This window comes from Physcomitrium patens, chromosome 13, assembly GCF_059467195.1.
Source record: "Physcomitrium patens ecotype Gransden chromosome 13, ASM5946719v1, whole genome shotgun sequence".
Lineage (NCBI taxonomy): Eukaryota > Viridiplantae > Streptophyta > Bryopsida > Funariales > Funariaceae > Physcomitrium > Physcomitrium patens.
This window is the reverse complement of record NC_143422.1, coordinates 4,896,672-4,967,793: the sequence shown is the minus strand read 5'-3', so window position 1 is coordinate 4,967,793 and position 71,122 is coordinate 4,896,672. Positions and strand designations below refer to the sequence as shown.

The 71,122-nt window shown below is 34.3% G+C and overlaps 6 protein-coding genes, 1 long non-coding RNA gene and 1 other non-coding gene across 19 annotated transcripts; 1 reads left to right on the top strand and 7 right to left on the bottom strand.

The window, feature by feature from the left end:
* Positions 1-30,464: 30,464 nt before the first annotated feature.
* Positions 30,465-30,864, bottom strand: LOC112290617 (uncharacterized). Its single transcript, XR_002972217.3, has 2 exons — positions 30,727-30,864; positions 30,465-30,553 (listed from the first exon to the last, which is right to left on the bottom strand). It is a non-coding gene; the product is annotated as an uncharacterized LOC112290617 (long non-coding RNA).
* Positions 30,865-31,428: 564 nt separating this feature from the next.
* Positions 31,429-36,370, top strand: LOC112290616 (anamorsin homolog 1). Of its 9 annotated transcripts, none has more exons than XM_073538029.2 (9): positions 31,429-31,511; positions 33,273-33,488; positions 33,778-33,944; positions 34,131-34,274; positions 34,557-34,629; positions 35,084-35,275; positions 35,443-35,573; positions 35,802-35,876; positions 36,081-36,370. In XM_073538029.2, exons 2-9 carry the CDS (start codon positions 33,347-33,349, stop codon positions 36,117-36,119), a joined length of 963 nt encoding a protein of 320 aa, XP_073394130.1. In that variant the 5' UTR covers positions 31,429-31,511; positions 33,273-33,346; the 3' UTR covers positions 36,120-36,370. The 9 variants fall into 9 exon arrangements, with proteins under 9 accessions (XP_073394130.1, XP_024392846.1, XP_090111361.1 ...); XM_024537078.3 differs by having other exon boundaries at positions 35,440-35,573; XM_090255235.1 differs by having other exon boundaries at positions 31,429-31,647.
* Positions 36,371-38,458: 2,088 nt separating this feature from the next.
* On the bottom strand, positions 38,459-44,445 carry LOC112290127 (beta-galactosidase 17). Of its 4 annotated transcripts, none has more exons than XM_024536115.3 (19): positions 44,146-44,445; positions 43,863-43,976; positions 43,586-43,781; positions 43,376-43,464; positions 43,073-43,153; positions 42,826-42,920; positions 42,645-42,715; positions 42,253-42,343; positions 41,851-41,968; positions 41,561-41,656; positions 41,179-41,227; positions 40,719-40,909; positions 40,522-40,596; positions 40,256-40,393; positions 39,930-39,980; positions 39,552-39,726; positions 39,235-39,371; positions 38,907-38,972; positions 38,459-38,803 (listed from the first exon to the last, which is right to left on the bottom strand). In XM_024536115.3, the coding sequence occupies exons 1-19, from the start codon at positions 44,203-44,205 to the stop codon at positions 38,720-38,722; spliced, it is 1,977 nt and encodes a 658-aa protein (XP_024391883.1). In that variant the 5' UTR covers positions 44,206-44,445; the 3' UTR covers positions 38,459-38,719. The 4 variants fall into 4 exon arrangements, 2 of the variants coding, with proteins under 2 accessions (XP_024391883.1, XP_024391884.1); XR_016505992.1 differs by having other exon boundaries at positions 38,575-38,803; positions 39,552-39,716; XM_024536116.3 differs by having other exon boundaries at positions 38,575-38,803; positions 39,235-39,338.
* A 5,200-nt stretch (positions 44,446-49,645) lies between these two features.
* LOC112290817 (chaperonin CPN60-2, mitochondrial) lies at positions 49,646-55,913 on the bottom strand. Its single transcript, XM_024537543.3, has 18 exons — positions 55,394-55,913; positions 54,663-54,681; positions 54,341-54,469; positions 54,000-54,159; positions 53,627-53,802; positions 53,380-53,475; positions 53,084-53,188; positions 52,767-52,853; positions 52,486-52,575; positions 52,097-52,177; positions 51,850-51,918; positions 51,607-51,684; positions 51,308-51,403; positions 51,098-51,197; positions 50,774-50,877; positions 50,513-50,618; positions 50,185-50,263; positions 49,646-49,989 (listed from the first exon to the last, which is right to left on the bottom strand). Exons 1-18 carry the CDS (start codon positions 55,432-55,434, stop codon positions 49,872-49,874), a joined length of 1,734 nt encoding a protein of 577 aa, XP_024393311.1. The 5' UTR covers positions 55,435-55,913; the 3' UTR covers positions 49,646-49,871.
* Positions 55,914-56,321: 408 nt separating this feature from the next.
* On the bottom strand, positions 56,322-57,566 carry LOC112290311 (uncharacterized). The gene is made up of 2 exons (XM_024536462.3): positions 57,270-57,566; positions 56,322-56,978 (listed from the first exon to the last, which is right to left on the bottom strand). The coding sequence occupies exons 1-2, from the start codon at positions 57,564-57,566 to the stop codon at positions 56,646-56,648; spliced, it is 630 nt and encodes a 209-aa protein (XP_024392230.1). The 3' UTR covers positions 56,322-56,645.
* A 293-nt stretch (positions 57,567-57,859) lies between these two features.
* Positions 57,860-57,941, bottom strand: TRNAS-GCU (transfer RNA serine (anticodon GCU)). Its single transcript has one exon. It is a non-coding gene; the product is annotated as a tRNA-Ser (tRNA).
* A 2,879-nt stretch (positions 57,942-60,820) lies between these two features.
* LOC112290846 (peroxiredoxin-2) lies at positions 60,821-62,409 on the bottom strand. Its single transcript, XM_024537625.3, has 2 exons — positions 61,472-62,409; positions 60,821-61,130 (listed from the first exon to the last, which is right to left on the bottom strand). The coding sequence occupies exon 1, from the start codon at positions 62,272-62,274 to the stop codon at positions 61,519-61,521; it is 756 nt and encodes a 251-aa protein (XP_024393393.1). The 5' UTR covers positions 62,275-62,409; the 3' UTR covers positions 60,821-61,130; positions 61,472-61,518.
* Positions 62,410-65,558: 3,149 nt separating this feature from the next.
* On the bottom strand, positions 65,559-68,005 carry LOC112290818 (aldehyde oxidase GLOX). Its single transcript, XM_024537544.2, has 3 exons — positions 67,647-68,005; positions 67,248-67,409; positions 65,559-67,009 (listed from the first exon to the last, which is right to left on the bottom strand). Exons 1-3 carry the CDS (start codon positions 67,884-67,886, stop codon positions 65,822-65,824), a joined length of 1,590 nt encoding a protein of 529 aa, XP_024393312.1. The 5' UTR covers positions 67,887-68,005; the 3' UTR covers positions 65,559-65,821.
* Between the last annotated feature and the right edge of the window lie 3,117 nt (positions 68,006-71,122).

The following is a 71,122-nucleotide window of genomic DNA, read 5'->3' as shown; positions in this document are numbered from 1 at the left end:
TTAATGGTATTTTCTTTTCTTTATAATTTTTTTCATCTTTGTTTCAAGAGGCACAAATAAAGGTTTACCAAAATTTAAAGTAATATTAGGGACCTACCTAATCTCAAATCTTATAAAAATATTTAGATCAAAAATAGTATGGATTCAATACTACCAACTCCATAATAAAGGAGGCATTAATTTCATCCTCTTGAATGATACCATCACAACATTAATAATCCAATACATTATCAAAGTATTAGAATCAAGGTAATCCAACTTCTAATTCATGTTAAGATTTAGATTAGGTTACTATCAACCATATGATAGAAAATAATGAATAATCAATTTAAACTACTTTATCTTTTCAAATCATTAATGTCATTGGAGATTTTTATATGAAATCGCATTACTATGCCATAGAAAAAACTTTTACTTGATTTCTAATTCATCTTTTTATTGAATATTGACAAACTATTAGGATGTAATCTTTGGTATTGTCCAAGACATACTTAAATAGGACTTGGATTCTCTAAGCTTTATACTTCATAATTGTATAAGATAGGCCTATATACATACAAGGATATATAAGACGGCTCAAATTTTATCACACTAGAAGAAATTGAGTCAAAATTTGGTCTTATATTAAGTGAAAGAACATAAAAAAGTTCTTATAATCTAATGCTTGAGTCTTGAAAGAATATACTAAAAATTAATCATGTGGATTTTACAATAGATGAATAAGTACAAATATATGAGACCAAAAAAAATGAGCTCCCACACATAGCTCTTCAAGTCATGCAAGTATGTAATCCTTTAAGAATAGACATTTATATGTGGCTATCAATGATATTATTATTCTAATTATAAATATTGTTCGATATCACACCATCCAAAGTAAATTAACTTTCTTTTGAGCGATGTTATATTGTATGTTGTCTTGTTTGGAAATACACCAGGTACTTGGCTATAAAAGATAAACTTATATTTTACAAGTATCTAAGGAACTCCAATTGGTTTCATCCATATAAAAAAGATGTAATTTGAATTTTAATTAAAAAGTGCTTAAAACTAATATAAAGTATTCAAAAACACTATTTTTAGTAATCTCAATCAAACACAAATTCCAATTGCCTTATTACTTTCATAATTAAGTAATTTTGATTTCTCTTTGCAAGTTCTAAATCTAATTATTAAGCTTCAATAAGGTGTAACTTCTAATTTGATCATCTACTTAGTGCAAAATTTTGCATACAAATGCCACTATAAGTCTTTTATATGTTCTAAAAATTTCAAATAAATCTAACTTACAAATTGTGAAAAAATGTCCAAAAACCACACTGATGTCACTTAGCCACCAACTCGAAAGTTAATAGAGATGTTCCAATAGCAATTTTTCCCTCTTCAATCATTAACTTCAGCTTAAAATTGGTGTATAGCTTTATATTTAAGTCTTCTAACACCATTCCAAATTCAATGTTGTTCCAAATAGTAGAACTTTAGATATCATAGAAATTCTATCCAACTTGAAACTACTAACTTTCAATATCCTCTTATATCTAAAACTAGATATCTCTCAACCATACTATTAGATTAATATAAAATTTTATGAATATTTATCACATTCAATCAATCAAGGACTATCAAATTTTGAACTATAGATGTGATATCAATTACAAGAACTAATTGAGAGTGTTAGTCCTAATTGTATTGCATAAATCTAAAGTCACGAATATAAATCTTAACTTTGATCAATAATTGCAAAGTCATTTCAAATCCTATGAAAACAAGCTTTATGCTTTTGAAACAAGCTTGAAGCTAGCTCTTCAATTCTAATTGCGAATTTCTAAAATTTTCCATACTTTGCTCTAAGCAACTGTTTTAATAGTTGGAGGTCTGATTTCAACCTTATCCTATATATAGTCAATCCTCAGGTACCAATCCAATCTATTCTAGAGATTTTTTAGTCCAATTCTACCTTCAATTTAATCTTAGTATTAATCATGCTAATTATTTATTTATTTTATTATATTTTTATTAGTTAATGGTCTTTTTAAGAGAATAAAAAAAAATTCTACAACCTAGAAGATAAAATTACTAGTAAATCTTTAATCTATTAGCTATTAAGATTAGAAAATAATCAAATGGGCTTTTATAAAAGCCATGTTTAAATTTCTTGAATTATCATTGAATCAAAATTATTAGATATTAATTAAAATTTTATTTTTAATTATATTTTTACCATACAGTTGTATTATAATATGAGAGAGGGTTATCTATCTCAAATATTGAACCATTACAACTTAAATGTATGTGGAAGGATGTTTCACCATTTTGAGGCTACTATATCTAATATAGTATATTTTTGTAGCAAGAATTGATGACCTAGCTATATATTATATTAAAGAATAGACTTACCATCTTGCCATATGTATCTTTTGGAATTTCACAAGAAGCAATCAATTCTATTGTAATATAAGAAAATTTCTTCTTTTTTTTGCACACATTTCATTAAAACTACACAAATCATATATAGAATTTTTTACACTTATATATCCACAATTCCATGTACTATAATATTAATATCTTATGTGATTTTTTTCTAAAGTTAGATAATAACTATTCTATATGATTCTTTATTAATTTTTTATATTTTTATTATTAATAGTCACACATAGATGTCATTATTAGATCTAGAATAGAGCTATAATAAAAAAAAAAATTATCATTCATAGTTTATTGGCAACACTTACATATAGAAGAGAAAAAAAGACTATAAGGTTCAACTTCACACAAATTACTCCAAGACTACATAGAGCCCTGGTGAACATTACTATAAGAAATTTTTTCAACCTATCCAGAATTAGCAAAAATAAAACTAGTAATACTTACTTAATTAACTTCTCATAAAAATAAAGCAACTTTATTTACAAGATATTCTTTTGTTTCACCAAAGTTAGTCAATTGTGGTTGTTGTTACATGAGACAATAGTATAGAACCTTCAAATTAAGTTTAATAAGGTTGCTTTTAACAAACAATATTGGCATAAGAAAAAAAAAAAACAATATAATATAAATTAATTCAATTAACTATAACAGGATTGCATGGATTTTGATAAAAGAAAAAAAGTAAAAAAGAAAAAAGTAACACATAAATACACTATCTAAATTTTATTTATATACATATGAAAAAACTCAAGAAATCCTCAAATTTGTATACATATTTTTATTTCTTAAAATCTAAACCAACTAAGAATATTACTAATTTTTAAAATCCTCCAAAAATTCAATATTGATTCAAATAAGATGAAATCTATGCTCAAAAATCTCTCTTCAAGTCTACTCTCAAATCTCACTCTCCAATCTACCAAAAAACCTTCGAGTTGCCATAGGTGTGAGATTTTGTATCTTAGGATTTGATTTCAATCTAGATTAACAATTGGTCCTCTCTAGGTATCATTTTGTGGCTCTTAGAATAAATTTTTCTAAAATCTATTCTTAATTCCCTTCTACACATGTCTATATTATTTAATTTTCCAATCTAATTTTTTTTGGATTATTTATGGCCCTATAAAGTAAGTAGAAGCCTATTTTATAAAATAGCAGTATTAGCACCACTTTGTCTACTATCTTTTTGACTATTATCTATATTTCAAAGATAATTTGCTATAATCTTCATATTGACTTAGAATGTCAATTTTAGTCTTTTAACTATCAAAAATGGATGTAGTATATATAACAAAAGTTAACCATCTTTTTACAACATGCATAAAAGCTCTTCCATCTACAAATAAGAATTTGGTTGTATCAGACTTATAGACTTTTACTTGGCTAATAGAATCTTAGATTAAATTATGAAAAAAAATCAAGGTTACAAGAAATTTAGTCTATTTGAAGGTTATACTTTTTTAGCCATAATAATCTTAAAATAATTGGAGTAGAAGGAGATCTAATTACATTAATTATTACTAAGCTTTTATAACCATTAGTTGTTATATCTAAAAGAATAGTTTTATGGATAATATTTCCAAAAAACAACAAATAACTATCAATTGTTTCTACATATATGGGTTTGACTTTCTTAATTAAAGATATTTTTTATTTTTTGACAAAATCTTCATCCATAAAATAAACTAAGACTCTTAAATCTAATGAGACAAAGACTTTGTGATTTTTTTATCTTAAATAAATTTCTACTATAAAGCAAGAAAAAAGATCTAAATAAAAAATAAGACCTTTATTACGTGTCGTATAAGATTCCACCTCCACAATCCTTATTGTAACTAGAGAAACTTGAATCCAACTTATTGTCTTCTTTATCAATCATGCTCTTTATTTTGAGGTTTTTTTAATTCTTTAGACAATATTGAGCTGTGTACTTAGATTTTCCATAATATAAGTATAAATCTTTTTAATAGTATTGAATCTTTTCTTATTTAATAAGAAGTTTAAAATATACCGTATCAATTTTCATAAGTTTTGACCTTGATGAATAAACTTCTAGGAACTTAAAAGTTATTTTTATGACTTGGTTTATTCTTTTTCAATCAAATTTTTATTTTTAGCATCTTTAAAAGAAGCAATTATTGCATATAATGGCATAAGTAATAAATTTCTTAAATGAATTTATTCTCATTAACAATAAATATTTTTCATTTCAATCCATAGATTATTAATGTAATAATTTACACTTTTTCTAAATGTAGCAATAAAGATTTGCAAGAATAAATTTAAATCATAGAATAGTTGTAAATTCTTTTCTATCAAAGGTGCAAACTAAAAAAAAAAAACATTCCTAAATAAAAGACCATCTATAAATCTTACTTGTTTAAATCCATCAAGGTATTAAAAATGATGCATTCTTAGATATAACTTTACTTATTGTAAAAATCTTCAAATTTTTTATCTTATTTCATGAAAAAAAATTAATATACTTATCTTTGTTTTTTTCATATTTATAATAGCTTGGCTCTTCAAATTTAATTGTAAATTTGATCTACTTGCTTCTCTCAATTGCATAATTTTTTGGCATAGACTTTAGACTTCATTATTGACTTTTTCAATAAGTGTAGAAATACTACATCTATGATTGATATTATACATATATATATATATATATATATATATATATATATATATATATATATATATATATATATATATATATATAGATTTTCACCCTAAGAGTATTAATAAGCTCATAAAGATCTACAATAGTTGGAAATCTATTCTCACTTCTATCCAAAGTAGCATCTATAATTTTTCCTTCCAAAGAAAATTCAAACAAATCCAAAATTTAAATTAGAAGAGAATAATTTGTAACTTCTAATATCAAATAAAAATTTCTATAAAGAAGAATAATTTATTTTCATTAAAAAAAAATATTATTATTAGCAAAAAATAAATAGTCTGTAACTTTTAAAATATAAAAAAAAGTAAAATAATCCACTTACTTCTATAAGAAAAAAATAATAATAATAAGTTAGTACTCTTGCCAAACTATTAAAGACATAAATCTTAAAGATCTAAAAGATTAACACACTCTTATGTTACTCAAAAAGACTAGAAATCATTCAATAGTAGTATAATATTACACTAGAAGGACTATTGCTAAAGACAAGAAGATTAAAAAGTCTTCAAATAAGACTAAGAACTAAAAAGATGTTGGCAAAATTGAAGAATGCTTCACTCTTTCTTTTACATATACTATCTAACTAAGAGCTATGTCATGATGTTATATATGTATGCCATACAATTAGCTTATTCCATAATCTACTAGCATAAACGACACATAGCTGACTTTTTGGCCAAGTTTCTAACCTACCAATGACTTATAAACACGTCTAAAATCAATTACCTATCTATGAAGCTTTTGAAAATTTTGCTATAAGATAATCTACATACTTGTTATTTAGATAAATATATATGTCTATGATACATGTATATAATGTATAATTTTGGTAACCAAATTTTTAATTATAATTGTAAGATTATATATTATACTCAAGGTAATTGCCACACAAAAAATTTGATCTATATTACTTCTATTCTAGCAGTCATTTCCTAACACTAAACCTATGCTAAAATAAGACTAGATTCTCTAAGTTCTAAATCTTACCAAATTTATAACAACAAAGATCTTGACACAATGTAAGACTAAGTACATCAGAATAAATCTGAAAGTAATTAAATGGAATAGAACATAAAAGACAAGAGTAAGTAAAAGAGAATAGAACCAAATAGAATGGAATAAAGAAAAGAAACCAAACTTTACTGAGAAGAAGAGTCTAAAACCATATTTGAAACAAGATTGGATTTTCTAAGGTCTAAAACCTTACCAAATCCATAATAACAAAGATTTTGATATAACATAAGATCAAGTACATCAGAATAAAATTAAACGTAACTAAACAAAATGAAATTTGAAAGACAAGACTAAGTAGAAGAGAATAGAACTAAACAAACTCAAACAAAATCAAATAGAACGAAACAAAAAAATCAAACTTTACTAAGAAAAAGAATCTATAGTCATACTTAACTAAATACCCAGATGGCCTCAGTTAGTCCTATTTATATTTTGTTCAACTATCTTAGAACTTTCTAGAATGTCTCTAATAGTGGACTCCATAAAATAACTACATTTTAAGAAGATTTTAGAAGTAGGTTCTACCATGATAACCACCTTAAGCCTTTTTAGAAGGTTCTATAGTGGATCTTATATAAAACAATTCTACCTACATATCTCTATGTGTAAATAATATAAATATCCTATCCATGCCCTATTACAACTAATTTCTTTTCATTAATGTAGAACGTCCTTGTTTTGTTCCTGATGGTATTTTCAAATAGTTTCCTAACAATGAGTGAGATTCTGTGTAGGCTCTTACATTACATTCTGGATAGAATAACCTTTTCAAAGAACTTTGTACTAAAGTTGCAAATATCCATTGTCATCACAAAAGTAGCGATACTCAAAAATACTATCCACTTCATATTTTTATTGGTCATTAATTACAACCAATGTTAGTGGTGGTGATTGGTGTTGGTCGAGAAAGCACTTTAATTCAATATAAAATTCCTTGAGCTACAAAACATAAAAGATCAAATGGCCTTGAATATATGGTAGAAGCTCAAGGTAATATGCAATATCAAAAATTACTACAGAAATGCAAAAAGATCTAAGCCATTGAAGTGCTAACTTACAAACTTGGGTTGATGTTGCAAGTGGAAGGTTGGCATTGAAAAATAATACTTAGTGACCCTTCCAAAAGGTCTTAAGTTGCAATGGTTATCTATATACTACTTCTTTCAATTTTGTGTAGTAAGAAAATAATATTATGCCTTTTGTAAGGCCGTTGTAAATCATTAGATAAACTCCTTTGTTATTAGATTATTGGTGTTGATGGCATAATAGAGAGTTGCTAGTATAATTGGATGTTGACCAATGTTATGAAAGAATGGTGAATGACTAGTACATGCTTGAATATTATCATTGTAGGCAAACTCCAAAGGCATCAAATATTCATCTTAATTATTATGGTGAACTACCACAAATGCTTGTAGCATATTTCTTAGGTTTTGATTTGTATGCTCTATTTGTCCATTTATTTAAGGATCAAAGACCATAGATATGGTAAGTTGTATGTCTAATAGCTTGAACAAGGTCTATCAAAAAATCCCCTTGAAGCATAAGTCTTAATCTGAAATAACGACAAAAAGTAATCCATAGTGATAAAAGACAATGTCAAAGAAGACTCATACAAGTATTGGAGCATCAATATTAGAGCATACTACAATCAAGTCAAAGCATACTACAACCAAGTCAAGTATACATAGAAGGTTGAGATCATATGATTGCAATATTAAAGCAATAATTAGTGCTTCTTTCAACTCCTTGAAGACCATTTTTTGTTCTAATTTCTATTCAAATAAGGCACATTTTTCCAATAAGCTTGTTAGTGAGGCAGTAGTATGTACAAATTGTCAAACAAAATGGTGATAATATTCAGCAAGGCCTAAAAATGAATAGACTTCAAAAGCATCGTTGGGGGTTGGCCAATCTTCCACTACTTTCACCTTATCATGCTCTATGTGCATGACTTTGGAGGATACTATATACCCCAAAAGACTGACTTTCGCCTTTCAAAGTTCCTTCTTTGATTGCTTACAATAGAAGCAACTATTTTTATAGTCGATGTAGCACTTTCAATAAATATTATTTATACTTCTCATGGATTTTATTATAGACTAAGATATCATCAATAAAGACAATCACATACTTATCCAAAAGGTTTCAAAATAATTTGTTCATATAATCCATAAAAGAAGTTAGAGCATTGGTAAGGCCAAAAGGTAATATATTGGAAGGACATTCTAATATTTACATATGAGTTGCTTTATCCCTTCTGCTCATTTGGCTAGCTTTCTTACCATTGAGATAAGATTCAAAACCACCACATATACTCATTGCTTATGCCATATTTGCTTCTTCATAAAGGTCATTCCTACAAATAAGCTTCTAGCCACAGATCATTTTACTATCTCACTCAATATAATGGCACAAAGAGTCATCGTGCGTCCTCTATCTTTGAAAGAAATTGTCCTTGCTAGCCAATCGACTTGTTTATTTTCTACCTCTAGCCATGGCATATCAAAGATAATATCATATTTAAGCTTTGTTACTTTGAACTTCTCCCTCAAGGCATAAATGTCACTCAGCCTCAAAGTATTTTCTTTCTTTATTTCACTCAATATGTTCTTTTGATCATTTATTAGAGATATATACTCCTTCTTTTGTTCACCTTTGTTTTAATATCAAATCAATTGGCAATTACTATTGAAATGTAATTTTTTATAGAGTCGTAATCTACAAGCATTCAATATGCTTATCTTCTTAATTGTCTTGTTAAACATAATTTATAATCTTTTTGATAATTGTCCAAGGTTATACCGTTCATCTCTAAGAAATAGCAACTACTTCTAGTAGTGGCCCTTAGTGCCTTTTTTGAAGAGCTTTGTTTTCCTACTCTACTTCTTTATCAACTTGTTGATTCTCAAGATTGTGAATTTTCTATGATTTATTAGTGCTTGAACTTTGGTATTTGGATAATCTTTAATTTGATGATTTGGCTCTCTACAATAAAAGTATAATCTCTTTTGCATCAATATTTGTCATCTTTGTGGTGTCAATGATTTTTACAGAGCATTAATATCTATCGGCATTGGTTTTTATGCCATAGTATTGACTAGTGGCATAAGACTCCATCTTATAGGTTATATTCCATGATTCCTAAAATTTATAGCATCGATCCTCTCCGCAAGTCTAACTCCCTCTTCAAATATTTGTAGATCCCTTAATTCAATTTCTTGTTGAACCACAAGTTTCAATTCTCATACAAATCAATCCATCATCTCTGCTTCTGAAATGTTATCAATTTGGAGATATAGGAACTTGAACCAAAAGACATAATCTTGCAATGATTAGGATTGTGTAAGGTTAGTTAATTGATCATGTGTTAATTTTTCTGCATTAATGGACCAAAATTGATTCCTAAGGTTGATTTCAAACTCCTCTCAGTCACAAAATCTATTTTGAGCTCTATAGCTTTGAGTTTGATATTGCCACCAAATGGCTACTGCATCTTTCAAATAATTGGAGGCATATATAATTCCTTTGCTAGTATTTGCTCTAGATAATTAGATGTATTGTTGTATGGTGAAGAACCAATGGCATACATCTTCTTGCCTAAAAGTCCTTAAGTATGTATCGGACTTGTTCAATATCAACATGATAGAAGTCAACTCTCTTATTGTAGAAGCTTCTATTTGCCTTTGTAGACTAGCTATTTGGCTTAAGAAGTATTGTATCTAAGTCTCTATTTGGGATTACTCTTTCATATCTTTCATACTACAATTTTATTACTGAACTTTGATATTATAACATCTTTTCCTCTTCCAATTGTCTTCTTAAAGTAACTTGTTGTAGCCCCAAAATAATACTTGGTGTGATCACAATAATTGACTTCTAATTAAATGATAGCTATCAATATACTATTAAAGAACAGACTAATACTTGTTTTGATACCAATGAAACAAGATTAGATTTTTTAAGGTCTAAACCTTATCAAGTCTATAATAATAAAGATTTTGACACAACATAAGACTAAGCACATTAGAATAAAATTAAAAGTAACTAAATAGAATTGAATATGAAAGACAAAAGTGAATAAAAGAAAAAAGAGCAAAACAAAACTAAATAAAATCAAACAAAATCAAACAAGAAAAAGTGACCAAATTTTACTAAAAAGAAGAATCATAATCTATATTTAATTAAATGTTCCAAATGGCTTCAACCAATCTTATTTATACTTTGATCAATTATCTTGAAACTTTCTAAAATGTTCCTAATAGTAGGTTCTATCAAGATAACTACCTTTTAGAAGATTTTAGAAGTAGACTCCACTATCATAACATCCTTAAGTTTTTTTAGAAGGTTCCAAAGTAGATCTCAAATGAACCACCATTCTAACTTCAATTCTAGAAACTTTCTAAAAACGACTCCAATTACATATCTTTATGTGCAAATAATATAAATATTCTATCCATGTCTTATTATATATGCACTTTATAATAACCTACATGATACTAGGAAATTTTTCATCCCAAATGTATTTTTATTATCTTTTTATTTACTGAAAAATTCGTATTTTTATAAAATAACTCAAATAAAAGTATTTTTACTTAGTGTAGCTAAAGTTAAATGAATTGTAGTATGTGAGCATAATTAATAGCTCTAATGATTAGTTATAATTATTTTTGTGATTTTTAATATATTTTTATTAATTTTAATGCTAATATATCAATAACATAAATAGAAAGAAGATATATAAACTCATGGAATCTGACATGCTATAAGACCTCTAATATGCATCTAACTTGAAGAACACATGTCTAATTTGTAAAGCAAGTTTCTTAGGTGTACGCCATATGTCCAACTTGTACTACAAGTGGTCAAAATGTTGACATGTGGCCTCCTTGTTGGCCAAGTTTTTAACCTATCAATCACCTATAGACATGTATAAAGGCAAAGTAGCATCTATGAAGCTTCTAGAAAGCTATTTATAAGATAATATCATATTTGTCTACTTTGACTTACTTCTATCTATTCTTATTATTTAGATAATTATCAGGATAAATATATATGTCTGTGACATAATAGGATTAATTTATGGATCTAAATTAGTTTTTTAATTAATTATGATTTTATTTGTAGTTTTAGGTTGTTAATTAGATAGATACTTCTAATTATTAGATTGAGTGATTGTTAAAAATTCTAAAATAGTAAGTTTAGAAGGTCTATAATTTTCTTTTTTTGATTTGATTTAAATCCTTTGTTAGTAAAAAAAAATTAGAATTTTAGTACAATTTTTCTTCTAAGTGTTAGAAATTATATCTTGAATCAATCCACAATCTTAGTTTTCAATCTCAAGGCTAATTCTTAATTTGACTATGGTTAGGAATTTCCCTAAAGTCTAATTTTTCTTTCTTCCTATTTAATTTAAAAAAAATTCAGCTTAATTTTTATGCTGCAATTTGAATGGATTAAAAATGTAAAGTCTAATTGTTAAATAAATGATGATTTCTAGAAGATGGAGGTGAGATAATTGTTGTGATGGAATTTCCTCTCTTAGTGATTTTAATTACTATTTGGAATTGAAAATTGGAGGAAAAAAAAAAAAAAAAAAAAAAAAAAAAAAAAAAAAAATCACAAGTATATTAATTCATGGCCAAATTACAATTAGATCTTAGATTTTCTAGGAGCTTGTGTTTGAAGGAGCTTCAATTGAAGAATGGTGAATATAATAGCTTTGATGGCAAGAATACTTGCTAATTTCCATATAAATTGATTAAAATTAGAATTATAGTTAAAAACTTACAACTAAATTAGCAAATTAATTAATTATGATGATTTAAAACTTGGATTTTGGCTTAAGAACAGTCAATCTTAGGATAAAAATATATTTTAGAAACATTGGTGGTATTAATTTTGCCAAAAAAATATTAGTCTTTGAGTTATAGTATCATAGACATACATATTTATATAGATAATTATCTAGATAATAAAAATAGATAGAAATAAGTCAAAGTAGACAAATATGATATTATCTTATAGATAGCTTCTTAGAAGCTTCATAGATGCTACTTTGCCTTTATACATGTCTATAGGTGATTGATAGGTTGAAAACTTAGCCAAGAAGGAAGCCATGTGTCGACATGTTGACCACTTGTAGTACAAGTTGGACATATGGCGTACACCTAAGAAACTTGCTTTACAAATTAGACATGTGTTTTTCAAGTTAGACATGTATTAGAGGTCCAATAGCATGTTGCTACATATTTCTTAGTTAAGTAGTATATATAAAGGCAAGAGTGAGGCCTTTTTCACTCCTATCAATTCTTTTCTTGCTTTTGGTCTAGTTTCAAGAGTCTTATGTTTTCTAATCTTTGACAATAGCCATTTTAGTTCTTCCTTGAATATACATACTTTCTTCTATTTTGTCACTTTCTTTTTGACATAGATTCCATGAATTTATATATCTTCTTTTAATTTGTATTTTTGATAGATTGACAAGAATGCATATACAATATCAGAGCTTTGTCTTTTCTTAATTAAGAGTAGATTATCCCTTTCTCTTGATAAGACATAAGCATATTAGAAGTTATAGATTACCTTCTTTTAAATTGATATTGTTTCTAAAAAAAAAAAAAAAAAAAAAAAAAAATCTTAAATAATGTATTTTGTGAGAATAGACACCTTTCTTTTTATTCTGCTGGCATGACAGAGCTTGCTGAAATGAAGAGTGAAATGGCTCAAATGCAAGAACAAATGAGAGAATTAATAATTGTAGTGCATCAACTCAGTCTACTACCACATGGAGCAACAAGATTATCAGGAAATGAAGATATAGAGATGATTGGAGTTGCTTCAATATCTACACCAAGGTATACTATTGCTCCTATAAGGGAACATTCTTCAAGTTTCAAAGAACCAAAAATTGGATTGCTTGAAAAGTTTGATGGCACAAGATCTAAGTTTTAAAGATTCATCAATCATGTACAAGTGGTAATTAAACTACAACCTTAGAATTATCCAACTCAAGGATCACAAGTCAGGTTTATTGGAACACTACTTTTAGGTTCTGTTTTATCACGGTTATTATCATTTTTCAAATGACGTGATCCAATATTGGATAATTTGAAAGCATTTTTAGTAAATTTTCAATCTATATAGAGAGAACATAATGCAATCCATATTGCAAGCAACAAGATTCATATCTTATGATAAGACAAATAATTTATGACATTATATGCTTCATAATTTTGATAATTAATAATAGATATCAAGTGGGATGATGCAACACTCATCAACCAATTTTTCTACAAATTACAATATGAAGTAAATAAATCGATGCTCAATTTACTTGATCCTCAAACATTGAGTCAAGTAATTGACTTTTTTCTAAAATGTGACAATCGGCTTTTTGAGTTTCGATTTGAGAATCAAATAAGGGAACCTCAATGTTATTATAATTCAATGACAACACCAATCACTTTTCAATCTAAATATTTGAAAATAAAAGACATGCAAATTGATGTAGTACATTTTGAACCTCTTACCAAACAAAAATAGACTTGTTGTCGTCAAGAAGGACTATATTTATATTATGGAGAACCTTAGCACACTATTCAATATTATCCAAAGAAACAATGCAACTATAAAATCAGAAGTACTACTATCTAAGATGAAAATATGTCAAAAAATGAAGTTGTCCAGTTACAATAGGGACCGTGCATCTAGAATCTTATACAATTCCTAATGAAGGTCTTATTTTCTCCTCAGAATCCTCTCCTTATTTTAGAATAGATAAACATTTAAGATCTAAAAATTACAAAGCCTTTGCTTTAATATATTCAGGAGCTTCACCTTATTTTTTAGATGAAGAATTTGTTAAAAGTCATAATATAGAGTTAGTACAAAAAATTAAACCCATATACGTAGAAGTTATAGACGATCATCCATTATCTTTTAGAGATATTACTCATGAAACACTTCTTATAGATGTAGTAATAAATGGTCATAATAGTTGTGTAATTTTTAATATAATTAGATCGCCTTCTAATCCAGTCATTTTAGATTTATCATGGCTAAAAAAATATAATTTTTTCATAGATTGGATTTCTTGTAAACTTAACTTTTCTTCAAATATCATTGAAAGTTTTTATAATTCAATAAAAAGCCATGAATCTAGTATATTCAAACTTGTGTTTGTAGGTGTAAAAGCTTTTTTGTATGCTGCAAAAAAAGGATCAACTTTTATTATTTATGCCACACCTATTTTAAATGATAGAAAGATTTCAAGTGAATTCGAAATCAATATCAAGATTTTCAAGATATTTTTGAGAAGAAGAATGCAGATATCCTCCCAAAGCATTATGCATATGATTGCTCAATCAATCTTAAAGAAGGAACTCAGTCGCCATTTGGTCCAATCTATAGTTTATTACAAAATGAGTTGGCTGAACTCAAGAAGTACATTGATGAGAACTTGGCTAAGAATTTCATATGCCATTCAAAATCTCTTGCAAGAGTTCCCATTTTATTTGTGAAGAAAAAAGATGGATCATTACGAATGTGTATGGATTAACGAGAACTTAACAAGATTACCATCAAGAATAGATATCCTCTGTCTTTAATATCTAGACTTCTTAATCAATTAAATCAATCTAAGATCTATACAAAAATAGATCTACGATGAGCATATAATCTAATCTACATTAAAGAAGGAAATCAATAGAAGATTACATTTCGAATAAGACACTTTGAATATAATGTCATGCCTTTTGGATTCATGAATGCACCAGTTGCTTTTCAATATCTTATTAATGATATTTTTTGTAAGTTACTAGATGATTTCATTGTTTGTTACTTGGACGATATTTTAATCTAATTTAAAAACGTAAAAGAACATGAAGTTCATATTTGTCATGTATTACAAAAACTTAGAGATGCAAAATTGTATGCGAAGTTAGAAAGTGTATATTCCACATTACTCAAGTTGACTGCTTAGGATACATCATTTCAAACAATGGTCTAATGATAGATTCTAAAAAATTTCACACAATCATAGACTGAAAGATTCCAAAAATAATAAAAGATGTACAATGTTTTTTGGAATTTGCTAATTACTATCGGATCTTCATCAAAAACTTTTCTAAAGTTGTAGTACCACTTATACACTTAACTTGTAAAGACACACTTCAGTGGACTAAAGAAGCAGAAGTATTATTTGAAGCTTTAAAGAAAGCTTTTATTTCTACACCAATCCTGCATCGCGTCAATTTCTCTAAAGTATTCTTTTATGGAGATAGATGCATCTGACTTTGCCTTGAATGTAGTATTATCTCAATTAGAAGTGGATGATAAACTTCATCTAATAGCTTTTTATTCAAGAAAAGTTTTAGCAGTCGAGATTAATTATGAGATCTACAACAAGGAACTAATTGCAATTGTGGATTCTTTTCAAGAATGGTGTCATTATTAGAAGGTGTTGTAAGTTTAATCATTGTGTATATGGATCACAAGAACTTTGAATATTTCATATGAGTACGTATTTTGAATCGTCGCCAAGCTTGATGGAGCATATTTTTGTCAAGATTCAAGTTCAATATCAATTATCGATGAGGAAAATAATAAGGTTTGTTTGATGACCTTTCTAAACATTCTTATCTTACACCAAAAGAAAGAGAAGCAGCTTTTGATCAACAAAGGATATTTTTATTGAAGCTTAAATAATTTTATCTTCAAGCAATGAAATCAACATTGACTATTGATTTGACTTTTTTAGAGCAGATCGAAGGAAGTATGTCCTCAAACTTTCTTGTTCATGATATTAAAAATAATTCTTCTAAGTCTCAAGATACTTTCAAGTTTATATTTAAGGAGAACCTACTCTATTTCAAAGGATGCTTATATGTTCCAAAAGAAGAAGCACAATTACGTTGTCATATTGCATGATTTTTTATCTAAGAATATACTAGGTACTTAGCTATAGAGAATTTAATTTTAACTTAATAATCAAACTTTAATAAATTATTTAATCCTAAAAATAGAAAATAAATAAATACTATAATATCAAAAAGATATTGCACTGATAAATCATTTTATATTTAAGAAAGTTTGTACATAAGGCTTTCTAAAATATCTAGAAATTTTCTAACATTCTCGGCTATACCAAATCATAGCTAATCATTTGCTGATAGATTAGGTTTTCAATAACTTCAAACGAAATCCACAATCTCTTCTCAAAAGATCAACTTTATACAAAAATTCAACCATAGTTCTATATATCTATCTTCAATATATATATATATATATATATAAAGTCTTGGCTTCCAAAATACTCCTTTATTTTGTATAAAATGCTCAAGTTATAATAAAATTCCTTCAAAATATAATATTCTTACAAAGGATTTCTTCTTCTTGAATTTTAGAAATTCATATCTCTTGATCCAACTATTCAAATTTTGCCAAATTCATGGATAGTATAGAATTCATCCTTAAACTTTATTTCACAAAAAATCAATTATAAATTTACTACGGATCGTTTAGCATCTTAAAAACCCTAGTAGGTACTCTAAAACCCTAATTCATAAGCACTTAAGTATTATTTTCTTCATATCTCACAAATCCAAAATCCAAATGCCACAAAACTTATATAAAAAGTTTGATTATATGGAATTACACTTTTTTAGAAATTTTTATCCAAAATCTTATCAAATTGCACAAGATATAGCTTAAAACACAACTACAAAAAATTTGGGTCACTTACCACTCTTAGATTTGTAAGTGCTGACTTTAACCTCCAATATCTATATCCAAACTTAAAATCCATCAAACAATATATCAAAAGTGTAGCCGAGAGAGTGCTCTCTTCAACTCTAGTTGCCAATCCTCTGTTGCTTTCTATATGCATACGTTATATCCAAAAGACTTACAATAAGTACAAAACTACTACCCTAACTTTGTGTTCCCATATCTCTTTCATATAAACTCCAAATGACTCAAAATTTATATCAAAACTATAGCCAAAAACCTAAACTTGCTGACCTTAGCTTCCAAAGTTCGAATGCCTCCAAAAAACTAACTCTAATCTCTAATATGGCCTCGGGCAGCCTCCTCAAAGCCCATTGGTCATGATTTTTGACCAATAGGAATAGAAATTTTCATCATCCATCTCCATTCATCTATATGGATGCCCTAAACTCTCTTTTTGCTACCAAAATCCCTCTCTAATTCTTTTCTTTACAAGATTTATTCAATATATGTCCTAAACACCAAACTAAAGAACCAAAATAAGACTTCAAAGATCACCAATATCTAATAAAGGTGACTCTAAATATTTAAAGTTACTACCAACAAAATAAATCTCAAAAGTCACTATCAAAAAAAAAAAAAATTATACAAATTTTAATATTAATCCTTTTAAACAAACTCCTTTTAAAGTAGTAATTTAACCACACTCTACAACCAACTAAAATCCAATAACATGGCTCTCACTATGTTGCTAAGTAAATTATACATTAAATACATAATGACATTATTTTTACATGGTAGTCAAACCACAACATAACAATGTGCTCTTGAAGTTCGTCAAAATTTTCCTATAACAGGACATTTTTGATATAATAAGACTTTGAAGCTTATATTCAGAGATTTTTGGTAGCCTCAAACGTGGAAGGCTATTAAAAAATTTGTGCAAATATGTGATGTTTGTTTAAGATCAAAAACTCCTCGTCATTGATTTTATGGACTCATCCAACCATTAGCTATACGAAAATAACCATGGTCTTCTGTCTCTATAGATTTTATCTCAGATCTTTCAATTTCAAGTTCATATGATTCTATATTTGTGATTGTAGATCATTTCATCAAGATGGTATATTTTGTACGATGTACAAAATCTATCATAGGTGAAAGAACAGTTAAACTCTTTGTTAACAATATCTTTCTCTATCATAGATTACTAAGGGATATTATATCAGATAGAAGAAAAGTATTTTAATCAATATTTAGGAGAACTCTTTTCAAGATATTGAAGGTAGATATAAAACTATCTTTGGCTTTCCACCCTCAAACTGATTGACAAAAAAAATGAATAAATCCATCATATATTCCGTGTAACTTTATTTGAGCCATACAAGACAATAGATATACAATGAAGAAGACAAATGCCATCACTTCTTATAGAAGTGGACAATAATGAAGAATTTGATGTGGAAGAAGTCTTAGATTTAAGGCCGTGCCAAAATAGGTTGGAATATTTGATACATTGACGTAGATATGACATTAATGAATAGATATGGGAGCCATCTAAGAATCTAATAAATGCATCAACCAAAATTAAAGCTTTTCATCAATGACATCCATCTAAACCAAGATGAAGAATCAAGAAATTCTTTGCTATAAAGCATAGTAAGTCCAATGGAGATTTCATTCTATCTTGTATCATTGTTTATTTGGATTTTTTAGTGCTTAAGAGATGGAGAACCAACAACGAGTAGATTCAACTTAAGAACTATCATTTGTTGAGCTACCAAACGAGACATTGCTACTATCACAACCTTTGAGATAGCAAAATTGAAATGAAGATCTTTACCAACAACATGTTCTTCCTCAAACAGATGGCAAGATACAACATGTTTGGTACCACAATCTTGGAAGGGACTCTTAATGTTTAGTAATAATTTTAGAGATATGAACCACTCTTGATGGTATTACTAATGTTTTGTTTAAAAAAAGTTATGAAAGCCTCAATAATAATCAAATATTAGGGTGATCTTCTCGCCCTGGTATGGAATATTATTGATGGTTGAAGGGACCTATCAACTACCTTCAAAGCAAACAAAGATCCAAATACATGGCAAATACAATTTGGCGCATCTTGGATTTTATCAATATGTAATCACCGATATCGGAGTAGAGAGACTTTACCTCAAGAAAGCATTGGCCTTCTAGCCGCCAGTAAATGCTCAATCAAGTCTAATATATAAAAGTACTAAGTTTATATATATAATATATTTTCTTTTAGGGCAATTATATCATTACATAGGTCCAAGTACCAAAAAAATATCCAAATGTATGATAAAGTTCTTAAAACCTTATATATCCTTATGAGAAATATTTTCCAAACTTTAACAGCTTATATCTCATGATCGGACCATTCAAACAACCTAAACTTTTACATGAAGTACTGATATACTTTCAAAAACTATTACAAAAAATTTCAATTGCAAATTTGTTACGGATCTTGAGATATAACAAAAATCCTAACAATAGCTTTAAATCCTAGCTTACATACATCTATATTCTATTTTCTTTATATCTCAAAAAATAAATACTTAAATACCATAGAACTTTGATCTATACCTTTTTAACTTAATAATTCATACTTATAGAACTTTTGAGCCAAAAATTCATCAAAAAACTCAAGATATGGCTCCAACCAATACTATCAACAAAATGACTCACTTACTATCTTTGAATTACATATGTTGTCTTCAATGCCCTATAACTCCTTCATCCAGACTTATAATTCATCAAATAGTATATGAAAAGTGTAGCCAAGAAAGTTTTCTCTCCAACTCTAATTGCCGATCTTTCATTGCTCTCTGTACGCATATGTTATGCTTCAAAGAGTGACAGTAGGTACAAATTTGACACCTTAATTTTGAACACCTATATCTCCTTCACAAAAACTCGAAATTACACAAACTCTTCACCCAAATTATATCCAAAATCTTGAACTTGTTGATCCTAGCCTCTAAAGCTCGAATGACTTTGAAAGAGAAACCCTAATTCCGAATGAGGCCTCGAGGCCTCAGATAGCCTCCTTAAAGCCCATTGGACATGGCCTTTGACCAATAGGAATAAAGATCCCCATTCCTTGCCTTCATCCAACCATACCTTGCTTTCATCCAACCATGCCTTGCTTTCATTCCTTCTAATAAGCCTCCTACTAATTAAATTTTTTTTCTTTAGGCTCTAATCTCCTCTCAAGGCTTTATACTAAACATTTAGGTCTTATAATTTTTTTAAATACTATAATCAAAAAAGATAAAATTCAAAATTAAGTTTCTTAAATCCACTCTCTTTAAATTAATCTATTAATCATTCTAACATATATCTAGATTTATTAACATATAATATATTTTAACTAAATTTTACATACTATAGGCTTTTATAGTATGACATCGTTCCTCATGGAACTCATCTCTAGAATGGGAATAATGTCATGGACATACATATTTATCTTGATAATTATCTAGATAATTATCTAGATAATAAAAATAGGTAGAAGTAAGTCAAAGTAGATAAATATGATAATATCTTATGGAAAGCTTCTAAAAAGCTTCACAAATGTTGATTTACCTTTATACATGTCTATAGGTGATTGGTAGGCAAGAATGAGGTCCTCTTCACTCTTGTCAATTCATTTTTTGCTTTTAGTTTAGTTTCAAGAGACTTATATTTTCTAATCTTTGGCAATAGTTATTTCAATTCTTCCTCAAATATACATACTTTCTTCTATTTTGCTACTTTCTTTTTGATACAGATTCTATGAATTTATGCATCTTCTTCTACTTTGTGTCCTTGATATATAGGCAGTTTTAGCCTTAAAATTGGATGTAAGTTTAGAATGATTATGGATCTATGATCTTGGTTAGGGATTATTTTTTTATTTGGATGGTGGAGATATGCCCGTCACCTTTGGGCCTCCTCCCACCTGGTTAAGAGGGCTTGGGTGGTTGAGCTCCCTCTCTCTCTTCCTCCTTTAGTAAGATGAGGCCCTACCAAATTGTTTCTAGGCTTTTAATTGAAGAAAATTTTCTCTCATCTTGTCATTGCCTTGGTATTTTTTCCTCTCAATTACTCAATTTTTATACTTTTGATCAATATTTGAAAATTTTCTTCTTATAATTACCAACTTTTTAAGAACATAAGCTACAAGTAATTTGAAGCTTGAACGGATTTTTGGCAAATTTCTAAGTAGCAAGGAATCTATTGTCTTAGTAGCATAAGAGTATCAAATTCAAAAGATTTAACTTGGTGATCTCTAACTAAAATTTAATTTATTTTACTATTATGAATGTAGTTTAAAGTCTATTTTATTAAATCACTAACTTCCAAGTTTTAACTAATTTTTGATGATTTTTAAAGTGAAGATGGATCTACTATCTTAATAGTTTAGAACAATTAACTTTGAAAAAATGTAGCTTAATATTTATTAATTTTTTTATTGAATCTTATCAAGAAAAGAAGCTTTCTAAGTTTAGTTCTAAAAAAAATTAGAGTTGTTAAATTTGAATAATAAACTAAATTTTATTGAATTTTTAAGTAGAAAAGATCTGCTGCCAAGGTAGCTCAAATGGCTCTATTTAGAAAAATCATATCTCAAGAATTTTAGATCTAATTGCCACAATATTTGAGAAGATAAAATCATGCTGGAATTAAACCTTAATCACACCAAATTTCATTAGACTCTCAAAGAATTTTTGGTGAATTTTTTAGTGGCAAGGGTGGCTACTTACAATTTGACATCTCAAGGTATATTACTATTTCCTCTCCAATCATTCTCTAATCACATTCTTTAGCATCTAATTTACTATATTAGTTCTTACTTACCTTATTATTCTTAATTAATATTATTTAATAATTTTTAAGAACTTTTTATTTATTCTAATATTTATGATAAAGTTTTATCTTTCTATCTATTTTTATCTTTAATATATAAAAGAAAAAAAAAAAAAAAAAAAAAAACCTTATCTTTTTATTTTCACCTTTTTAATTTTATTATTAATATATAACTTTTACTTTTTATCTTTAATTTTTTATTCTAGTTATTTTTTAAAAAATTACTTGATTTTTAGTTATTAATTCTAATTTATTTTATTTTATTTTATTTTATTTTTATCTTTATTCATATTTTTTAGAGTTTACACTTGATTAAATAAACCTTAGAAGGTAATTAACTTATTTGACTATAATGTTAAAGAAATCATAAAAAATTATATACTTAACTTGTTGTGTTTGATTGAATTAATTATAATTTTTATATCATTTTTTATTTTATTTTATTTTTTATATATTTATGGTTTAAATGCCTACTTAGATTAATATTGAAATTTAATCTAAATCACAATTGAATCAAATTAAATTTACTTGAGAGGAGAAGAAACTGCTCTTATAATATATTTATATAAATTAGTCACTAAAGCCATAAGTTCTAATTTAACTTAGTCTTTTCAAACTACTTGCATTGCCTACTAATTCTTTTTATAATTGCATTAGGGCAACAAATACATATGTCACATAAAACTTGAGTATGATGTCTTATTGTGGTTTGGCTACTATATATAAATAATGCACATATATATTTAATATATAATTTATTATATAATGTAATAAAAGACATATTATTAGATTTTAGTTAGTCACAAAATATTGTTAGATTACTACTTTGAAGTGGTTAGTTTAAAAGGGCAATATTGGTGTTGATTTTATGTTAATAATAGTTTTTGTATATTTAGAGCCACCTTTATTAGACATTGGTGATTCTTAAAATCTTATTTTGTTTCTTTTATTTGTTTTTTAGGGCATATATTATGTAAATCTTATTATAAAAAAAAAAAAAAAAAAAAAAAAAAAAAAAAAAAATGATTGAAGAAGGATTTTGGTAGCAAAAAAAATAGCTATGATATCTATATGATGAAAGGAAATAGGTGATGAAATTCTCCATTGCTATTGGCCAAAAGGTATTTCCAATTGGCTTCAAGGATGATGTCCGAGGCCTTATTAGGAATTAGGGTTACTCTTTTGGGCCATTTGAACTTAGAAATCTAAGATCAAAAATTTTAAGATTTTGGCTATAGTTTTGATACAAATTTTGTGTAAATCTTATAAGAAAAAGGATTGGAGAGGAATTTTGGTAGTAAAAAAAATAATTGATGTATCTATATGGATGAATAGAGATGGATGATAAATATCTCTATTATTATTGGCCAAAAGGCATGCCCTATAGGCTTCAAGGACGCTGCTTGAGGCCTTATTAGGAATTAGAATTATTCTTTTGGGCCATTTGAATTTGAGAGGCTAGGATCAAAAAGTTTAGGTTTTTGGCTATGGTTTTGATACAAATTTTGTATAAATCTTATAAGAAAAAGGATTGGATATGAATTTTGGTAGTAAAAAGAATAGTTAGAATATCTATATGGATGAATAGAATTGGATGATGAATATCTCCATTACTATTGGCCAAAAGACATGTCTTATAGACTTCAAAGAGGCTACTCAAGGCCTTATTAGAAATTAGGATTATTCTTTTGGGCCATTTAAACTTGAGAGGTTAAGATCAAAAAGTTTAGATTTTTGGCCATAATTTTGGTACAAATTTTGGGTGATTTGGAGTTTTTAGGAAAGAAATATAGGAGCTCAAAGTTAAGGTGTTAGTTTTGTATCTATTATTATTCTTTTTGATGTAACACATGCATACAAAAAATAATAAAGAATCAGCAACTAGGATTGAAGAGAGCACTTTTTTGGCTACATATTTTATATATATTACTTGATAAATTCTAAGCAAGGATAAAGGAATTATAGGAAGTTGAAGTTAAGACTTGCAATCTAAGGGCAATAAGTGATCCAATTTCCTAGTTGTTGTGTTTTGAGCCATATCTTGAGAAATTTGATAATATTTTAGTTAAAAATTTCTAAAAATTTATATTATTATATTAATAAATTTTATACACATATTTTTTAGCATTTACAGTTTGGATTTTTGAAATACAAAGAAAATAGTATTCATGTGCTTCTTAATTAGGATTTAAAGTAATTGCTAGGATTTCTAAGATGCCAAAAACATTTTAATAGATTTATGGTTTATTTTTTTATTGCAAAGCTTAAGAATAAATTCCATATTACTTAGAAATTTTTTTAAAAAAATAGTTTGATCAAGAGATATGAATTTCTAAAGTTTAGAGAAGAAAAATCCTTTGCAAGAAAAAAATATTTTGAGAGGATTTTGTTAAAGTTTGGGCATTTTATCCAAAGTAAAAGAATTTTGGAAGGCAAGACTTTATATATATGTTAAGGATGAAGATATGGAGCTATGAAAAAATTATGATATAAAGATGGATTTTTGTAAGATGATTATGGATTTTCTTTGAACTTATAGAAAATCAAATTTACTGGCAAATAGTTAATTATGATTTGGTATAACAAAGGATATTAGGACATTTCTAGATGCTTTAAAAAGTATTATATATAAAGCTTCTTAAATATAAAAGAATTTTTATTAATAGAATATCTTTTGATATTACTATCTTTTAAAGCTTCTATAATAAGAATACATTACTTATTGGAACTTTCTCAATAAGTTAAAACTAAACTCTCTACAACTAAATACTTGGTGTATTTCCAAATAGAAAATCATGCCATATGACAACACTCACATATGATGCCATCATTATGATTGGTATGATTGTTCTAGTTCCATATATTACATGTTTTTTTTATTGATTATAAGATCTCAAGCTATAAGTTTGCATTACATGCATTGTATACTTTCTATTCCACTTCCCTTGCTTCTATTAGTGAGTGATACCAAAGTTACCAACCTTAATTCTTGAACCCTATTTAATCTATCTCATCTCACCAAGTTTCCACTTATATGTTAGTGTGTAAATTGGGAATGTAGAATGACAAAGTACTTTCATGATGGTGATTGAATGTATAAAAGGTAACTTGTTGGACACTATGTGTGATTGTCACTAGCTTGTGGTTTTTGTTGCATGATGGTACGGAGCTGCACCTCAAAGCCGCATTGTGTCCCAGATCACATCACAGGTTCCACATTTGGAATGGCACACTTCACTCAAACTCTTCTATGTTTTTGCTTTTTCCATTAAAATTGTGTTGCAAGCAATTCATAACTTGGTGGTTGTGCTTCTCAGCTCCACATCAAATGAAGTCCCTTGATATGAGCTTCTTCAGAAAAAACAGTGGATGAAAGTAGCTCTGCAGAGGGAGAACATGGTTTGAATCTGGGAACAAGCAGGAAGGCATGGCATGACAAGGCTATCTGTATTTTGGATGACTCAGTTTGGCGATGGATGAAAGATAATTCCTGACATATCCAGAGGCTGCAAGTGTGGGCATGAGGCTGCTCACCACATTATTTTCTCTTGCCCCTCTGAGGCAGATGATGATCTGCACAAACCCATCTTGCATCTTGTAAAGCCCTTCAGGAGGTGGATAAAAAGTGTGAAGGACAAAGAAGAGAGAGAGGGAGGTGATGAGCATGGGTGTGATGTAGTTATGACTTCAGAGATTACTCTCCAGGTGATTCCAGAAGCTCCAGGAGTGTGTGTGGCTAATGGCCTTGGCCACATATTTTGTCTGTCTCCCCTGTGTCACTTGGCATGCACAGAGCTGGCCATTTGCCCTCAAAATCTGTGCTCATTTGATACCACTGCCCATGCATGCAGTGACAAATGGTGTCTGATCTGCTCAGCCATTTATTGCAAGGGGCTGAGGGAAGAGGAAGAGGAAAGAGGATATAAACTTCCCTGACCCAGGGAGACTCTAAAACAAAAAATGGGACAAGAAACAGACAATGTTTAAAAAGGAAACCAGATGCTTAGATTCCCATCTCCACAGTGGTCCTTTCAAAACCCAACTACCTTATTCACACCTGCCTCACCTCAAATCAGGCATGCTGCATGTGGAATCCAGGCTACAACTTGCTTAGTTGACCCCATCAACATAACACAATGGAATCCTTCACATGCATGTTTTAACAGTCCTTTGCTGAAGCTGGACACCACCTGCACATCCTTGTGACACACATGTACAATATAAGCTGCTTTCCATTAACATAAGATACATGTGAGCATAAGCAATGATTTTTTTTTAAACTGTAGGCACTGTATTATCCCCAGGCTAACCACCACTCACAAGTTACTTGCCAGCCAGGGTCATTCTTTGCCAGATCCTCCAGCAGCAGCTACCAGAGCTGAGCTCTTTTCAAGCAACTGCATTCTAGAAGAGTGTGGCAGCAACAAAAAGCGTGTGGTAGCAATGAGAAAGGCCTGCTGAGTGCATGTGCTGCACTGTGCCCAACTCATGGATGACTTCTGTCTAGACTTTATCTTCTACTCAGTAACTCATGTAACAAACAAATAAATAAAGAAATAAAAAGTTGTTCTGTGGTTGTAGCAGCATTGAGTGGCACTATAATGTGGACTAATAGGGTATTTGTACAGTAGTCCTACTTCTAGGGAGGCAAGAAGTGTCCTAATACTGTATAAACTTTACCTTTTAGTATTATAGAACCATGACTAACTTCCTGCCTTTAGACATTAACAGTTTCACCATGGAGAAGCCTGGAATTGGGGTGGGTTTTGAAGACAACATTGAGAGGAAGGGCACTCATGGGCAAGTCTAATTCCTGGAAGCATTAAAAGGGATCCATACCTTGTGGATCCTAGTAAAGAAGCAACGAATGTGGCAGAATGGACAGCAGTAATCAGATTCCATACAAGATAACAGCATGCTGCCTTACGTAGCTGCATAGGAATTTTTTAATAGACCTTCCCAATCGATGGGCTACCGACCAGGCTTTCCAACGACAGTCTCAGATCGTTGACCAATCGCTACCGCCCGTTCAGATTCAGCCCCAATGTGGAATCCTTCTGCCACGCTGTCACCCCCAGCCACCTCCGCCTTCTTCCCGCGATTGACGTGGACACCCCGCACCAAAATCCATTGAACGTCGCTGCCATTTTATTAAAAGAATTCCCATAAAAGCGATGACGTCATGATAGCTGCTCCTGATCCTTTTTTCCCGCGGCCATCGAAAAGGCTTCCCTCCATGACAGCTGACCCTCCGACGGCTGCTGCTGAGCTGGACAATGGGAACTCCGAAGTGGAGGTGATGTGGCAAAGAGGTAGGGTCAAGTCCTAGCTGGCAAAAAGGATCCAGTCCAGTTGTACCAGTAGAATGTCACCAGGAGATAAGATAGGGATGAAGAAGCCTGGAGCAATGCGCATGGGCCAATACAATTTTAATCCAAGCTCCTCTTCTATCTGTTTTTCATCCATATATATATATATATATATATCTGTAACTTCATCCATCCAGATGAGCTTGGCTTGGTGAAGGTGATGATGCTGATGGGCCATCTTCATTTGGTTGTAAAGCTGCCTGCCACTCCAAGCCTCATGACTCTTCATCATGTGAAACCTTGCATGCAATTCTGGCATTTTCTTCTTCCTTTATTACTTTTCAAAACTTTTGAAACTTTCTTTTTAACGAAAAATTGGAATCAAATAGAGGGTTACTTATTTATGATTGATGGGTTGTCTGTGCACTAATCCACAAAAATGACTTCCCAATGTAGCAGAATGAGATTCAAAGTATAATTTAGCTTTATAAAGTTTTTTATTTATTTATAGTTGTTATGATGAGATGAGTAACTGCCTTGAGGAGAAATGATAACGAATGTCTTCATTAGTTGAGATGTTTCACAATTGATTTTTATTGTTTTATTCCTTTTTTTCTGTATGTGATATGTGGTTCTATAGGATGTGGTCATCACTTGTTTGCATAATGCTGTATTTCTGTGTTACTTTTTTGATTTTTGAAAGATTTAAATTTTCATCTAGTTGTATCTTCTACATCTCTTGAAGCAATGATAAAACTTTTGTTCAAAGATTATTAACCGAATGATTGAAAAAATAAAAAAGTACATATTTACATATATGACATTGTAGTATTTTAATAGAAGAATGTATTGTTAAGTTACAAAAATTATATACATATATATATATATATATATATAATATTATAGTCCTAATAATAATTGACTGTATATTGTAAATATCATTATACTAAATAATTTGTAGATTTGTTTTTTTTATCAAAAAAATTATGGAATAAAATCTATTAAAATAGATGAAACATCTATTTTGGAATAAAAAACAATTGAATAAGTTCATGCCATATAGTTTGCTTGTCAAGAAATATTACTAACTACATATATTTTTTTGGATTATTTTAATATTGAAGCTAATAAACATTTCTCATAACTATCTCCAGGGTATTTATTCTCTAAAATGTCCTATTTGCAGGAAGTTATGTAATTCTTGTGATTTGGATAATTTTTATTAGAATTTTGGAACAAAAATTAGTTTATAGATACATATATATATAAATATACATAAAGATCAAATCTTATAAAATTATTTAAAGTAAAATTTTTAAACTCAAAAATACATTAGCTTGTTAATAATTTTATTTAAAATTTATTATAAATTCAAAGTAAACATTAATTATTTCATCTAGTTATAAGGATCTAGTTGTACAAATCTTAATTTATATATATATATATATATATATATATATATGTATATCATTTTTTTATTAATACGTATTTATTTTAATTTTTTAAAAATTATAACACTTTTTAAGATAATGTTGAATAATAATTTATAGTTTACATAGTACAAGTGCAAAACTTATAAGTATTGTTATGTAAAAATAATTAATTGTATTAATTTTACCTGCAATTTGTCTACTTTTAAGTCTAGTTTTTCAAAAATCAAAGGTATTACTAAAACAATTATGAAAATATTGAAATATGACATTATAACTTTTTGAATAGAATTTTAAAAATTGATAGTTATATTGTCTAATATAAAAATATTTATTGATTTTACATCTAAGAATCAAATAATTATAATAAAAAAATTCTTATACAATATTATAATATTTAAAATAACCAATTATTAATTAAATCTATATTCTAATTAGAATTTTTAAATTATTCTTAAAATAATAAAAAATAAAAATAAATAAAATTTATTTGTTGAATTATACAAAATTTATTAATTAATGCCAAGTTGCTTCATATCTATATATATATATATATATATATATATATATTAAATGTTTTTAAAATTTTAAATATTTCTTTTGGTTGTACATCTTTTTGTATTTAAAATTACAGGATCTAAAATAAAGTTGGTTCACTAAATAGGTTTTTGTAAATATAATTTGAATTTCTATTATTAAATAACTTATTGTTGAAATTTGATATTAAATTTGTTATGTTTAACAAAGATAAAACTTATATAATTGTAATAGTTATAAACTTATATCTATTACAATTAAAATTTGTAAAATAATAATAATAATAATTATAAACTATTGATTATTTGTGGAATATATGTATTTTTGCGATGATTTGAAAAAAAATGGTTTTTCATGAATATAAAATAATTATAGAAATTTAAAGTTTTGATTTTTAAAAATTAGTTTATCTTCTCTTTTATATTTTTTATAATATATACAAATTATATAAAAAAATGACATTGGATCACTATAACTAAATAATAATATAAATTACTAGTCATATGTTTTTTTGTATGACATGAATATTCTATATTTTCTAAAAAAATATTTTTTTTTCTTGTAAAAGATGTATTAAGGAAAATTTATATAATTTGTAAGTTAAATAATTAATTTCTAAATCAAAGTCTCCACAAAAACTTGATTAGTGTGTGTGAGACTTTGTTGAAAGCCAAGAAGGTAAAACATCTATTATAATGTTTTAGAAGACTATAGAGTATTTTTAAAGAGTATAAAAGGTTCTAAGAAAATATACTTAGATATGTTGATTATTGTATATCAAGTTATTTAATGATAAAAATTACATATAAATGTAGGCATTGGATTTTTTTTAATACAATTTAAAATACAATAAGTAACACGTTGACATTTAGTTTACTTTTTTAATAAACAATTAATCTAAGACTTATGACTACAATGCAGAAGATCTGTTACCTTAAAAAAAATCAAAAAAATCAACATACAACTAATTTCAGTTCTTGATAAAAATACCTTAATTTACTACTACATGATACACTCCCAATAATAGATTCTAAAGTACATGAAAGTACAAAGCTTGTTTTTTTTATAAATGCAAGTATCATTAATATATATATATATATATATATATATACATAGATATTATGAAACTCACTGTATCAATATATTATGAAATTATTATTGAAATTTTATGTGTTGAGGTTAAAAAAATAATTCAAATTTTAGGCTGACAATTAAAAGAAGCTTTGCAGCTCAAAAAAAATAATGGAAACAAAACCATTATTATCTATTTTCTGAATAATATAGTACGCAATTACTTCCAACGTAGGTACATAGGAAAACACAAATGAGATCGTCACTAAATGAATAGGATGGACCTATCCTTAAACCCAATAAAATTATCAGCAATAGTGCCGTTCCATCTTCACAAATTACAACAAACTAAAAACATAAAAATCATCTCAACACAACAAAAACACAGAAAATGAAATCCTTACTGTCCATGTTCCAGCAATATAGTGTTGAAAAGTCGAAAGTACCAATACTAACTTGCCACAAAATTGCGGTTACTGCACAACATGAATCACGACCTCATTAAACTACACCCCTGAAAATAACAACATAAAAGCACTTAGACTATTTTACATACTAATTCACCTGACACGCTAATCTCAGCATTGCGCACGCAAATTCCCAAACACAACACCACACAAAACACCACACAACCATGCATGGCTTGCACCTTCTTCCCGTCCAGACACGCCCTGGAACCTCCGCCAAGCACACGGAATCACCGCTGCATTGTCCCATCTGTGTGTGTGTGTGTGTGCAGATGTTCCGCTAGTGTTGAGAACCGTAGAGCAGGTTCACGTTTTGACTCATATACCTACAGATGTGGGTGGAAAGGAAAAACACAAAAAATTTAAAAGAAAAAGAAAACACTAAGTGCTAGTTGCTGACGAAGAAGAAGAAGCAGAAGCACGAGAACTTCCATGCGTTATGCTTACTTTAGCATTTGTTTCTGTTTATAGGTCTTTTTGACAGAGGTGAACTGCGTAGGACAAGCTGAGACGAAATCCGCTGCTTCGAATGGCCCCACAGACTGAATCTGCGTTGTGATCAATGGGCTAGAGCCTTTACGGCGGGATGAAATTGTGGGCCATGAGAAAAAGCGTGTGTTGTGAGGGAGGGAGAGAGAGCGAGATGGGTGAGGATGTGCTCGTAATCACAGACGCCGAAATTTGAGAAGGGGGAAAAGCAGAGAGAGAGCGAGAAAGAGGTTCAGAGCGTTGCAGGGAAGGCCAGCATGGGCGGCAGGGGCTTAGGAACGTGAGAAAAGCTGCCACTAAACGCCGCTGAGAACGTCTGAGCACTGCAGATGGCGGCAGAGCGCGGGCCAGCTCTTATACGCGGGAGGAGGCTCGGTCGTCCCACATTCCCCGTTGCCAACTTGCTGCAGCCTTGCTTGGGATCGCCCTCTTCGCGTCTTCCCATCTGTGCTGCTGCGTCCCCTTCGATGTTCCGCAGGTAAAATCCCCTTCACAATCACTCCTTCTAGGACTTTTTTACGGCGCTTCGTTTGGCGTACCGGAGACTTCTTGCAAAGTTCACAGCCTCTTTCTCCTCCTGCCCTTAGCCTACGGTGCACGCTTTTTGGCAGTCAGTAAGTCAGAATACGAGATGTTGTCCATTATGTTTCTATGCCTTTTGGCGCTAATTGTAGTTTCACGGTTTCTCTGGGTCACATTTGGGATGAACGAGTAGTGCCAAACGTGGCAGGGAAATCAAAGGCTGCTGGTTCCTGAGATTGTTGCGTAGCCTACTTATGTCGTAGAGACGCGGAGAGTGAGAGAGAGCGAGAGAGAGAGAGGGAGAGACAGAGAAAGCGAGCCAGCGGTACGCTGAGGAGAGGCAGACAGGAGAGGGAGTTTTGTGATAATAGCAAGAAGACCTGGCGAAAGAACGGACGGTTTCCCGGACTGGGATATTTTGGGGTGCATTGGTTTGGGTTTGTTTTGCATCGTGGAGGGTAAGCGCCGAGTTGTGTGTTGGTGATGCACGTGTGGGCGTCGCTTCGTGTCGTTCTCGTGGGTTTTATCTTGGTTCAGCAGACGAAACGTTCTTCTGTCGACATTCGGATATCTGTCCTTTTCACCATTTTTCCAACATGGGTCGTGTAGTGGGTGTCATTTGATAAACTTAAGTGTGCGAGAGATTGGGTGAGGGGGAGTCGACGAGTTTATGTGTTCTCTAAATCCCGCTAGTGCTTTCACTCCCGTCCTGCCTATCCAGTCTGCGTGATGATGGTATTTCATTCTCTCTGCTCTTTGGTTTCAGTGTGAATGTGGGTTAGCCTCTGTATATGAGCACGCTCGGTATGCTTTATTTCACAACGAGTGTGTTCACAAACGGAGGCTAGCTTGTTCTCATAAACAGAGACTTACAATATTCACCTCTCATTGGGCAACAAACCCTCGGAGATTTATCCTCCTGTTTGTCGCGTTACGGGTCTATCCGTATTAACCTATAATTTACAGAGAAGTATGTGGTTGGTACGCGATTAAAACCTGAGGATTTACTGCCTCAGTGTAGAGTCACAGGCACACTATGTTTATCTGCATTCGTACCAGTTTGCTCCTCTTGGGCAAATCAGCTTTTTGAGAGAGAGAGAGAGAGAGAGAGAGAGAGAGAGCGAGAGCTGTAATCTTTACATGGAGTTTATCTCGATCGGTGCGTAGATTTAGTGTAGAATGGATTATGTGCGTGCTATTATGAGAGCCGGTCTTCAATACTTACCTGAGGTTTCTCCTGTAATTCATCTGTATCTTTCTATGTGGAGTTTTTTCACAAGCAAATGCACCTGTATCTCCCAATTCGGTTCTGTAGAATGTGAGCTCCACCAGTGTAGAGAATACTGGATTAAGTCCTTGGTTATGATCACCTTCAAGGACAGACCCGAGGAAGCGACTTACAATTTGTTTCTCATGTAGTTGTCCTTACGCTCACTTATTCTCATTGTGTTTGTTCTCCACTTTGATAGCTTATCCAGACGATTTCCTTGGTTTGGATTGCATTACCGGTGGTAGCTGTGAAGGGTTGTTAGCACCGAGAAATGTTCAGCTTTTTGTAATGTTATTTCTTGTTCCGAATCCTTTGTTACCATTCATCGCTATTTTTTGGTGAAATGCATGGATAGTACATGATTTCATTATCCGGATGTAATAAAAAGCAATCCGAGGTGCATTTAGTTGTGGTCAGTATTTGATTGAACTTCATTTCTGTTTTCAGGTAACTTCTTCATCAATCGCTGTACGCTACCTTTTTGAGAAGGTTGAAGCCACTGCCTAGGTCAACTGTGAGAGATGGCCAACAACGTCGGAGTTCTTTTGGCTACTGATATGCAAGCACTCCCGGACTCGGTCGAACAATGGGCAATCAAGAATTATGAGGATAAATTGTCTGGCGGGGCTTCTTTACAAGTTGCGAAGAACATTCTAGAATCTAGTAAGCTTTTTTCTAACCATGGCGCTGTTTGTAAAGTTTCAAGGCCACTCTTACCTCGTTGTGCATAATGCAAGAACTGTGATGGTTTTGTAGTGGAGCAATTAGATCATTGGTACGAGGCAAAAAGCTTGGTCAGGGAACGTTAAGCACCACCTCTATGACTAGCCAGCTTGAAGCATTTTACACAACACCGAAATTGACTAGAAACATCACCCATTAGAAGAGAATAATGTGGCTCACAAATGAGTAATTTATTGATTAATTTTTGGTTTGTCTTTGGTCTATCAAGGCTTCAAACTTGAAGCCGGGACATCATCAATGGGTGCAGTGGTATCGTTAGTGCAAACTCCAGGTCTTCATTCCCCAGCCTACTTGGCGGAGGTTGCCCGTGTTCTTGTGTCTGGTGGCGATCTCATCGTTCAAGAGCCTCTTCTTGCAGAAGCTCAAGAACAGAAGGTATCTTACATGTCTAGATGTTCTGAAGGAGGGAACTGAAGAATCATATCAACCAGACATTGTTTCACAGCAAAGCAAGGATTATCATTGAAAGCACTCGTATGAAAATTTGGTGGTATAAAATTCATTCATACCCTTCTTCAAAATTGACATTCAATGTTATGTAACTAAAGATGTAGCTTGCAGTGTTCTAGTGCTCAAACAAAAGCTCAATTGGAGCGGAATTTGCTACTTGCTGGCTTCGTGAATCTTGAAGTTGTCGACTCTGTAGTCGGAGTGGAGATTGCTAAAGCATGTACGACGAGTTCTGTTGCTTTGAATGTGGTCGCGGTAAGAAACCAATCTTCATGCTATCCATTTTACATCAGAATCGAGTCGAATATGTAGTTGTAGTGTTGTTAATATCTTGTGCGTTACATTGTACATTTTGTGACATGTTCTTTTTTCTGAAGTTTATAATTCTGGGTACATATGAGGTTCAAGATGCTTTTGGATTCATATGGTAGTCCTGCTGCAAGATGCAGTTTTTGAGATGCAGTAAACTCTTCTATCGTGCATTATCGTGTGTTTCTTCTTTGATGCTCACTATTTGCAAATTTATTTGGCCTCTAGGTGAAATCTAGTAAGCCTTCCTGGGACACCGGATCCGTGTTTCAGATCAGAAAGAAGGTCTCCAATCAAAACGGTAAACCACTGCTCACTTCATTGTTCTGTATTCTTCTTATCCACTATTTTGTCTAGACGGTAAGCTCTTCATATACTGAATTTTACGACTGCTCGGTTATGGTTCATGTTACAGTGAAGTGTCTGTATCATTGACTTCATTGTATGTGTCTGCGGAAGTTTTGTCTTATATGGGAGCGTTGTCTTATTATCATATTTAAAACTCACTTACTAATAACGCCTTCCAATTCCTAACGGACATTTTTGTAGTCATAGTACGTTTCATAGTGTCTGCGTCCTAGATTCACGTGGCAACATAACTTCGTTCTTTGTTTCTTTTGGGGTCTGTTTAGACTCTGTTAGCAAGTTATATGTCGTGCATGACGAGGTGCTCGCTGAGAAGATATTTGACATCGATTTCGAGGTCTTGTGAATGTGAATGAGGCTGAACAGTTCAGGTTGTCCTACCTGAACAGGCAATTTCAGGACAAGTGGTAATTACCAACCTGTGAAGCTTACTGCTGGAGAGACAGTGGACGATTTTCCGCTAAATAGCAAACCAGCAGTGAAAGTGGACCTCTCTAGTGATTTTAAGAATGACGAGGAGGAACTCATTGACGAGGATGATCTCCTTACAGAGGAGGACTTGAAGGCACCTGTTCTACCCGGTAAGTGTATAAGTCTATATTAATTATACTCGTTGGAACACGGCTCCATGTTGATGCTTCCTCCCTTACACCGTTCACGTCACTCCTGTTCTTTGTGGTCGATCCATAAAGAAAATGAGCCCTGATCCAGTGCATGAACGAATAATTTATTGTGGATGTTACAGCAGCGGAGAGTTGTGCTCCAACCAAGAAAGCATGCAAAAACTGCACATGCGGTCGTGCTGAACTTGAAGAGAAGGAGCAGGAGACTAAACTTACAACCGCTCAAATTAACAACCCGACGTCTTCCTGTGGCAGTGTGAGTAATTAACCTGATTAGCACAAAGTTTATGTATTTTGATGTTTCACAGTATCTTATTTGCTACTGTGACCTTGAGTAATATTCTTAGATGTAGACAGGTCGTGTATCTATGCTATCATGTTGTGCATTATGAGGATTTTTGCTGACTAAATCATCTTACACAAAATGTCAAGCATTGAGTGTAGAAATAGTGAATTCGGCCTAACATCTTACTAATGGTCGCAGTGTGGACTAGGAGATGCATTTCGTTGTGCCGGATGTCCATACAGGGGCATGCCTACTTTCAAGCTTGGAGAAAAGGTGACTTTTCAGTTCTTACAGTGAAGTCTAGAACTGAAGTAGTGATTTACGTGCAGGTTTTTTCAGGGTTTTTGCTGTGGAATCAGTACATTCGAAGTGTTCCTTTGATTTCAAAGTTGGGAAACGTACCAGTGTCTGACTCTTTACTCTGACTCTTGTTCTGAAAAAGTCTGAACAAGTGTTTTACTGTTTTTCCTTGTTCAGATCACTCTTGGAGGGTCACTATTGGTGGCTGATGCATGAAGTACGATCGTTTTAAATCTATGACAAGTGCAATGAAGTGTAGGTCAGGCTCGAGTCTGGGAGGTAGAAAACCACCAATTTTGATTTAGGTGATTCTTGATCTTGGACGGTGCAGCCATTGCTAGCACCCATTCACGGTTAGGTAGTCAGGTAGCGGTGAAGGCTTCACAGAGGAATATGTCATCAATTGAAAGCAGTTCTACCTGTAGTTACATGATGCAATAACATGCTAAGCTCCTTTCATAAGTTTCTATCATGTTCCTCATAGATATCTGCTGCAGAAGCTACTATTAATCGATCATCTTGCATCAATATTTTGTGGGAAAGGTGTTGGTTGCTGCATCTAGATAATTCAATAGATCCAAAGCATGGTCTAAATTTATATTTCACATCATGTTGAGCATGACTCCTGGCTTCATTGCCGTCACCCTACTATTGCCAAATTCACTAGCTGCAGCTTCCTATGTAGTTCATTTCTATGTACAGTTTGTAGCCCAATGTAGAGGACTTCTGGACTTGATTTATCAATTTTGCCGTGTATTGCATGTGGTAATAATGCTATTAGTTGCCTGGTCTAAAACTACTAAGGATATATCTGTTGGCATAGCTGCTTCCTGTTTCTCACATTTCCAATCACTTCGTTTACTTCTCCTTGTTTGTGAGCTGCGGTTTCCTCTCGAGTCTAGCAATTAAGTGTTGGCTGCGACCACTACTGGTACTTCGAAGGCTCAGTTTGATAATTAGACACCACGTTAGAGTCAAACAAGGCTTTCTCTGTGAAAATCTATGGTCGACCAAGTTGGATAGTTTTATAAGCTACAATAGAAATATCACCTTATGCTTTTTTTGCTTAATCCTTGTCGAAGGGATAATTATCTGTTTCCTACAAAAACTTGATAAAATTGTATACTAGTAGAATTAAGGGTATGACAAATAGATCTTCTCTCGATGAACATTAGACATTCAAATTATTGTTCAAATATTTAGTAATAATTATGTTTTGAAAAGAGTATATGAAGCTTAACAACTTATAACTAAAGACCTCAACAAAGTTTCTAATTAATTTTCATTGCATATTCAATTAATCCATTTGGAATAAGCAAGTCTTTATTTGAATGACATTATTATTAGATAAAAAAGAGATTAATTTGCACAAAGATGGTCTTTGTTAAATTAAATACTTATGGCGTAAGTATGGTTCATGCACAAACACAAGATTATACCTTAGTAAGGGTCCTAACCATAAAAATATAACACTTTTATATACTTTGAATTGTTGACAAACTAGAGTTTAGTCCTATAACTTTATTTGAAACAAAATTTGTATTCTGGGTGAATATAATAGAAAAAGTGCCAAAAATCTTCCACAAAACCACATCTCTTTAATTCCTATTCAAATTACAAATAGCTTGGGATTCTACCAAAATAAAATAAAATATAATTAAAAAATCATTTCGAAGTTAATTAAATCTAAAAAAATATCAAGTTTGATTTAGTTAATTTATTTAGTTTGATTTATTGATTATTAGGGAATTGAATGCAATTATCTTGTATTATCTAAGCACGCTAAACTCAAGGCCAAGACAACTTCTAAAGCCAATGCTAATGCTCTATCAAGTAATATTTGGAGTTGATTTGACCAACTTCAAAGACATAAAGATCAATGGCCTTTAATGGTAAGTGCTTGATTTTGGACCATATAGAAACAAAATAATACTAAGATTTATAAATAAGAAACTTGACTAAATGATTACAATATTCTTATTGTAGCATAGGATAATAAATAATGAGAAGAATATTAGAAAAAAATACTAGAAACAATACATAAAAGTCTTCAAAATGATTGTAAATTCCTTCATAAAATTCAATTCAAAAAGTTAAGAATAGAAATTTATTTTTATTTTTTTAAAAAAAAATTGCAAAATACAAGATCTCTCAAGATTGAGCTACACATCTCCCAACATAAGTGTAGCCAATGCAAGTATATGCCTCAACTATGCTATAATATGTAACCTATTTCTTTAATTAGTAAGGAGTACACCTACATATGTTTTAAAAATAAATAAACTGTGCCGCTTGAAATTTTCTATTCTCTATGTTAATTATGGTGGATGACCTCTACATTAACTAGTTCTCGGCGACTTTTCTCATCGTGATTATTAACAATGGCGTCACTTGCGGAGAATGGACGCCGTTGGTGATGGTGACGGCCTCATTTCTCTATATTTTCAGTTTTGTCTGACGAATATGACGAATACGCAGGATCGCTTCAAGAATTTCAATGTTCTGAAAAGAAAGTGGCTAAGATACAAATCAGACTAGGGTGGTAGACTGTTGCGAACTTGCAAACATCGACAAAATCCAATTAAAAAACGAGTCTTGAAGTTTCCCATTCTAATTACTGGAAACATCAATAATGAAAGAGAAGCAGCAAAACTTAAAGAATATTCTTCAATTTGTGGTCTGTTGATAATATATCCAATTTTACGTAAAGAGGGTTGCTTCAAGGAAGATTTTATCTTCACATACAAATTGAAATTACAGATATAAGCTAGTGTAATCTTGTTGGAAAACCATGATTTTTAATACAAGATATCGGACTAGTAACTCCCACAAGTAAAGTCGACTCTGTCCTTGAACTCCACAGTCTGTACTGGTCGGGAATCCTCAAGTTCCAAAATGATCTGGCGACATATGCGAACAACCAGGATAAGAATCAAATCACCGATGTTTATTTTGAATGAAATTCTTTTAGAAAAAGAAAATATTGGTATAAATGATGCTCACCAATTTATTTTCTCCACGTCGAAGAAGAGGACTGGGGACGTACAATGTACACTGTGGGCCCGCACTCTGTAATTGCGAGGAATAGCAACTACAACAATTATAAGATGACAAATGCAAATGACGCTTCTAACAAAAAACTAATTACCATTGTTCTTTTCATGGTGTTTTGAAGACCATGAAACATTAATTTAAAATTAACCAGGTTTAATGACTGAAAATTCCAGTTCCACTATTCAAGTGGACCTATGCAATGACCCTACTGGTTTCAACTATCACTACAAGTATAATCATTTTACGAGGTTTGAGTTAAAACAGAAGTGAAGCTTACAGGCCAAAATCTTCCGAGATTGAATCCATTGACAAAGGCCACTCCCTTGTTCCAGCCATTAAAGCTCATGAATGTATCACTAGGCTGTGTTACATTAAGGGTACCTTCGTAGAAAAAAGGACCGCTTAAAGGATCCGCTGACACACGCCGCATCACAAGAGATTCGTATAATTTATAACAAAGAATCACTGTTGCAGAAATAATAACGCATCGCTAAAAGACTGAGGAAAATGCACCGAGAGTAAAAGGCTCACAGTTCTCCGTATTAAATTCAAACAACGGAATGAATCCCAGTATCGCAAATTAACTGCACTCACAATCCGAGAGGAGTTCGATGGTTGGCTTGATTTTGGTTATCTCCAAATTACTGTTAGCAATGCCAGTTGTTGTGAAGGAAGCGGGCCCAAGCTCTGAAACACTTTCTAATCCAATCGTATGTATAGTCCAACCAAGAATGGGATCATCATCAAGGAATACAGCCTCTGAAATACCCTGAAGCCACCCAACGTGACAAGAATGAAGCATGTTTTCTTTGTGAGCTCAGGCAGACTTTTGATAAAAACAAAATCTAAAAAACTTTGCTGCATTTGATTTAGGGTTGATGATAAAAATGCCTCAGCGTTTTACTACACACGACTTGAAAAAGCTAGGCAACCAAAATATTTTCCTAAGAGGCTTATTTAGACAAGAATGACCTTGTTTTCACCCATATACCGTCCATAGTTAACACGCCCCATATTCTCAACCTGCCAAACCATTCAAAATTATGGATGAAAAAGATCACCGTGAGAGAATACCGATAATCTCATCATCTAAGAAGCCGAATCTTTGGCAATAATAAGATCACAGTAATTTTAACCAGCAAGAAATTTCTTTCACAGGTACGATGCTATAGTGACATTGACGAAAAGTTGCTTTTAGAGTGCACAATTTTATGTGATTGTTGCCAACATCTTCATTAATGTGCCCAACTCAACGATTCGAAACCATTAAAAGAGGGTCGAATCATATTTTCAAGTACCAGGATATCAAGCCGAAAATCAGCTACAGCGGCTGCAGTAGGCAACATTATTGAGTTGCTGGACCAGCGTTCTAGTGTGCCCAGAAACATCCTATTCTTGGAAGCGCTTACAACAAATACCTGTGCTCTGTCATATACCTGTCACCCACAACCCGTCCAGCAAATCGAAGTGTTGACTTACATTGTATATCATTGATAGAAAGAAAAGATGAGGATATGTATATGTAATAATAATGTTGTGATATCATGTAAATAAACTATATTACCTCCACTACAGAAATTTTGCTTCCTGGTCGTACACTGGAAGGAAGACACGCCCGATATAAAATAAACCCCGAGGCCTGTTGAAAGTTCAGCAAGTAGAAATTCATTCATAATCTTTTTTTGGACATCAAATTACTAAGTCGTTGAGACTGTTGGAGAAAGCCGAATGCTCGCAATCTAAAGGTTTGCAAGTGTATACTTGTCTGAGATGTTCCATTGGGACGGGCCATTCCAACTTGACACCGCCAGGAGGATTACCAATGACATCCAAAACATCAAAAAGAGACCCCATTTTTGTCATTGTTACTTCCCCATATGCAGTTCGCTGAGGAAGCGGAGGGGGATCGGGCAGTTCTCGACCTACGTACTTACTTAGCACTTTCCTTATTTCTGCCAATTTCATGTTGCCAAGTGAGACCAAACGACCACACTTTCCTCTACAGCAAAAAATGAAAGTCATTTAAACCGTGATATAAGCATGAAAATTTCATTTAGCTGGAGTGAATTCTTTACATGCTGATATGATCAAAGACAAATAACGGTAAGTAAATAAGGAATACTGTTTGAATTAAACGGTTACATAACATGTATAAATTCAAACACTTCATACAGTTGTACATGTTGGAAAACCCGTAAGAATTGCAAGAGACATTGCCCACCTTGATACTTATTACCAGTTACATCTCCAGCCTCTCCAATTGGGGCATCCTAGAAATATCAAAGATTAACTTAGTCAATTTTCCGGAACAGATAAGTATCATGTAAAGCGTAATAATACTTCTTTGAAGTTACATATTTCCTGTTAACGATTGGAATAGATCAGAAACACAGAGAATGTAACAGAAATGAATTATTTGACAATTTATCAATTATGAACTTCACGTCACGAATGTATGCAAGAATAGTCTTCAAGCATGCGTGCACTTGAAGCTCACCCAACACAAGGCTGTGTCTAGAATGGTAAAAGTATCCTAGCTCACGACCGAGTATATGCATCACAAAGGATAGGCACCACAAGTGGGTGGTTGCACAAGTGCTCACATAATCGTACGAAGTAATATCTGGTTGAAAGTCGGAGGGTCCAGCCCCTGTGTTGGCTCCACTCCAAAACCCAAAATTTGTTCCTCCATGAACCATCTTCATCCGAACCAAAAAAAAATTGGATATTCCATGAAATCGTTAAATGTGACCAGTGTTTATATGAAATTCATGGTCAAAAGTGCTCAACGAAGACACTTTAGATTAACTCATGATTTATGAATTGGATTTATTTGAAAAATACAGTTCAAGATTCCTTCCTTACGTTAAGGGAAACAGAGTGAAGAACTCACATAAAGTACAACAGAAGCATTGAGTCGTAAAATATCATCAAGAGCAACTGCAGTACTTTTTGCATCCGTTTGAGCCAGTCTCTCTCCCCAATGAGTCAGCCAGCCTGTGTAGAACTCCCTGTGAGGAAACAATGAGGTAAGCCACGCTTAGTCCAAGATCGGACACGTCATCTTAAGGTGCCTATAAATTAAGCCTGAAGTTGAAATGAGGTCTTCAGGGATGAGTGCAGCCACACCTAAAACAGCAGTCACCTATGCTCAACATGTCTTGTATATTAGAAATGTCAATTGAGTGTTTTGCAAATATATTTGAGATGTTGAATTACTGAAGAAATAGAGTTCTAAAATGCAGTTCATTAAATTCTCAGCAAAATGCTCAAGAAAGCCACGGGCAGTACTTACGCAGAAAATGGTGGTGACATTCCTGGGGAGTTGAAACGCTTCTGCAGAGCAAAAGCCGCAGCTGGATCCCAGCCTGTTGGGAAGTCTATTGCTGGTGGTGCGATGACAACATATATGAAAAGAAATGGATATCAGATGCGTGCTTCTGGAACCAAGCAGGTAAATGATCAAGAATTTGCAAGCAAGACATGTGGGCGACTGGGCTTCACACTTATGATGACACTAGGAAGGTAGAATTAACGAAGTTAACTTCTGAGATAACAAGGACCAATGAAATGTTCAAAAAAATCAGGAAGTTTCTAGGGCTTTAATGCAATTGAGCATGAATAAGAATAAAGGGACTCGAGAGGATGGAAGCTGGTCAGAGACATTTAAAAAAGCGTGTTATTAACCTGCAAACACACCGTCGTCTGATAGGGAGCCATAGCTTAGGTTCTCCTCGACCGCACCGTCAGTCGTGTATCTGTGCAGAAAAAAGTGATGGGGGTGTCTAAATGTTCTTGACTTGAAAACATCTTTCATGAAAAGAAAATGGACAATAATAACTTAAAGGAAAAATGTAAAAATTCTCACATGATTATATCATTTCCCAGATGTGACCTAACTTGCTTTTGGAGGAACTGTAGGTACAATTTGTCGATCCCAAAAGATCCATATTCGTTTTCAATCTGCAATAGAGAAGCATGGTAGGTATACATGACCATATAAGAATGCCCATTTGGAAGGCCATTCATCAACAGTTCATCATTCTAGCAAGTATCACAAAAGAATGATGTATTTATCAATAAAAACGGCAAGGTGAAAGGTTGGATAAATTCACCTGAACCATGATAACCGAACCGCCTGCTGAGAATAACTCGGGGGCTATCTTAGGAAGCAGTTCCTTCCACCAATTGTCAACCTGCTCACCCAGCAACGTGCTCCTCAGATTTCAATCGCGAAATCCTCATTTTTTGCTTTACAAAAAGGAAGCCAATACGCATTGACAACACATTTGAGCGGCGAGTTTTTAGGCCTGTATTTACTTGAATTACGGTTCATATCTCAGTGTATTCTTCATCAGTGATTCTGTACTACACAAAGATTAAATGGAAGCTATGCAAAGCGGAACTAGGTTACACACCTGAGAAAGATAAGATGCATCAGATGACCGCAATCTCACCGAAGGTTTCAATTCAAGGAGCCAGGCGGGAAGACCACCGAGGTCCCACTCTGCAAACCAATCGCAATTTATGTCAGCAAGGAGTTAGGGCACATCACAAGGAGCCATCAACACACAGAAAATAAAAAAACTGAAGCCCTACATCAAACAACGTTGAAAAGGTTTCCTAACCTGCACAGATGTAAGGCCCAATGCGGAGAATCACCAGAAAATCTAGTTCTTGAGCCAGCTTCAAGAACGACAATAGATCTGCAGAGCCATTGAAGTTGAGAAGGCCAGGGCGTGGTTCATGAAGGTTCCAAGGGACATAGGTTTGAATTGCATTCAAGCCAAGTGCTTTCGCTCTGAGTAGTCTGTCTTCCCAGAGCTGTCAGGTAAAATGCACAAACCGTGAGCATTAATAAAAACAATATGGTAGAACAGAAGCTTGTCGTTACGACGGACTTACCAGTGGATGTACACGGAAGTAGTGCAGGTCACCCCCAATGATTCGAAACGGGACCCCATCTTTTAAGAAAAGATTATTTTCAATGACAAAACTGTGCTTTGAGGAAGATTGAGCCTGCATAATGAACAAATAGCCCTAATCAGATTATTCCGCTGTAATGCATTCTAGTCATAACAGCTATTGATGCACTCAAGGAAGAAATACGACACATCAATATAAATTCAAATTGCAACACAAGCATCAACAATCGCAATTACAGATTACGAAAAGAGAAAAAGCTTACCCCGACGGAAATCCACAAACAGAGCAGAAGCACTGCTCCCATAATCACTTTGAAATTCATTGCGCCCGCAGCCTTTGCTGCAGCAGATCACGAATTGCAGCAGTAAAGAACCTCCCTGCTTCGGAATCAGGAGTCTCCAAGGTTGAAATTCTAACGGAATCCAAATCTATGCAGTTGTCTTAAGCTACCTAGTAGATATAGACTTCTCAAGGGCAGTCCATTCATCCTGTTTTGAACGCAATACCCGCAATAAGAGATGGCGAAAATAAATCGCTGAAACCATACATTACCCATGTTTGAACGGTGATTCTAGTGGCATACAGATGCATAAGGAGTTAACCGTGCATTTTCATCGTACTATTCACACACAATGTCAAGCAACCACTCCTGTGTGTTGCTAAAAAAAGCAGACGCCGCGAAAGCAGTCCCACGTCATCGCCACACAACTTCTGACTTCTCCACAATGCTACACGAAACGTAATTTAGAAATGTGCGGGTGAGGCAAGTAAAGTTAGTAAAACTTCGACTTTAAGACAGAATTAGAGGCACCAGGTGGAAGAAAATTTGAATGACATCAGAGATACTGATTTGAAGCGTTCGAAGTATGATTAGGAGTTTTGATACAAGCTTGTCTATTTCCGTTGCCTCGAGTTTCTATTTTAAAAAATTAGCTTCAAAAAAAAATGTGAGATTCATATTTTAATTCATTCTAATTTGTCTTGTGAAGTTGATTGGAAGTTAATTGGAAGTTAATTAGATAGACTAGCAACCTGAAAAGAATTCTTAATAAATATTTTATAAGAGTTGAAAATTCTAAATACTGTTAGACATTATGTGTTATTCTTAGAAGTGTTCGATTCGTAATTGTTTGTACCTTCTTAGAATCCATTCAGAAACTATTATTTGAGATGATATGTCAGAAAAATTATATTTTTTTTGTGTAAAATACATATTTTCTATCTTGACATATAAATTGGTGTCTCTAAACATTTGTATTACAAGGCATATATGATATTTATGCTCCTCCATATTCTTGGAATATTGTCCAAATAAGAGAGAATAAAATTATCTAAAAATTTACAAAATATATCATTCATTCAATGTTGGAAAGAAATTGGAACATTTGCAAGTGTAAAAGACATGCCATTACATTCAAAATAGCCATATCTAGTTGAAAATACAATCTTATAATTATTATCTTCTTTAATATATATCAAATTATAGATTCTTTATAGATCTACCTTAGCATGGATCCTAACTTTTTTTGGTTAATCAAAAAGTGATGATACTATAAGCAAAGAATAATAATTTTTGATGGTCAATGTTTTTGGATCCACAATAATTTACACACATTTTTAAGGATCCATCTTTTTTCTTCATAAAGAAAATAAACACACTTGCAAGAAATTTTGAATGTTAAAAAAATAATATAAAAAATATAAATTTTTCATTAATATAATCTTTGAATATAGTAAGGTTTTTTTTACAAGTTGTAAATTGGTATAAATTTTGGTTAAGTTCTTTTCAGAAGATCAATTATATAATTATAAGATTGGTATTTTGGCAATACATTAATATACTTTTTTTCAAAGACATCTAGATTCTTCTCACAATGCTTCAAGATTCCACTATAATCTCTATTTCAATGATGACTTGATATTGCATAATTGATAAATGGATTATTTTTTTTTAATCACTCATGTAAAGACTTAAGCTCTAACAAATAAAGGTTAATATATTTTTTTGATATTTAGACTAAATCTTATATTGATGTTTCTAATTTTAAATTAATATAAAAATAATATAATTCAAACAAAAATAGTCAAGTATAATTGGACTTAAATATTATCAAATGTTATTAAAGATTATGTTTAATATTTGATCTTCTAGCGCCAATTTTAATGGCTTGATTTTTCAATAATTTCTTTAGATTCAAGTGGTTTTTTTTTTTTTTTTTTTTTTTTTTTTAATAATAATCCCTTTTATAATTAGTCAATTCTTCTTTAAGATTATTAATTTGTAGTATAATGTAAAGTCTTTATCTATAAAATATGTTAAGTTTTTGATATTTAAAAGCAATTTTATTTAAATTCTAAATATTAAAAGTTTTTACAAGCATTGAAAGTTTAAACAAGTTAAAAAATTACCTAGCAATATGAAATTTATATTTGATGGTTAGAGTCTAAAGTTGAAACAGGACTAATCTATCTTGAGAGTCTAAGACTATTCTAATCCATAGCAACATAAATCCTCATCACAAAATACGACAAAATGGACCAAAACAAAATTGAACAAAACTAAACAGAATTGCTCACAAAAGATAAAATTGATCAAACAGAAATAGAACAAAACAGAATTGAACAGGAAGATGCAGAACCAAACTTTACTAAAAGAGAAGGTCTAAAGCCATACTTGATCAAATATCTTAGAAGGCCTTGGCAAGTCCTGTTTATATCTGTTCTATTATCCTAGACTTTCTAGAATGTTCATAGATGATGGATTCTACTTAGACAACTGCCCTTAACTCCTTTTAGAAGGTTCTATGGTGGATCCTACCTAGATAACTGCCCTAAACCTTTTCAAGAAGGTTTCATAATGGATTCTACCTAGATAACTGCCATAAGCCTTTTCTGAAAGATTTCCTAGTAGGTGCCACTTGAATAATCGCCCTAGGCTCTTTTTAAAATGTTCTACGATGGATCCTATATGGTCTACTAATCTAGCCCCAATTCTAGAGACTTCCATAATTTATCAAACATGGTTCCAATTATTTATTTCTATATATCAACAATACAAATATCTTATTTATACTCTATTATAAAAGTTATCTAATTGTAAGATATTTACCATAAATAGACATCTTTGTTTTCTAATATTTTTGTGTTTAATCTTGTATTTAATGTCTTAAATTCACTTGATTTGATGTAATAGTCTTGTACTTTATGATTTTTTTAATAATATAAATAGTAGCTTTTATATCAATATCTATATTTTTTCTCTAATATTAATCACTTAAAATAGATTGTATCAATTTGTATCACTTATAATCTTAATGAACAAATTTCTAAGGATCTAAGAGTTGTTATTACTTTATTTTCATTTCTTTAATCAAATAATTGTTACTTATGTCTTGTCATGTTATCACTTATTGCTAACAAAAAAATTACTCTAAAAAAATATTAATCACATGCAGTCACATGAAAAATATTCATTAAGTAAGAAAATAATGCATAGCCTTATAATAAATCAACTTTACATTCAAGCTTCTATTAAATCTTAATAAGACTAAACTTGCATCACAAATGAAATCACAAGGAGAAATCTAAACATAAGACTTCATCTCTTATATTATAACAATTAAACTTATATATAAGACTTATAAAGAATATAAGAAAAGAGAAGCAACTAAGAATTTGTTCCACCAAACAAGCCTCCAAATATTCTTTTTTATACCTTTTTCAAGTTGGATATTAATAATCCAATTTTACTTAGTTTAAATCAACCTTCAAAACTTTACTATCACCAAACCAACATATTTTAGGCTAGGAGAGAATACATAATTATTATATTATAGAATGACATGGCAATCTTTCTAAAAATTGATTATATATTTAATTGCTTGAGTGATAAATTACTTTAATAAATTTACTTTTTGGCATTGTCAACAATAAATCTTTGGTACTATCTCCTAAACCATATTAAAATTGATTAATAAAAGTTTTATTATTCTAATCTAAATTACAAGTAAGTTATTAGAATTATATAATATAAGTAGCAATTAGATATGATATTTATTAAAAAGATTGGATTTTTAATTTTACTACTTTTTTTTGGTCACTCTATCCAAATGTAGTTGTAAATGCCATCAAAAATAAGTTCAAATCATACTAAAGTTATAAATCATATTCTATTAAAGGTTTTAAAAAATAAAATAAAAAATAAAATAAAATACTTATAAATAGAAGTATATTTATAAATCCTACTTGAATAATATTATTAGGATATTGAAAAGCTTGTAGTTGTAAAAAATAAAATAAAATAAAATAACTTCTTATAAAAAAATTCAAAATTTTGATCTTGTTCCATCACATCTCTTTAATCTTAGGTTCTTTTGTAATTGTGATATTAAGATTTCTAGAATTTACTATTGAAGTTGATCTACTTATACTTATTTCTTTCAATTGCATAACTTCTTGATATATGCATTAAAAAAACATATTTTTTTTATTTTTTTACAAGTTTAGTAATAATATATCTATGGTTGAGATTGCTAACATGCAAGATTTTGCTTAAAGAATATTTAAAATGTTATGAAGTTCATTTTTAGTATTTTATGTACTTCCAAGGATTCTAATATTTGTATATATATATATATATATATAGATATGGAGTTGTTAAAACCACATACCTATTTTGTTAATGCCGCACCTTTCTTACCATCTCATGATTAATTCAATTTATCTTCCATCCTAGTTCCAATCTCTGTGTCCTGTGTTCCCGATCTTGCTCCTTGTCCAAAATTCCCCCATTCTTGTTTCTTATCCCCTCCATTCCTAGCCCTTGTCCCTTATTCCAAACTCCTCTATCCTCCATTCTCATCCCCATCTCATATCCCTATTCCTTGTTCCTAGCCCTCATTGTAATGATAAAAGAAAGAAGAAAACATTACATTATAACAGATCTTATTGCAAAAAAATGCTTGACTAATCTTATTGCAAAAAATTAAAAATTGCTTGACTAAACTTGAAAACAAAAATTTAAAATATCAAAAAAATCTACTTAGATTCTAGTATCAAACCTTTATTAGAAAAAAAATATCATGTAGTTTTAAAGTAAAATTTTTAATAAAAAAATACTTTTAAATTGATATATTTAATTTTAAATATATTATAATCACATAACCAGTAAAACATTTACTTTTCAAAAAATTTACTCATCACACCAACTACATGAACTCACCTAATCTTACCTTTTAAATAGATATGGTGGTTCTTCAAAAGATTAAAATTATTCTTTCCATTTCAATAATCAAGTATTTGTTCTTTAAGTATCAATAGATTATGCACGAATAACTTGTTACAATCTAACATCCCAACAGAGACCGTACCCAAGTGAAAAGCTCTACCTCACTATCAGTTCAGTCTGTGATTTGGACACTTAAAAAAATTAGGCGTCAGTTTGTAACATATTATAGTTCTAGTTCTTCAACCGGGAAAATATCTTTACACTGGTAGTTAGTAGGAAAGTATTTGAATCCACCACACTTGAGACTATACAGTTTCTAGGGAGAACGACAGGTTGAGTAAAAATCAGCTGGTTCCTCCAAACCTATTCTCATTCCAGAATTGTTCTCAAAACGATGCAGTTAGCTTGCTTTTAGGAAAATTTAGACACTGAGATTATAACGCTCTAAAATGATTAACGCACCAAGTAAAAGATATGGGGATTCTGAAATATGCTTGTTTACATAGGCTACTGTATCCATGCGTGTAGACATATACGACTTGAATGGGTCATATCAATCTCCTTCGAACTGAAAGTTCGAGAATTTCGAAAATTGACTCTTTGATTACATTGTGTGGCCAAAATTTGTGTTCTCTGACAGAAGGACAAAAATGAGTTTCCCGATCACTGCACCAACTTTCTTCCGAGGCATGTTATTAGTGCGTGTATACAGTCAACTCCACGCACTAATGAAAATTTTATCTACCATTTCCTTAGACTTTCTAATACATGCCCCCCATGCCTCCCATGCCGCCTCCCATGCCTCCCATCATTTCCTTGTCCTCGGCTTTGTTAAAATCAGCAACTACTGATTCAGTTGTTGTCATTAGCGATGCGACACTGCAAACCAGTAAACAAAATTAGCATACATCAAAACAGATCAGAGGGGTGGTGCGACTAAGTAGTGGTAATATAAGAAGTGACATAAATAAACCAAAGGACTTGCGTAACTGGATATTAACATCAATGACAAGCAAAAATGTAACATGTACATACAGCAAGCAGAAACGCTAGACACCAGAGTTTGAAACACACCTGGCAGCATCAACAAGTGAAGTCCTAATAACTTTTACAGGATCAATGATTCCTGCCTTCACCATGTCAACATACTCGGCTGCAAAAATGTAGTGGATAATTAGTGTCAAAAAGTTTCCACCCACTGAAGCTATAAGAAGCCCAAATCTCTCTTTACATTGTTAGGACACAAAATATACAGCAGCTCGCCTCACCGGAAAAGAAAACAGAATCAAAACGAAACATATGAACCACCAAGACACGTGCTTCGCAATAGGGGTCGTCCATTCCAAATAATTTAATGAGCTTGACAGAAGTGAAGCTCGAATGAACAAAATGGATGCCGCACCTTTAGCAGCATCATAACCAATGCTCATATTGGTTTGCTCCAACAGCTTTCCAACAACCACAGCCCCTTCCACACCAGCGTTTTGTGCAATTGTGTAGGCGGGCATCTGCAGTACAACATGCTCATTACATTTCACCGAAATTTTACTCCCAGTAAAGAGGACACATAAGCTGATGCGATCAAGACAATAGCCTCTCCTAAGTCCGATACAGATTCGTTCATTTTACAAACTCACTCCAGATCAAGTTGCACAAAAAGTACCTTCAAGGCATTCTGGATGATTTGCACTCCAACCTTCTGATCAAAGTTCGCGGTTTGAATCTTATCAAGCTCCCGGGAAGCATACAATAGAGCAACACCACCACCTGATTCAATCCCGTGAAACACTCATCCATTATTTGATGTGATCCCAGTAAATCAAATGACATGGTCCTCAAAACAGGTACAAGTTTAAACAACTCAGCATGTTACATAACAGCTCGGATATATTGATCACGTTTTTAAACTAACTTCTTAACGGATTTCAAAACAACTGATGCGAAGGATCACAACGCAAGTCAAAATTCAAAAGTTCGACAATCATACCAGGTACAATCCCCTCCTCGACAGCAGCTTTAGTAGCATTCAGTGCATCAGTAACACGATCTTTCTTTTCACTCACCTCAACTTCGCTTGCTCCTCCGATCTGAAATGAATCATATAAGTTTCAAACCCAACACATCGGTAATTGCAGGAATGCCATATCTCCAATGATCATAGACTGGAACGATGAACAGGCTTCAGATGGATCCTTACCTTGAGCACAGCAACACCCCCTGATAATTTAGCCAACCTCTCTTGCAACTTTTCCTTGTCGTAATCAGAAGTTGCGCTGTTGATAGCCTCTCGGATCTGCGGAAAACATTTTCTTCGTCAAATGGTAGTACATAACCACGATCGCTATGAAATGTGTTGTAAGAAAATTCACCACAAGCACGGGACATATTGGCACAAAGATTAACCTGATGAAAATCAAACCCCACTCACTCCAGTCCTTACGCTAACAGACTACGAAAACTAAATAGCTAAATATACAGATGGCAAGAGTACATTACCGTCTCAATACGATCTTCAATGATGGTCTTGTCACCTCCGCCATCCAAGATAATCGTGTCATCTTTTGATACAGTTACCTGTGACATGATTGAAATTGTTGAAAATATCACTATCCGGATGAAATTGTTTCAGCTGCAAATAAGTAACCTTTGACAATCACATAGCCAAAAGCAAACAAGTATGGCAGCTGAAAAAGCACCAACATTCAGCAAGCAAGCACATAGTTATACAACATCACTAACCTTTTTGCTAGATCCAAGCATTACTGGAGTAATCTTCTCAAGTTTGAATCCCAGGTCTTCGCTGATGAGCTGCACCAATCATTCCAAAAATCAGTAGTGCGACACCAATGAACACGCAAGACTCCAAGTATTTCTTAGGAGTCCTTTTAAGAGAAAGCCGACAATAACGCGTTTATGAGATCAAACGTAATTAAGGAGAGTTCTATCCGTAAAATCACAAATGGCGAGATAGAGCAGTTAAAAGTACCTGACCACCCGTAATCACGGCAAGATCCTGCATGAGTGCTTTCCTGTTCTCACCAAAACCAGGTGCCTTGATTGCACAGACCTATTTTTCACAAAATCGAGCATTCCGACATCAATATCTATTGCAGAAGAACTTCCATAATTAAAGATCAACACTGTCACAGTCAAGCAATATTGATGGGGTGATCTAGTGGCGTTCTAAAATAGCGACTGCACAAACTGCCTCATCTACGAAATGCTCATTACAAAACCCTATTTAATCGGATGAATACAACTAAATGCCAGCAAGCTGCTTAGCCACTTCCTGGTATCACCAACACAAACAAAGAAAAACTCAGCAAAGGTCGCTGAAAGGCAGAATACGAAGACATGAGAGCACTGAATCCATGCCTTAACACCTCCTCTGAGCTTGTTAACAATCAGAGTAGCCAGAGCTTCGCTTTCTACGTCTTCGGCAACGATCAACAATGGCCTTTGATCCTTCCAAATCAAATTCAATTATCAGCACTACTGACAGATCACTTTAACTAATTCTTGTGTGCATTGAATGAGAAAGCAAAAGCCTCCGTTTAGAGCTCAAATAAACCACAGAAAGAAATCAGAAACCATTGTGGAGGGATGGTTCTAAGAAACAAAACTTAAATAATGCAAAAAGATTGACAATTTCCTACCTTAACCACAAGCTCAAGCACTGGAAGGATTGATTGAAGACTGTTGATCTTTTTCTCGTGGATCAAAATCACGGGATTTTCCAGTTCCTGTGTAATGGATGAGCATAACGAAAATCACCAATTGAAGAGTCAGGTATTGTCAACATAAACCGCAAGCAAAGAGCAAGCACAGTATCACGTCATTGAGTAGGACACTACAACAAAAGTCTAGAAACGTCTTTGTAGAGTCAAATGTAGGTAGTTATCAGCACAGACCCCAAGCAATGAGCGAGAATAGACATAATCAGAATACAAGGCGTTTTGATTTAGATACACACCACTTTCTGTGTCTTCGCATTGGTAATGAAGTAAGGGGAAATATATCCTCTGTCGAGCTTCATACCCTCAACAACCTCCAATTCATTGAACAAAGTTTTTCCATCCTACAGAAAACGCCGCCCCTTCCCAGTCACTATCATTGAATTGGAAAAATGCCACTATTAAATACGCTACTCCCAATCGCGGGTCAAAAATTGACATCAACAGCATCGTCTTGTACCTATCACGGGAAGCAAACCATAACTAAATCCGCAATGGTAAAACAAGAGAGTATGACACACAGACATCTACTTACCGCAACAGTAATAACACCCTCTTTGCCTACTTTCTCCATGGCGCGAGCTAGTAAATCACCAATTTCACGATCCCCATTTGCAGAGATTGTTCCCACCTGTCCGAAGTTTAGGGAGCACCATGACACGAATCAAATCACCGATAAAATGAAACAGAAGCGATCTCAAACATATGGTTCACAGCATGAGATATACAATCAATAGCACTAACTCTGAAGAACCAAATTCTAAAAACGAAAAGAGATATACCTGTGCAATCTCCTCAGATGTGCTGATCATCTTCGCTTGGCTCTTGAGATGAGCTACAACTGCTTCCACAGCAAGGTTGATGCCCCTGCGCAAGTCCATTGCGTTCATACCAGCTGCTACTGATTTGCACCCTTCAGCAAAAATAGCTCGTGTGAGCACTGTTGCAGCAGTGGTTCCTGCAGGGTGTTTCAGCCAATGTTAGCCAAATGATCCCAGTACGAATCGGATAGTTAAACAACCACGAACAGTGTCTATAATCACGTCTAAATGTGTCGTCATTAGATTGAATACGGTAGACCCTGCAATATTCAAGAAAATAATGCTCCTGACTAAGAACTCAAACTTCACAAATTATATGACACAGAGCACTTGCCATCTCCAGCGACGTCATTGGTAGAATTTGCTACCGATTTTACAAGTGACGCTCCCACGTTCTTAAGCCTGTCCTTGAATTCAATGCTTTTCGCAACAGTAACACCATCCTTGGTCACTTTAGGAGATCCAAAAGATTGCTCGATGATAACAGTCCGGCCCTGTTGGAAAGAGAGCACAACGTCACGACATTACAGTTAATTCGTAAACTATGTTATCAAATCCCCCTAAAACTACGACTCTAAGTCAAAGTAAAATCTCGGATCTAAAGCTAGAATACCAAGAATTAGACAGTTCGGGATTGATCCCTACTGAAAAGCAAAATAGCAGGCAGCAGGTTACCTTGGGGCCCATGGTCACTTGCACAGCATCTGCAAGTTGCTCCACACCTTGCAACATAAGAGCTCGAGCCTCAACTCCGAACCTGATATCCTTCCCAGAGAATTTGCGAGCTGACTGCAATCTACATGCCTGTGTCGCAAGATTTCCAAATCAATCACCTCAGCTAGGCATTCTCAGTCGTGAAGTTTTCTTAAACGCAAAGTACGTGCTATGTCGAGAAAAATAAATTACGGTTATAAACGTGCAGTAAAGTCACAAGAAAATTTGATGATCTTAAATTTCTTAGGTATTCTATTAACACTGAATGTGTATGGAAACTTACTTGCACAAGTGATTGTCCCCTACAAAATATGTCCAAGTCCAAACACATCACTAAATTAGGTAAAGCAGTAATATAAACACGAAAAGAAAATACAGTGCAAATCATTGCAACAACAGTCGCCCTGTAAAAAAGCCCTCCAAGTAAATTCTCTGCGTAACACTAGGTATTCGGAATCGCATTGGTGAAAACACAGCAAGATTAGGTCAAATTTCAAGATCGTCATAGCAGACAGTTGAAGAAAGTCATCGACGCAGCAGGAGACGAGCCAAAGAAGGTCGGAGGCCACTATGACCTCAAAGCAAACAAGCCGGTTCCCATTAGAAAGAATATAACACCGAAACAATACAGTTACAGTAAGCGTGTGGAGAGAGTATTCGCGATACCGAGAAGTTGTAAACATGAAGACAAAATAGAGGACAACCCAACACGAAGATCCCATTCACCAATAAGGCACCCTAAAAGAAACGCTCAGAAGACGATCACCCCGTGCAAGTTCTTACACGGAACGCTACATCAAGAATTTATACAGATGCTAAACACTGAACAAGAAGACGCATTTCCAAATAATCGAAATCAAAAGTCTACCGACTCACAAACACAAGACTCGCTATCAGAGACAAAACGAGAACATGTACAATCACTCTTCAAATGGCACTCTAACTGATGCCCAGAACAATAATCACGTCACTCAAGACTGGGATTTCCACAGATGAAGAGGGAAAGTGTAGCACCTGCTGACGCGGGACGCCAATGCTGCCGCCACACGATACATGGCGAACTACAGTCACAAACCTAAAACCTCAGGCACGACACAACCTGAACCTCCCTCTACAAGAGAATCCACAACCTGAGAGAACCCCTAAAAGAAGATGCAATGTCGCGATCGAAGCAACAGGGCAGCTAGAAGAAAAGGACCATGATGGGCCTCTAAGCTGAAAACGAGAAGAAGCGGCGACTAGCAGTTCATCACCACTTATGAGTCTGAGAAACGGCATGAGATGAACGAGAGGAGCTTCAGAAGCCTCCAGAAGCAGCGGCAGTTTGCTAAATCTTCCTAAATCTTCCTCTCTCTCTTCCGGCTACCCCCAAATGAGCTCTATATCGGGTCTTATTAAGTCCTAATCCCTCATGAAAGAACCTGGTAGATTCATAAGAAATGCATAATTCGGCGGTACTAATGGACTTTAACTAAAAATGTAGCATGTATCCAAATGATACATTATTCTCTTTGCTCCACAATGGTTGCTGCCAGAGTCACTCACAGTTCCTCCCAGGCAACATCAAGGGTGAAATAGGTGAGAAGAAACAGGCAGGAAACCTGCTTAATGAATACTAAGTAAGTTCATCCATTCAACGCAAATTAGAGACAGAATTTGGGCACATCCCTTGAATGTGCTGAAATGCTGTGAGTTGAAAAGACAACACATGATCCATCTAGTCTATATCATTGATAAGACAAGTGACCATATTCCAGATTGTTTACTTACAGTTTGTATTAAAAGTTCTGGCTTTTACAATGTTATGTTGCCATTTCCAAATACATCACATTCACACCAGTACTGATCACAATCACTCAAAGTTGCCATTCAGAGAAAAGAATATGATTATGAACAGTGCTATCCCTTTTGAAGAGTGGAAGCCCAGGGATAAAGGCATAGCTAATGTAGAACAGATGCCAGTCAAATAAACAAAGGAATAAAGACAGCAGAGAGCTGTGAAGTCACAGGGGATATAATTTTGCATAGGTAAATATGAATGGAGAATATCAACCGTAGCTCCACAATCCATAGAGCCTATTGCAACCCATTTGTATGCTACAAAGACAACTGGTAGATCGGCATGTCCATGTTCTGTGAATCCAGAAATCGGTAACGTTTAGGCTAGAATGGTGAAACATCGTACAAGAACTAAACTAAATAATAGAAAATTCTGATTGCTTCGAGAATTAAACCTAAAAAAAGCTCTGCCTCAGGATATTGGGTGCTACTTCTTGCCTCCTTTGCCCCCCTTGATCGGTCCCTTCTTCTTCTTTTGAAAGACTACTTCACCGGATAGTAGAGTGGGAATTTCCTGAATGGAGCCAATGCCTCCATACCGTTGCCGAAACTTCTCTACTCTGTCTGCGTCGAGAACAAGAGCAGACTTGTTGCCCTGATAGAAGGGGTGGTTGCCTGTCCACACATCCACCACGTACTCACTTTGTGTGCCGCCTGTGGTCATCACAAGCTCCCCGTTACAATAAACCTTAGTCTCATTGTAGAACTGGGGATGAACCTCCGCCCTCTTGCAAGTCACCTTCAACTCGCCCCGGTTCACCTGAGTGAAAAAAAAAAAAAAACCGCATCGTGACAAAGCCTCTACTAACATGAGAATGACGACCACCCTCACTCATTCCAATGCCCCACACGAGATTCATGCACAATTTGCAAAATTCAACCACGAATGCCGCCGAGGCCGATCACAATGAACCATAATGACGAGAAATCAGAGGCTCGTATCTGCAAATTGAGCTGAACATGAATATCTATAAAGACGCAAAGCGATTGAAGCTTTTGCTGCCATGTACTCTCTGGTAATTACAAGTCTTTCATCCGTGGTAGTCCATACCTGAATGGGGGTGGAGCCAGAAAAGAAAGTGGAGGTCGCGGTAGAAGAGCGACAGGCCGGGAGCTGACGGAGAGCCCGTAGCTGTTCACACGAGTTGGGTCGCAAGTAAATTAGCAGTTCCGAGCAGCAGCCTGCTGGTGGCCGAAACTGCGATGGCCCACAATCAGAAATTTTGTCAAGTCTCCTCCGCCATACCAGAAGGATAGATGGAGCGGGACCTCGGAAGCAATGGCAATGGCAATGACGAGAAAGCAGTTGCCTTGCCTTCTGGGTAAGGTTCCCATGCCTTGTTCGCATGTTTCGTTCCCTTGCCCCATTACTGTGCACTTAAAGCCGATTTCCTGTTCCCGCAAGAGCCTGCAATTGTGTGAGACTCTATGGATTTTAGTTATAAACACATACATCTGTTCATTTCGTAAACCAAAACTCAGCTAACTGATTTCAATTTTCAGATTATTTATTTATTTATTATTATTACTTTTTCTAAATTACAATATATTCACAAAATTTAAAAAAAGATTCATATTGAAACAAAATTCCTGAATTTACAATGTGCGGGGTTCATCTAGTCGCATCATTCCGGTTCACTTCGTCGCCTAAGAGATTCGAACTCTTGCGGGGAGACCCCATGTACTTAGCAGGCACACGCCTTAACCACTCGGCCAAAGCGACTCTGAAGATGTACCCCTCGCTGTCCACTGCCCATGCGTAACTTTATTTATATGTTGCTATCTTCTAAAGCCAGCACCGACTACATCTATATTTAGTGATTTGGTTTTGCAGTTCTATACGTGCCAAATGGTTTCAGTTTTAGAATTTGCAAAGGACTTTGGATTTGAATATATAGCAATCAGATGTTGGTCGAAGCGTGTCGTCAAATGCTTTGGGGCAGTCAGTAGATGTGATATTTTCATGTGTTGGTTCAATAACATGGAGGTTTCACTTAGTGAATGCTATTTTGATGGTGTTGTTGTGGTAGGGGATGTTATATGTCTGAGAGTCCTAGAGCAAGTGTCAAGTGAGGGTTACATTAAGATTACTTAGCAAATTGCTGGGCAATTAATTTTCTTTAGCATAACTTCCACAAAATTTGCACCAAGTGGATAAGTGCCATTCAATGTATAATCATTTAGGGGATGTGTCTTAACCCTTTTTTTCTTAAGTTTAAGAGACATCAAGTGGGGACAAAATTTGTTTTTTGCATAACTAGTTTAAAATTTTGGAGGGCTTAGTATAAGATAGAGACTGTTGTGGTTATGACAAAGGAGAATCTTACTTATCATATAATAATTGTATTTATTTCACTAATATATATATATATATATATATATATATATATTGGATAATTTTGTTAAGCTAAAACTTTAATAAAGGCTGATAAAAATATAATAAATCTTATCACTTTATATATAATTTTAAAAATCTTAACTTAAAAAAATAAATAAAATGGTATAAGTGTAATTATAGTTTTTATTTTTTTATTTTTTTATTTTGGTAAATATGTTAATACACAATGCAACAATGACTTACAATTCAAATAATGCAAAGAAGTATGATATAAAATAAATTATTTTATTAGTGTCAGATTACAACTAATTGAAGTATTAATATGATAAATATAACATGTATATGCAAAAAATAACAATAAGACATTCTTCAATGTAGTAATCTTGAAATTAAGCGAGGAATTTTACTGTTGGATGTATACTAAAATAACTAAATCTAAAAATCATAAGGTTCAAAATGATCAGTAACCAATCTTTTTAAAATTGTTAATTTTAAGTTTATTTTTATGAGATTTATATGAAGATAATAAATTTTTTATTTTATATTAAATTCAACGATTTCTTTTCTATTTTATTGCTATAGAGAAACATATTATCAAAACTTCCAAAGTAAATTGATTTTTATTTGAATATACTATAAAAGTAACATTTCTTTACTTTTTATATTTGTACTATTTTAATATAAGTTCAATTTCTTCAAATTAAAATATCTTAATTGATACTTACTTGTTATAAATTTAGTGTAATCAAAAATTATCAACCTAATTTAATTTAATTAAAAACAAACACAATTGTTTTACCTCAATTATTCTAGTTTGAAGTTTTTGATAATGCATTAATAGGCACTTTGTAAAGTCACAAAAAGAATCTTGTAAATACATGTCCATTCATGGATTATCTATTGTATGATCTAGAGTAGCAAGTTGATATTTAACCTTCATTTTTAAGTGCGTATGTATATATATATATATATATATCTTTCTATCTATACTCATGGTGGGTGAATAAAACGTATGAGAGGCATTAGATTCAACATCTAATTATGTCACAATTGTGGTTCTTTTCTCCCACTGTAAACCAAGTATTAATTTTCTTTTTGAGACAAACTATTCTCATCCTAAGCCTTTGGATGAGAATGACCCAAACAAGACAAATGACCCAAACAAAGTGTCAGAAATTATTTGAGTTGCCCAAACTCTTGAATAGGATGAGTATCGACTAATTCAAACTCATTGTGTATATCATGTCTTCAAAGCTTCTTTGTGGCCTAATACACAGACAATTTGCAAGGGGATTGAAGAGTTGTGTGTTAAAAACTAGTTATCTGAGCACCATCTACCCAAACAGCAACAAGCAGGTCATTTAATCTTACCAAAAAGAGGATGATAAAGCAACAAAAGCCTTGGTTTTACCGTAACCCTAAAACCTGTAAACCTAGCGATTCCTGTAAATAGCACCTAATACTGAAGCCGGTGAATGATTTCAACCTAGTTGGATGCTGTGAACAAGACGAGCCGTTTAAGGCAAGGTCAGGTTACTGTGTAGAGAAGCCAGGATTAGGTTGTTACACTTTGATCTGAAGGACTGGTGGTTGAGGAAACAAAGTGTACTACCGACAGTGAACTTCTGTTGGTATACCCCAATACGGGGTTGCCAAATAAATACTCAAAATCATGGACAATATTCAGTGGAGAGAAATCGTTACATACGATGTGTTCTCAGGCTAGTGAATAATGCCTCTCAAATACTCAAACAACGAACACAGGAGAGGACTGCACTGGGTAAAAGACAACGCCATGGGACGTCATCACACGCTGCCCTCTGCTGTTTGTTTGGTATTGGAAGCGAAAACAGGGTTCGAGAAATTGCATGTTTCATTATGAAATAGCATAACACAACAATACAGCTAAGGGTCGGCTATAAGCGTCTCAATTGCAACAGTTCGAGAAACAGCGACGCACGGTACATTCGAATACGACATTCATTTGTGGCGTTCGAATTTGCTGTTGCTGATGTTCCATTTCGAACGCAGCCCATTCAGAAATGCGTGTCAGAAACGGTGCATTCGTATGCGATGAACAGAATCGGTCTTGTGAAGACGCCAAATAAGGCTAGAAGCGTAACTATCAGTATACAAACTTACATGACAGCATGGTGGGCGTGACGACAATGCACCCCCAAACTACTAAATTGTATGAATCGTGCTAAAATATAACAGAAAATTTAACCAAAACATCGTATGAAACAATTACTCATACAACGCAATCACAGAACGACTCCTGCGATGATGGAGCCTACTCATCAAATTATAGACTTAAGCTCCGAAATACATTCTGGAAAACAGATATAAACAGAACTACTGCAAGTGCCTGTTTGTGATACTACAAAAATCCAGCGAGTAATTAATGCCTACGTGCCTGGAGCAATCCGCACGAGCCTGCTTCGCTGTTTCTTTCCCGAATGTACAACGCACCGAACACGCTTAACTCACATCAGGAGGCACCTGCCTTACCCTACGCCATGAACCCTCGAACACTGTTTGACACGTCTACAAACTGACTCAACAGTGTAATTCCTGCACACAAAGACACACAAGACTTAAACCTCATTTCATCCTTTTCATTCAATACACAAACCCACACAACCAGTTGCTGACAAACTGCACTCAACAGTAACCTATCTTTAAATGATTAACTTACTCTCACTTAAAGACACTGCAGTAAGAATTCCTTGAGGGCGACATTGAGCGGTACTCAAATTAGGCATTGACTTCAAAGAAAGAAAACAACTAAAAAGATTAAGTCAATCAAACCCACATTGACGCGAGCAATTCCACGCTTTGCTGTTGCAAATCAGACAAACGGTAAACAGAGAACGGTACTAGGGTTGTAGTACTCTGCTCTGATAATTACTCACCAAGCATGCACGCAGCTCCCAGAAAACCGAAGCATGAAAGTTGCATTTTAGGCATTGGCCTTCTGCAGACTGCTCAAAATCTCCTCAGCACTGCTGTTCGTGAAGGCGCCACCCACCTCCAAGTTCAATACCTTCACTACGCCGTCCTCCACAAGCATGGAATATCTCCGCGACCGAATGCCCAACCCCTCTACCTTATCAGTCAAATCAACAGCTGTACCCAAAGCCTGGGTAAACTTGGCCAAACCATCAGACAGCATCAACACGCTGTCGCCAACGCCGGCGCTCTTCCCCCACGCCTGCATCACGAAGGCATCGTTCACCGAGACGCAAGCCAAGGTGTCCACGCCCGCCTTCCGGAGCTCGTCGGCCTTGGCCACGAACCCGGGCAAATGCTTGGACGAGCAAGTAGGGGTGAAGGCACCAGGAACAGCAAAGAGCACCACTTTCTTACCTTTTGTGAGTTCCGACACACTCACGGACTGCACATTGCCATCCTTGTCGAAATACGAGAGCTGCGCCTCGGGGAGTTTGTCCCCCACGGAAATCGTGGCCACCACTTGCCCCGCCCCTGATCGGGACGACGACGACGACGACGAGGACACAAATCTAGCGGCGGGCTTCTTCAACCCTACGCGGGACGCGACCCATGAGACGCTCGACAGAGACTGGCTGGTGCCGAGGCAAGCCTTCCTGGCGGCGACGAGCGATGCAACCGAGGCTTTGGAAGCCACGCTCGGCGCCAATTCTCGCCTCGCCACGGCTCCCACTGCTGAGACCTTGCTTGCAATTGCGGACGCCATTGTTGATGATTTCCGGTTGGGAATGAAGACCCAGAGAATAAAAACACAACAAAAAACACGATCGTCTGCGGCTTAAGCAAGGATGAGGCGTAGTGGAGCGGGAGGGTGGGGCGGGGTTTGAAGGAGAGGGCTTGAAGGTGGCTCTACAAGTGGAATGAATGCGGCGACAGGTGAAGACACGAGGCGAGGCGAGATGAGGGCGGGGGCGGAGATAACGAGGTCTCTATTCCCATTCTCCTCCTCCAGTGTTGCAAATATAGCACTTTGAAAATTGAATTTCGGAGGGGGGATATTTTGTCCGCTGGAGGTAGGTTCCCATGGATCATTCATTCATTGTTGGGTCGCGACGGTTTCACCCTCACCCCAGCTCCATTCCGTCGCATTGCGACACGCGGACACCACCAATCTGCATTATTCCACAAGTAAAACGAAAAAAAAACCTAACATAACGTAACTTAACGGAACGTGATTGTAAGGGCTGCTGTTTAGAGCCAATCTGTCAATTATTCGTCCCAAAAGAGATGCTATATAGAGAACTTACTACAAAAACCAACATGGACCATTAAGAATACACAAATGGAATGCATGGGTTGATGAGTTGGGAGGAGTAAGATTTGGGTTCACCCAATGATACATATTCTACTAAATACTAATTTCAACGTCCAACGTCAGGATGAGACAAGATGCAGGATTGTGTTGCTACATGTGCCTGAATTTATTACGTAGTGCAATTGCGATTGGTTCTACCCGTAATTTTCCAAATAACAGTGCGTATTGTTAATAAGTAGTTGAAAGACTTTAATCATTTCGTCATGAAAAATTTGTGCTTCTGCGTGTATCTAATGACTTTTCTTGTCATTTCTTTTTCAACGATTTACTCCGATGGGAAGAATCCCGAAGAATTTTAAGCAGATTCTGAGGCTTTAGTGGAATTGAAGAGCCAAACATTCCTGTCCAGAGACTATACCACTCCACCTTTATCAGGAGATTATAGAACACAATTAAATTCAATTAGCAATATCTCGTGAAGGCACAATGCATGGCTGTGTGGGTTATTTGTACTGAGCCACCAGTGCCTGCAGTGCTTGAAGAAACAACAAACAAAACAATGATTTTAACTGATAAGAACACGATTACACTGATCACTCGCGGTTTAAACATGCATTGATGATATCCACAAGGGTGATGGAGAAATATACTGACTGATACTAACGATTGTGCTGATAACTCACCGACAACTCGTAGAAAACCCTAAGTTTCTAATGCCCGTCGTGGGCCGCAAAGTTAATAATACTCACACAAGTTATCAACTGCACATTCATCGTGACTCCCAAGACATTTCACAGAAACAGATTTTAATGTGTGGACATACATGGATTTTAAAGGAAAGGAAACATCCTGTTCATCACCTTTAATACCTCATCGCTTTCAATATGAAGAATAGACTGCAATCGAGTTGTCTGGATGCTGTGGTAAGACCTCAAATTTTCGTCACTACAGCACCTATCTTAAGTTGAAGTTATGCCAGAAGCTCCAATAACAGGATCTAAACTAATTTTGTGCTTTCAACTAGATGCACGAGGAAATTAAAAAAAAAAAAAACGAAAAAAAGAAAAAAAAAGTGCAGATTAGGTTTTTAAAAGTTCATGAAAATGGAAGAAGTGCTGAACATTAGAATTGTACTCCCGAAGAGTCAGCAACAATTCAGGTCCTGTGGTGTAATTTACTGCTCTGGAAAGGAGTAAGCGTAGATCAGGCAGAAGGCTCTGCACAAATACCTCCAAACCTCAAGCAAGGTTGCAAACTCTTCAATCCAAATCCCTGCTGCATGCCACCCACACTTAAAATGTGAAATTCTGCATCCTTATACCTCTCAAATCTAAGTTCCAGTCACCCACACACTGCAGTGACTTACCATGGCCCCACCATACAACTACACCGAAACCTTAAGAAAATCCATACTGATGATCTCGAAATGGATCTGCATTATATTCAATTGTGTGTATGTGTGGAAATATATATATATATATATATATATATATATATATTGTATTCCAATGAAATAAACTTATGTTGTTTTGAAAGTTCAAATTAAAGTTTAAATTGATTTTTTACATAGCTTCCTCTTTTTCAGAAATGATGATTTTCTTTGAAGAGTTCATGTAACTTTTGGCTCTATGCATTCCACCAATGTCGCTGTTGTTATTTTTCATATCTATTATCAAAAATTTATTGTAAAAAACATAAATATTAATATAAAAAGTATTTTACATATTGTGGTTACTTTGTGTCTTTAAGGACTTTTTATGTTTGAATCAATGTGTGTTTTTGGAGTTTTCAGCCTTAATTTTCATAATTCCGAGCATATTATTCTGTAATGCTAATATTTTTGTAATATAAATTAAATATACAATTTTTCACCATTTCTTAAAATTTTAAATAATGCATTATGTAATATTTAATTCAATCAGAGTTTTTAAAGAATACAAAAGTAGTAGTAACGTTAGAAAAGTAATCATAAAAAATGAGTGCTTGTTCAATGGACTACGAATTATACTCAACACTTAAACTGTTTCTAAGTTTAACCTAGTTTCATTTTCTAGAGTAAAAATATAAATTTTTTTTTGTATCAAAATAGTTCAGTTACAGAAAATTTATGCTCCAAGTAGTGATCTTTCAAATCATATATAGAACAGGTCATAATTTACATAAAAAAAGCAGACCAAACTATCTCTAAAAATTAAAGTATCAATAAGTAAAGAAGAAGTGTTTCTAAATTCTAGTACAAAAATCGACTGAACTTCACACGAACTGTTCATTATCCATGTGCCCAAGAAAATAAAATCTTACAAGTGAAAGAAAACTAGGGATAAGTCATGAATAACTTTGACACTCAGATCGAGTTTCTCAGGCTTGGCGGTGAATACGACGCCGTCTTTCATGCGCAGCCGGTTCACCGCGTCGTCGTCCACCATCACCGCACGAAGCAAACATGGTCAGCTTCTCGCAGATGAAGGCACTACAGTGCAGCAATTGCATGTACAATTGAGATAAGGTCAGAAAATGGAGTGATACTGCAGATCCATGTCGAGATCATTGTGGAACATGGCCGCAGTCTGAACCATCTTGCACAACAGACGGAAAGCTAGTGACTGCCGATTGAAGTCGCGATCCTCATGGATGGAGGAGCTCGATCCTGTGCTATCTGGTTCCACTATTAGAATCACGATCAAAGACATAAATAGAGAATTGGACGAGTCAGTGAAATGGTCCCTCGAGCTGAGTTGTAATCACGAAAGATGTCTTATGTAGACATTTTTATTGCTTCAAAACCAAGTTCACACCAAATGCATTGAAGCAGGAACATTCATTTCCACTCGTCTACAAAATCATTCAACTCTGTTAGCTAAGATCATGTCATTCGTGTACCCAAACATCTGAACAAACGGATTAAGTACCTCTGTTTACAAGCAATTCTTATTGCGGTTGTCTAACTATTAACAAGGTCGTTGGCTTCTGGAACAAAGGCTGTTCTCTGTGGATTCGCTTAGCCAATTTTCACCCACGATGCGTAACCAACGTTGCCATCAGCCACAGGAAACAGCATGTAGTACCCGCCTGGTGCGACTGCCGCGCTGGGAGGAGCTTTCGAGTCCACCGTGTAAGCGCCTCCTCCAGCTGCAGCAGGTGCGCTGGCTTCCAATTGCAACAACCGTTGTCCTTGAGCGTAGGAATGTGTCACGAACGGCGCACTCAACAAGTTCAGTTCGATGTTCTTGGGGTTCGCCGCTTTCACGGTGGCGGTGAATCCACCCCCATATTTCAAACCTCCGGGAACCTCAGCGAAGGTTGGGCGATTGGCGCCCATATATGGCGGGGAGAATGTTTCAATTCTGAGCTCAGTTGGAAGATATCCCGCCAAAGTGTAGAACTGATGTGTGTTACTGCCTGCCACCATGACGCGGCCGTCGGGAAGCAGATTGGCGGTGGAGTGGTAAACTCGCGGAATCGGGGAGGCTGTCAATGTTTGCATCCGAGCTCCCGCGGCGTTGTAAGGCTTGTACAAGACGGGCATCTTGACTGGGTTTACGGCATTGCCCCATCCTTGTGCGCCACCGCCCGCACCGTTGATGATGAGAACCTCTCGAGTGGGAAGCAGGATCATGTCACCCATGAGTCGCCGCTGGGGCATGTTCTCCATGGCCCATCCGGCGCCGGCTCCGAGTGGTGCGATGCGGCCGCAAGTTTGAGATGCGGGCTGTCCTGCGGGGTTCATGTAGGCGCCATATGCGGCTCCTCCACAGATGAGGACTTCGGCGTTGCCAAAGTTGGCGTTAGCGGACAGGGGGAGCAGCACGGAGCTTCCAGCCGACGGATAGTTACGGGGCTCTCCAGGTATGGTGGGGTAGTCGCGCACCACCTTGTTGGTTTCCCAGTCGTAAAGGCAGGAGTCGCGGTTCGCGAAGATGAACAGCTGGTTGTTGGGCAACAAGTGCACGAATGGGTACAGGTTGTCCATCTGAGCATCGTTACTCTTGTAGAGGAGGGGAAGATCGTAGGTGCCACGGCCATTGGCAGGGACGTACTCCACAGTCCCAACGCCGCGACCACCAACGACGATCTGTGTTCCGTCGGGGAGAATCTGGTTGGACGCATACCAGCGCCCTTCCTGCAATCCTCCGTCCAGCTCCACCCAGTCGCAGTCGCCTCCTCCGCATGGCGAGAAGTGCCGAATCTGCAAGGTGGACCCGCAGCAGTAAGAGATCATTCTTCAGAAATCCTCTTAATTGTATCGTCATTCGTCATGGCAAAGTGCGTGGGCACACATCTGTAGTAGTATATTGGCATGACTAACCATTCATTCTATGAGATGCGACATGTGATTTGGCTTCTTAAAATGGCATCTGAAAAACTAATACATGAGAATTGTTTAAAGAAATTTAGATCCAAGGCAGTAATCGGGAGTGACATACCTTCATCAATCCGTCGGCATCCCCTCCAGTTTGCACAAGCTTTCCACTGCCATCAAATTGCCCTGACGAGCACCACGTATCAGTGTACACGAAGAGTGGCCTGATTTTGTTGGAGCCTGGGGAGAAGAGAGCTGAGTGAGCGGTACAATCATGTTTCGTCGCCTGTCCTCGCAAGACAGAGCCCCACAGAGATTCAATTAGAATTCAACACCAGCGACTCCACAAAAATATACTATTGCTCGCTATGATCATCCAAGCTGCTCGTTCATAAACTACAGCCAGTCTTTTTGAACTCCCGATTCAGGACTTGATGGTGCCTAAATCCCGACTGTTCTCTATTCATTATAAATGAAACTGACTGAGCCCATTCAATGCATTCAGATGTGAGAGATCACTTACTCGATCCTGGGGGTTGTCACGACACACACCAGGGGCCAAGTTCAGCTGGGAGGGCCCAACGTTGGTTCTATCCAGTAATACCACGTTGCCGTCATGTGACACAGCTGAGTGCATGGTGGCAATCCCGGCGTTGTCGACCACCGTCTCCCAGTAGCCTTGCGCTTCCACCACCGAGATTTCCCATGACCAAGCTCCCAACATGAGGAGCCCCCATACCAGCAATCTGTCTCCTCTACCCATCTGCACCACTCTCCCCTACACTGCCTCTGTCCTGATTGATCGCACTATTCAATCACTTCCAAGCACGAACTTGCCTCAGGCTTCGAAGCTCATGACGTTGGATCGAGCTGGGAATGGGAGATAAGTGGTGTGTCTTGAGATGAAACAGGGTGCCTCATATATGAGGCATTTGGCAGTTGAATTGTGGTGCGGTGGATGACAAGGAGAATGATGAGGCAGCCACACCGGCCAGCGTAAGTACAAGTCGGAGAACGAGTTCATTGTGTGTGGGGCCATCCATTTGGGGCAAGCTCTGATCCAATTTCCGTCTTGATCGTGAGGAATCAGCTTTTGTTCGATTGATCAATTGTTAGCCAGGCCCCCACCTCGCACTGATGAGGTTCTTCTTGCCATGCGGGAGCTCAGCTCATCGGTACAAGCCGTCCTGCAGATTCTTTGTTAGTTCGACCACCCTCTTGTCCCTCTCGTATGGTCGCTTGCTCTCAATGGATTCCTAATTTCATGTTATTCTGCGATAGAATTGTTGCCAATTTACAATGTATTTCACCAAATTCTGATTAACTGAACCGTAAACTACGAATTACCTCCTGTACATCTGTGATCCGTTTCAAAGGGCGACAGAAGTAGTTGTGTCCTGGAATTGAGAAAAGCTAAGTCTATGATTGTATGACACCATGCATGGACACATTCTTCTCTCTCTTATTGGGACCATAGGTGGGAGATTGTCTTTTGCATTGTTACCACCTCAGTCATGTCTTGTCTTACTTGCAAACCCGCGTGAGAAGCAATTGCCAATTGCGAGCACTGGGCACACATCTAGCCGCACTGTTGAACACAGTATTTTTTTAGTTTCCAAAATCATTGAAAGGGCAGTATTATAATCCCCCCTGAGGGTTACTCCCTTCTCTCCACCATATCTCCAAAATTCCCACCACCTAACCCTGAATTGTGAACATTTCCGCACACAAATTCAAAACCTAGACTGAATTTTCCCGGTTCGTAATAAGCATTTCTTCGAGACTTTCATCGGAAACTTCTTTGTCGTTGTGACGAGATCGAAGGCCAAGCATCACGGCTCATTGCTACAGTTGCGAACGAGAGATGTCGTGCGTGTCATTGTCCTCCTCCACTCCACTCCAATGCTTCGACCTTCCGTGTCACACAGATACAAATCATTTGATTGAAATTCCGCATGGCCTGGTTGCAATTTGGTGGACTTTAGTCAACAGCGGTATTGGTAGTTGACCGAATTTGACTGGTCTCTTTCCTCCGAATACAGACATACTTTGTTGTCAGTGTCGACTCATAGACATGCTCTTGTCAGAGACGATCAAATTGCTGAATACCATTGTTGATTTTGGTTAATGTTGTTGGCCGGGTACACTTTCTCAATTAGTTGAGGTTCATGCACAGGAAGACGAGGATATTGGGCAAAAACCACTGTGATTTAACACTGGATCAGTTTTTGCATTTAAAAAAAACCCTAAGAGAAGTGAGCTGGATTAAACAGATTCTCGTTTGCCGCTTGATAATGTCTTAAACAGACGCCAGAAACTCAGCTGGGTGATGAAGAAAAAAACAGACTTTCAAACGAGTTGCTCCACACACCCATCGTGCAAAACTCTGCACTGAGACAGAAATAAAACTCTAGATTTGCAAGCATGGATGGCGCCACCAGCACGAGCGACTTTCAGTGTGCTGATTGCCACTGTCAAACCCAATCATCCTCTTTTATTAGAAATGTATTCCATATCGCAGTCTTTTTAAGAGCAACCTGCAGCTTTTGGGACTGGAAGTTCACTCAGTCAGCTCAGTTTACTGCTGAGAATTAGAAAACGGATTTTCGACCCATGAGTTGACTTGTAAAAAACTGGGTCAACGAGGGATAACATTAACAATAATAAAAACAAAAACAAAAACCATCTACACATCTACTATCCATACGTACACATGCACTCAGTGTCTTTCATTATTCATGACTCAGCGAGGCGCATGCATCAGGCCTTTGAATCGCCCCGTGTCGCTTTTTCTCACCAGCTACCATCAAAGCTCCAGTGAAGGAGGGTCTCACTATTCTTCCTTCTCACTTCCCCAACAAAACGGTTGGTCAACGAGACGTGACAAGCACATGGCTGCCCCATCTCCATCTCCTCCTCTTCGCCCCTTCGCCTCCCACGGACGTAGCTTCTAAGGCCACAAAAAACATACAGATTCAATCGGCTCTAGATTCCAATTACTTTCTGTGGGTTTGAGGGGTGACGACGCCAAGGCATCCGCCGTGGGCTCCTCATGGATTTTGCCACAAGCAACTCAGAAAAAACATTGCGGAGTCGCAATCATCAGCTCAAAAATCATTCTGCTCCGCAGGCTCTCAAGTCCACAGGATTTTTTTAATTTTTTTTCTTATTTTTTCTGTCCAATCTGAGATCTTACTTTATCTTATAGTAAGATTTTCACCTTTTTAAAGATGGGTCTATTTTATTTTGTTTCTCTCTTCTTTTTTGTGACAGGACAAAGTTCTACCTTATCTCCTTCTTTGCATAAAACTCATTGGCATGTGCTTTGCTTGTGTAATTGAAGATGGAATAATTGGTTGTTATTTGTTATTTTACCCTACAATTCCATTACCTACATAGAGACACATATTCTTTGGCATATCAGTAGTCATTCATGTTTTATGCATGATTTGCATTACAATATAACTTAAGTTTGATATGTTTGTTTTCAGATTCTTTTTATAATTGTTCTTTTTGAACAGTACATAATCTTTTTGGTGACCATTCCATACTTCTGTCATTTCTTAGTTACACAATAAGTCACTGAACTAATATAACATGTAATATAATATGTAAGGTTGGATTGTAAACACATAATAATAATATATACCGGCAATCTAATCATCTGTTTTTGTAATATTTGTTTTTAGTGGTGTATATGTTTTTACATTCTTCATTTGTTTAAGCTTCAATAATTACATATTTTGGTCTCATAAAAAATTTAAACTTACTCATATTTAAATAAGTAATAATTATTTAATATATATTTAGATTAACTCATATAAATAATAAAACAAAACTGATTTCTATGAAATATAATACCATAAAAATAATGCTACCTATTTATATCCATTACATTAGAATAATTTTTTAAATTATATTTTAATAATACTAAAATACTTAAAGTTCTTAAAAAGATAATAAAGTCGTTTTCATATACAATAATTATTAATATAAGTC

What these genes read in the sequence shown, in the direction of transcription:
- LOC112290311 (XM_024536462.3), bottom strand. Translation starts at nt 57,566, where the DNA reads ATGCGAACAAGGCATGGGAACCTTACCCAGAAGGCAAGGCAACTGCTT. An exon ending in CTGGCTCCACCCCCATTCAG is followed by an intron (nt 56,979 to 57,269) that starts GTATGGACTACC and finishes TTTTTCACTCAG; the next exon opens with GTGAACCGGGGCGAGTTGAA.
- LOC112290127 (XM_024536115.3), bottom strand. Translation starts at nt 44,205, where the DNA reads ATGAATTTCAAAGTGATTATGGGAGCAGTGCTTCTGCTCTGTTTGTGG. An exon ending in AGACGACGGTGTGTTTGCAG is followed by an intron (nt 42,344 to 42,644) that starts GTTAATAACACG and finishes TCGCACCACCAG; the next exon opens with CAATAGACTTCCCAACAGGC. An exon ending in ATGTCACCACCATTTTCTGC is followed by an intron (nt 41,969 to 42,252) that starts GTAAGTACTGCC and finishes GTTTCCTCACAG; the next exon opens with GGAGTTCTACACAGGCTGGC.
- LOC112290616 (XM_024537078.3), top strand. Translation starts at nt 33,347, where the DNA reads ATGGCCAACAACGTCGGAGTTCTTTTGGCTACTGATATGCAAGCACTC. An exon ending in GAAGAACATTCTAGAATCTA is followed by an intron (nt 33,489 to 33,777) that starts GTAAGCTTTTTT and finishes TGGTCTATCAAG; the next exon opens with GCTTCAAACTTGAAGCCGGG. An exon ending in CTTTCAAGCTTGGAGAAAAG is followed by an intron (nt 35,877 to 36,080) that starts GTGACTTTTCAG and finishes TTCCTTGTTCAG; the next exon opens with ATCACTCTTGGAGGGTCACT.
- LOC112290817 (XM_024537543.3), bottom strand. Translation starts at nt 55,434, where the DNA reads ATGTATCGTGTGGCGGCAGCATTGGCGTCCCGCGTCAGCAG. An exon ending in CCGTGATTACGGGTGGTCAG is followed by an intron (nt 51,919 to 52,096) that starts GTACTTTTAACT and finishes TGATTGGTGCAG; the next exon opens with CTCATCAGCGAAGACCTGGG. An exon ending in TGCTTGGATCTAGCAAAAAG is followed by an intron (nt 51,685 to 51,849) that starts GTTAGTGATGTT and finishes ATCATGTCACAG; the next exon opens with GTAACTGTATCAAAAGATGA.
- LOC112290818 (XM_024537544.2), bottom strand. Translation starts at nt 67,886, where the DNA reads ATGGGTAGAGGAGACAGATTGCTGGTATGGGGGCTCCTCATGTTGGGA. An exon ending in GTGACAACCCCCAGGATCGA is followed by an intron (nt 67,410 to 67,646) that starts GTAAGTGATCTC and finishes TTGCGAGGACAG; the next exon opens with GCGACGAAACATGATTGTAC. An exon ending in ATGCCGACGGATTGATGAAG is followed by an intron (nt 67,010 to 67,247) that starts GTATGTCACTCC and finishes TCCACCTTGCAG; the next exon opens with ATTCGGCACTTCTCGCCATG.
- LOC112290846 (XM_024537625.3), bottom strand. Translation starts at nt 62,274, where the DNA reads ATGGCGTCCGCAATTGCAAGCAAGGTCTCAGCAGTGGGAGCCGTGGCG.